General features: G+C 35.8%; 1 protein-coding gene across 7 annotated transcripts; it reads right to left on the reverse strand.

The window, feature by feature from the left end:
- Positions 1-15,390: 15,390 nt before the first annotated feature.
- LOC115427930 (myocyte-specific enhancer factor 2D homolog) lies at positions 15,391-54,631 on the reverse strand. Of its 7 annotated transcripts, none has more exons than XM_030146665.1 (13): positions 54,437-54,631; positions 40,807-41,203; positions 37,886-38,089; positions 36,736-36,873; positions 33,931-34,147; positions 32,528-32,584; positions 31,630-31,811; positions 28,761-28,790; positions 25,202-25,331; positions 23,095-23,284; positions 21,638-21,706; positions 19,785-19,835; positions 15,391-19,240 (listed from the first exon to the last, which is right to left on the reverse strand). In XM_030146665.1, the coding sequence occupies exons 2-13, from the start codon at positions 40,858-40,860 to the stop codon at positions 18,781-18,783; spliced, it is 1,782 nt and encodes a 593-aa protein (XP_030002525.1). In that variant the 5' UTR covers positions 40,861-41,203; positions 54,437-54,631; the 3' UTR covers positions 15,391-18,780. The 7 variants fall into 7 exon arrangements, with proteins under 7 accessions (XP_030002525.1, XP_030002526.1, XP_030002527.1 ...); XM_030146666.1 differs by lacking the exon at positions 54,437-54,631 and adding an exon at positions 54,225-54,383; XM_030146672.1 differs by lacking the exon at positions 15,391-19,240 and adding an exon at positions 19,256-19,696 and having other exon boundaries at positions 19,732-19,835.
- Positions 54,632-72,089: the final 17,458 nt, after the last annotated feature.

Raw genomic sequence — 72,089 nt, forward strand, 5'->3', positions numbered from 1 at the left:
AAATTTTGGTGGTAATCGGCGGGGTGGGGGGACACTCATCTTCCTTGGCAGAGGTCTGTGCTCTCCAAGTGCTTTTCTAGTTTCTACATTTAATAATAATAATAATAATACTAATACTAATAATAATAATAATAATAATAATAATGGTAATAAGAATAAGAATAACAACAACAACACTGGTCAACAACAAATTTATTGTTGAAGTTTTTTGAGCTGATTTAGGATAATTTTGGTGTGCTGAATCCAAAAATCACATTCATTTTGCTCAATCAGGTCAACTTTCTGAACTATGCTACATATTGGCTTTTTAACATTTTTGCTTACGTTTATGGGCATTTTCACATCATATGATACAAAATTCTTTCATATTTCTTGCAATAAACGAGTTCTGAAGATTTTACTTTTGCCAATTTATGATGAATGTTTTTTTTTAATATTACAGGTGAATGAAATGGCTTCGACTAGAAGATCTTGCAAAAATAAGCCTGACGTATTCTGCTACATCTGCACTGAATACACCATTGTACCTAACAGGAATCCTTTTAGAAAATGATTTTTTTTCTCTTAAAACCTATTTTGGGTGAGAACTATATAAAAAAATCAACTGATAAAGTCACAAAAATGTAATCAATTTTGTGGGAAGATCAAATTTTTCAAAATCAAATTAGCAAAAAAACCTGACCTGATTGAGAAAAACAGATGTCATTGTTGGATTTAGCGGTGCAAAATGGTCCTAATTCAGTTGAAAAAACCTAGACAACTTGCAAAAAATATTTTTTTGTAACCCAGTGTAATAACTTTATTTGTATAGCACGTTTACAAAGTGCTTTGACAGAGGGCACAACAGCAGGATACACGAAGCAAGTAAAACACTAAAACAGAAGCAACACAATTAGAGAGATGTATGAACAAATTAATAATCAAACAGGATCACATTTAAAAATTACAATTAAAAATTAGAAGTTAAAAAGGGACAGATATCACATAAAAGCAAGTCTATAAAAATGTGTTTTAAGAAGTGATTTAAAAGATGTCACTGATTCCACAAGCCTTATCTCCTCGGGCAGGTCGTACATGTAGTCGTAAACATGTCTTATGGATAATTTATTCAGTCATAGGGAAAAAAGTGTGTTCTGTCTGAAAAGTAAGAGCTATTCATCAAATTCAACAGTGGACATGATGGTATATTTGGTGGTTTTATATGTGTATGTTGTGAACTTTGGTGGTAGTGTTGCATGTTGGGTAAAAAAGACCGTATCGGGGGGGAGGATACCTGGATATAAGTGTATAGAGTGCTGAAGGGTGTGTCTGTGGTTTGTGGAGGCTGCTGTTCTCACCTGTTGGACCGGTTCTCATGTGTCCACAGTCTTTCACATACTTTCTCAGGTTTTAATGCACATTCCCAGAGGAGTTCGATGGAGTTTCTGCTTTTTCAGGTGATAAACGCAGGCCTACGGTGTTTAACTGAAGTGGAACTCAAGGCAGGAAATAAGTACAGGGTTCGTACGGGTGCTTGAAGTCTTTGAAAATGCTTGAATTTTAATGTTGTGTTTTGAATTTTAGTTGAAGTGCTTGCAATTATAATTCTGTGATGTGATTTATTTGTTTATTTTTAATGTTAACTCTGCCAGGTTAGATGCCGAGTGAAAGCTACTGATAGAGAGGTGGTGATACATTTGGAAAAATAAAACTTAATATCGAAAAAGAAAATTACAGCATGTTCTCAAGTCGACTCCTGGTGATTTTTTTTTTTTTTTTTCATAAATATATTTATTGTCATTTTCTTTGTTTTATAAGAACAAGCAAAAAAAAACCCAAACACATCAAAACAATCCCTACCACCCACACAATAGCACCCACTCTCAGTGCAACAAAACATACGTAACAGACACAACTTAATTGACTCTACAGGCAAGTCCTTTTAAAAATTACAAAAAAGGTGTCCAGATCTTATAAAGTCTTGGATCTTTCCTTTAGCCAGGTACGTCAGCTTTTCCAGTGCCAGGTTAGAAGACATTTCTTTAATCCATTGGTTTGCTGTGGGTCCTTGAATATCTTTCCATCTCAAAGACAAAAATGTAAAAGTTTCCTTTTTCTTCCAACTACTTGAAACTGCTCAGGGAAAATGTGCAAAATACAACATTTTGGATCCACAGGGAAAACACATTCTGTAAATCTATAAATTGAATTAAGAGTCTCTTTCCAAAAATTCCGAAGTTTCTCTCAGGTCCACATACAATGAAACAAAGTGCCTATTTCCTTATTACACTGACTTCATGTGAATTTTTATCTTAATCTTTGTCTCAGTGCGAGTGTGTCTGAAGAACGGCAAGTGGCTTCATTTTTATTGGATAAAACTTTGTGATTTCCTTTAATTTCTCAACTTTTTGCTTTTAAGAAACATAATTTTAGATGTTTAGAGCATAATACAGTGTACATCATTGTGATAAACAGCAGAAAAAAAAAATCCTGAGTATATGTATTCCTGTAGATATGTGTTTCAGTTCAGTGATAAGGTGCTGTGCAGGAAAAAAATCAAAATGACCCTTAAAAGTGCTTGAATTTGACCTTGAAAAAAGTGTCTGAACCCTGTAAGTAACATGCATGACTTAAACATACGTATCATATGGTAGTGGAAAGAACGTTTTCAGACACCCTTCAAATTGGACAGAATCTCAAATATCATCATGAAATATTTGCGAAAAATCTTTTTTTTGTTTGTTTCAGAATGTGCGGCTGCATCAGACAGACACAAACATGCATTTTTTTTTTTTTTTTTTTTTAACTTATCGTTAACAAGAAAAAAATAACAAAACTAAATTCTTGACAGTTTCAACATGTCTTATGTGTTTCAGAATAGAATAGAATGGATCTTTATTGTCACTGTTACAGGAACAATAACAATCCATCTAGCGGCCCTGTTTGTGTTTAGCATCAAACACTACAAGTACAAAAAGACTATGTAAAAATATCACACAAAGTACTGAAAAATATTGACAACACACAGAAACTACAAAGATAAAATATTAAATATACAAATACTACTAAAATATACAAAAAGCTAACTCTACAAAACAGATAAACAAAATATATACAACATATACTTTCGCAAACTCAGTGTTTCATTATGGACATTTACAGTTGTTTCTGATAATAATAATAATTATGCTAAAAATTTCAAGTCCATTTTTTTTCTTCTTCTTTTTTTTTTTTTTTTTTACTAAAACACACTGTTTTAAGCATTTATTATTTATAATTATGATAATTAATGAGCAGATATTAAGTGAAGTTCTTCCTGAAAATAAAGGTGCAAAAGAATCAGCAAAAAATACATTTTCTGACACTTTTATTGCAAAGAAAACATGAAAACTCCTAGGCGGCCTCTTATAACGGCAGTCTTAAAAGGGTTAATTTTATCTGCTGTAGCTTTTTTTAAAATTGTATATGCTATAAATGTACAAAAATCATCAGCTAACAGCAGCAGAATGTTAATAAAAGCGTTGTTTATCCCCTCTATGTTGAAAAGTTCAAAGGTTATTTCATCTCACCAGCTCGTTTCCTAGTTCTCCAGTGGAAAATACGATCTGAGGGGGCGTTCATGTGCACTTTTCGAGTCCATAACTAGTATTTACCATAATAATCCCCAGAGCATGTGAATGCAGGATTAAACTAAAATGATCCAGTTATACATTCAGCTGACAGGGACGTTAAATCAGTGCAGGGAAAAGAAAAGTATTGATCTGGCTGAATGGTCTTTTATCATCTGATGATCATATCTGTTGCCCTTCATCAGGAAATAAATACTATAACTAGAAAAGCACTCAGAGAGCGCAGACCTCCGCTAAGGCAGATCAGTGCCCCCCCACCCCCATCACCACCAAAATGTAATCATTTGTTCCTTGTGCCAGTATCAACATTTCCTGAAATTTTCATCCAAATCCGTCCATAACTTTTTGAGTTATCTCGCACACAGACACAGACAGACAGAGGTAAAAATAATAACTAGAAGCACTCGGAGAGCGCAGACCTCCGCCAAGGCTGATCAGTGGCCCCCCCTGTGGGCCCCCCCACCCCCGATCACCACCAAAATGTAATCATTTCTTCCTTATCCCATTTCCAACAAACCCTGAAAATTTCATCCAAATCTGTCCATAACTTTTTGAGTTATGTTGCACACTAACGGACAGACAAACAAACAGACAGACAAACAAACAAACCAACCCTGGCAAAAACATAACCTCCTTGGCGGAGGTAATAAAAAACATGAGACAAATTGTACATAGTCATTTCAGTATCACTATCTGTATGCAGGGGTGTGTACTGGTAAGAATCTGATGATACAATACAAATCACAAATACCAGGATCACGATATGATATATCACGATACTGTTAACAAGGTGATTTTTTTTTTTTATTTGTTTTGTTTCTTTTTAAAAAAAAAATAAAAAATTTCCTGAAAGAATTGAACTACACCAGAAATATGCACAAATACTAAACACATTTTTATTGGATCAGAACAGGATCTGATGCTATATCACAAAACTTTCCTCTGTAAAAATTTAAAACTTAAATGATGTTTTGCAGACATTACAATTTAAGATCCTGCTCAAATATTCATATTCCATTAGTTCATAACTAAGATCATAACATAATTTTTGTGCAATCCCAACAAAGGAGCTGACATCTGCCTCTCAGACTGTAAAACAGTGGTTTCCAACGATTTTTGACTCGTGACCCCATTTTAACATCCCAAATTTCTGGTGACCCCAGACATTCAAAACAGAGACTTTTTTTTTTGGCAAAAATTAAATTATTTTTGATCATGTAATAGTTTGCTATACTATGTTGCAAATAAATGTTGATTTTAGACGACATTTAGTCTATATAATGTATATTATTATGGATGAAGGCAGAAAAGCCAGGTGTAGATTATCGCACAAAGTGAGAATTTTATTTTCTTTGGTCAGGATATGTACAGTCAGTCCAGCTTGGATTTACAAGGCTGACAATTAATACTGAACAAACAAGAACTCAAACTATGAATTATGAAAGAGCTGCAGCATCTGAAACTGACCACAATGAACATCTGACAGATAAACAGAACCACAGTGCTTCAGTTTCAGCTTCAGTTTGTCATGTCTTTTACCGGTATGGATTGGGATTGTCTCTGTCAACTCACCATATATTTTTATTAGTAAGTTTTTATTTTTATAAAGTACTAAAACTTTCAACTTTTCACCCCACAGTTGAAAAACTCTGCTTTAACCCCTGACGTGTCTGTGGTGAGCGTTCAGGCAACCTCATTTGAATTCCAGGCAAAGTTGAAAAACACTGCAGTAAAACATGCTTCTAGGTGCATCAAACAACCATTATTTAATAAAAGAGTGTTATTATTAATAATAATAATAATAGAACAAAAAAGAAAAGCAAAAAACAAGTGTTCAGAGAACACAAACCTCGAAACCAAGCACCCCGAATGGTGTGCATGTGTGGATCGACTACTTCTTTTTAAATTCAACAGTTTCCAGGTTGTTCCATACAGCAGAAAAAGTTGAAGCCTGGTACCAGTCGTGTGTATGTCAAATTATATGAAATTCCAATCAATATTTGTTGAGTTATAATGAAAAATGTGTCATAAATGGGATTTTCAATGTTAAATTGAAACGTCCACAGAGTCCACATTCCACAGTGGATGTGGACAATTTTGTGCCAGATACAAGATATTGTTCTAAGCTACAGGTGGATCAAATTGGAGGCTAATTGGAGTCGTTTTGAAGTTTTTATGAATTTTCGAAAATTGCTCAATGATGAAAGAAAGGAAAATTTGAGATTTTGTGACCTTGCTGTGACCTTGAACTTTGGCCTACTTGGCCCAAAATGTAATGGGTTCATCCCAGGGCCTAGGCCTATCTGTGGGTACAACTTAGTAAAGATGGTTGGAATAGTTTTCCCGTAAAGTTGCTAACAAACAAACAAACAAATGCACAAAGCAAAGTGATCACAATACGTCCAGGCAGAGGTAAAAATGAACATCCACTATGTCTGCATTTGAGTAAATACCTAAAAATATTGATACAGTACTTTTTAATATCAATACAGTATCGTGAAATGAAATATTGTGATATATTGCAGAACGGACATTTTCTTCCGCCCCTGTCTGTATGTAGTTGTAAAATGGAGGTTGGTTCATGTTTTGATAACATGTCACATCTTCTGTCCACAAGTGACTGAAAGACATGGTTTTATTTGAACAGGAAACACTTGAGGTGCATTTATTTACACCATATGTGTCATTATGAACAGGTTTTGGATCAGTCCTAAGGCATTAATAGATGTTCCCTGAGGAGTTCCAGGTTATTTTTAAGTTTTTTTTTCATTTAGTGGCCATCTGTCTCTGGTGGTAAAATATTAAATCTGTGCTATGTGCTTCAGAAATGGACATTATAGACAAAAAGGCTTTTATATGAAGAGTTCTGTATAATTGTAAAGACATTAATAGATCATTTTCAGGTATTTGTCGATGTCTGCTCCGTGCTTTCCTACCTGTTGTTCATGAATGTTTTCAGTGTTTCTTCTGCTATTATTAGATTATTTCTGGAGTTTTTCCGGTGGTGGTGGAAGGCAGTAGTTTACGCTGTGAAAATAATCATGTGGTTTTTCTGCACGTTTCTTAAGTAATTACCTCATTCCTAAGGTGTTAATTGACTCTTCCTGAGGTGTTTCAGGTTTATTCAGAGCCTCTTAAAGTTGGTCAGTGTGCTTGGAACATGTTCACTATGGACAAGTTCGATTTACATGATGGGTTTTAGATTTGACTGAAGGATTGAAATCTTTATTTTGAATATGTAGACGGTGAAATCAAAACAAAACCAGCCAAGAAAATATCAGTAATGATACATAAAAGGCTGATAAGTAAACAAAAGAAAAAAAGGAAAATAAATGAAATAAAAATAAATTAAACATGCTCGAAAAGAAGTAGGAAGAAGTAAAAACTTATATACTCCTACCCCCAATCTCTATTCTTTTTGATCTCTATATAGCAATTATTTTTTATATGAATATTATAATAATAATAATAATAATAATAATAATAATAATAATAATAATAATAATAATAATAACAGATAGATAATTAGATAGATAATAGATAATTGTAAAGACATTAATAACACTGGTCTACAAGTAAAATACAAGTGAATTTTTACCACGTGTGAGTCACTGATATGAGCTGAAGTGGGTCAGATTAGTAAAATAATAGAATAATAACTAGAAATAATGACAACTCCAATATTTTAACTATATTTTACCTGTTACTAAATGTTTGGTGCATTTGTAGATCCACTGGAACCTGTAATTCAGATGTATATATGATAAGTTATTATCATATGATATTATGACCCTGCCCTGAAGGGGAGGTAAGGGCTATTGTTTTTGGTTTGGTTTGTTTGTTCTAGCAGCAAAACTACTGGTTGAATTCAAACCAAATTGGGTTTATAGAGTGCCAGTGACCCAGAATAGATGTGATTACATTTTGGAAAAAATAGGTTAAAGTTCAATTTCTTTTAATGATTTTTTAAAAATCTTTTTCTTTTCCCATTTACTTATAATGAGCGAAATTTCAAATGTCTATAAAAACATCAATTTAGTTTCAATTTCCTTCAAACTTGGCATATACAGGGGTTGGACAAAATAATGGAAACACCTTAAAAAATCAACAAAATATAATTTAATATGGTGTAGGTCCGCCTTTTGCGGCAATTACAGCCTCAATTCTCCGAGGTATTGATTCATACAACTTGTGAATTGTTTCCAAAGGAATTTTAAGCCATTCTTCAGTTAGAATACCCTCCAACTCTTTTAGAGACGATGGCGGTGGAAATCGACGTCTTACTTGAATCTCTAAAACTGACCATAAATGCTCAATAATGTTGAGGTCTGGGGACTGTGCCGGCCATACGAGATGCTCAACTTCATTAGAATGTTCCTCATGCCATTCTTTAACAATTCTAGCTGTATGGATTGGGGCATTATCATCTTGAGGTGAAGGTGTTTCCATTATTTTGTCCAACCCCTGTATAGCCTATAGAGACAACTGATATGCCTACATTAGCACACACATAGACAGGATGACATCAGCTGGACCGATGCAAAAATAAGCTACAATACTTGTGAGAGGTGGGGTTTGTTGTGCCTGATACCACTTATTAGAAATTCACTTGAGAAATTTCAGGTTATTCACATGTTTTTGTGAAATTATAGTTTGTAAATGTAAACATTTTCATAAACTAATTTAACTTTTTTTGCACTAAAACAATGAAAACAGGTTTGTGTTGTCATTAGTAGTTAGTTTTTAGTAGTTATTTAGTAATAGTTAGTGGTCATTATCAGTTTTTATATTATTATTTTCCTGGTTCAACCCACTTCAGATCGTATTGGGCTGAATTTGACTGAATTCAAATGAGTTTGACTCCCCTGTTGGATGGAGATTCAGTCTTTACATTTTAGTCCTAATATACACACACTGTAAGACCCGATAGTTGAGTTTACCTAAAAAATCTCAGGTAACTCATTGCCTTAAAAAAATTGAGTATTGAGTAATGAAAACTTGAGTGTATTAAACTTAAATGCTTGATTTGAATGGAACTGCTATTTTATGTACAACACACTACATGTCAAGTTCATTTAACTTAAAATTTGTTGCAATGTCAGTTGCTTTGTATAATCATTAGTCTTAATATCATCAGTTCATTGGACTCAACTCCAAGGTGATTTAAATTAAACTTATAGCAATATAAACTGCTTTGTTAAATTTTTCAACTTACTGTTGCGCAGTTAGATATTTAAGCAATGTTACCTCAATGCAATCAGCTAGTTCTAACAGTGCTTTTTAATTTGGTAAGGGTTAAAGCTGTGCTTAGTATTGACATGATCATAGATGAACAGGAAATCCATTATTCGCCTCTGGCTCTGACTCATGGTGCAGCTCTACAAAAATACAAAAGCAAACACAAGAAGGCCAATAAACATTACCATACATGCATTAAGTCCAAATTAACTCTAACACCACAACCCCACTGAACCCCTGCACAGACAAATAATACATTTTCAACAACAGGCCCAATACCCACAATGCAATGCGGAGATAAAAAGGTGTGGTCATGACTAAAACTTAGTGATTTAAATCCATTCAACTTAAACTGTTTTTGTACTTTCGACTATTTCTACAAATTAGAAGAATATACTTAACATTTTATAGTAATGTCATAAAACTTGAATCATTTAAGTACATTGAAATTAAAGTATTTTAGTAAATACAAAGTTTGGGCTTACAGTGCCCAGTATTAGCTTTAGCATTAGCATTAGATAACAATAATGGACAAGGACACGTAGATTACTGGAACCATTCTGTGTAGTTTCCTGTTGTTTCCAGGTTTTCTTCGGTGGTTGTTAAAGCCGTGCTCCCACAGGGCCTTCCTACCTGCTGGACTGGTTTTCCTGTTTTGTGTTTGATATTTCCTACAGTATTAATAGGTTGTTTTGAAGGTTTTTCAGGTCATCAACAGCCTCTGGTGGTAGAGTAACGCTATAACCTGTGCCCCAAAAATGGACATTTTGAACAGATTTGTATATATTTCTGAAGTGGTTTAAAAAACTAAGGTTTTACTGTGTGTTCCTTCAGCTGTTCCAGGTCTGAATGTTTTTACAAATACCATCAGTATCGACTTGTGAAGTAATGAGTAGTAATACTGAACAAAAGTCTTTAGGTTTTTTTTTTTTTTTTGCAGGGTTGAAATGATCACATATTTTTATTTCTCATTCTCTTTTCTTCAGATACAAGAAGAAAATACAGGAAATAAGTGCACAGCCTTAAAAAAAACACACAAAAAACTGAAGTAAATGTTAAAGTCAGTATTTAGTTTGACCTCTGACCCCATGACAAGAAGTAGCACAAACAATTAGAAACATCTGACATGTGTTGAATGAAACCTGGTAAAAAACATCAGAACATTAATGAAATAAATCTAATATTGTCTGAATTACAGGTGTCAAACACGCGGCCCGGGGGCCAAAACCGGCCCACCTAAAAGGTTCAGTCCGGCCCCTGGGATGAATTTGTGAAATGCAAAAATTACACTGACAATATTAAAAATCAAGGATGTTCAATCTAAAGTGGGTCAGACCAGTAAAATACTATTATAATAACCTATAAATAATGAAAAAAAAGCTATTTTTTTCTTTTTGTTTTAGTGTCAAAAAAGTAAAATACACAAAAATGTTTACATTTACAGACTGGCTTTTCACAAAAAATATGAACAACCTGAAATGTCTTAAGACAAGTATGTAGTATTTTAACAATATTCTGCCTATTATTACATGTTTTGTGTATTTGTAGATCCACTGTGATCTGTACGTTGGGATGCACATGTATAAATGATAAACTGATTTGTAATATTGGTAAAATCACACTTATTTTTCTTAAGAATGTTCAGGTTGTTCATATTTGTTCATGTTACGTTCATGTACGGTTCATAGATGTAAACATTTTCATTACGGAATTTGACTTTTTTTCACTCAAACACAGAAAAAAACTTTGGAGTTGACATTATTTATAAGTTCTTATCCTATTATTTATATTATTTTACTGGTCTGGCCCACTTTAGATCATATCAGGGTGTATGTGGCCCCCGAACTAAAATGAGTTTGACACCCCTGGTCTGAATAAAAGGGTTCAAGACATGTTAAATACAAAGGCAGGTCACAGTAAATACAACCACTTCGGTTTATAGAAGCTGTTTATAACCTGAAACCTGTTTTTATTATTGTTCATACTTCACATATATCAAACTAGATCTAAATATAAGGACTGAGAATTACCTATGTGTGGACATTAGAACTTTATTAAAACAACAAACCAAGGACTTTTGCACAGTCGTGTATGTCTCTTAAGTTTTTTTTTTTTTTTTTTTTTCTAAGGCAGTAATAAATGGTGCTTCAGGTGTTTTAGGTTGTTTCCAAGAATGTTTTTCCTCCAGCCTCTGGTGGTTCAGTAAGACGATACTATGTGTTTGACAAGTTTTCATATGTTCTATATATATAGATGTAGTTCCTAAGGCATTAAAACTACACTCAGAGGCATTTAACCCTTTCATGCATGAATTATGAGAACCTTACTCAAGATTTTTTTCCAGAGGATTTTTATTCCTCTTTAGGCATGAAAAAAACAAAAAAAATAATGCAATTGAATTTTTTTTATGAACCTATTTTTCTTTGACTTGCAAAAATGCCCACTTAGCTGGACATCATGTTTAATTTTTGAAGCAAAGAAACATGTATTTACTGATATATTGTGTGAAAAGTCTGAAATAAAACCATGTTTAATGCTAGTAATCTGATGTTTTCTCACATTTTAACATACTCTAATACTAGTTACTACTTACTTCATGGAGATAATATGCAAAAAAAAAAGTTAAAAAAAAAAACAAAAAACAGTCTAATAGCAATTAGCAATTGATTTACAGTCAAACATGTTAGTGCAGATCAGGTTTATCAAGAACAGCAAATTTATAGTAATGGTATCAGTTGCAGTGTATGCGATGATGCGTAAGCTGATATGGAACTAAAACAACAAAATCTATGAATATACAAGAGAACAGCTGTAGAGTAACTGTCCACTGTAGTGACCACTATGCATGAAAGGGTTAAGGTACTTCCTTAGAATATTTAAGGGTCCGATCAAGTGGTAAAACGTGGACACATTTGGTGTTCAACAGCAGACTAACTTATATGCACATATTATACATATTTGAGTAGGTATTAAAAAGCACTTATATATTATGTTGGAGTGGGATTTAATAAGTTTTCTTCTTCCCGCTCCTTTTTGAACAGTACATATTGAATTTATTTGATTATTACTAGTGTACATGACAATTATTTTATCTTGATCACCTTTATTTATTAATGTATTTGCTTGGATATTAGTTCCTTGTACACAAAAAATGTTTTAATTTTTTTCTTCTGCTCAAAACAAACAAATAAATGAATGAATTATGTATAGCAAAATTTGGGTAGATAACATTTTTAAGTGAAAAATGTCAAATTACTGCTCGGTAATGTGTGGACTTGAAACGGACGTAAATTTTTTAAGCTTAACGCAAACATTCAAAACATACGGTTCTTGACACAAACTGATATCAAGTTAGACAAAACCTTTTAGAAATTATCTTCAGCTTTGCAGAAAATAAATTTTGGAGTAAAATATTGAAAAGTCTCAGTTTTATTGACATGAGAATGTGGTAACATGTGGACAGGTTGCCATAGTAACACGTGGACAACTCTTTACCATTGTATGCATCACCCAAAATGTTAACTTATTTCTAAAACAACAATTTAATGCATTTAATACTAACAGTGTTATTTCCAACTTGGGCTGGCCCATACTGATATATATAAGTTACAAATAAAGAGTCATTTCTCAGTAACAGTTCACAGATAGTCTTTTTAAATGTGACCAGTGTATGAATTCACAAACTTCATCATTCAGAATTTTAATTTCTCAAAGTAACAGACAGTCTTTTCATGTCTTTTCGTTAATTTAAGGTTTGGAACTTCTCCTGTACTGTCTAAGTGGTATTTTAAAAAGGATAACAGTTCCATAAAATAGAGAGCTTCAGCTAAAAAATGAGCCCACTTGATAAATGATGTGTGCAAATGTACTTTTTCATGGTGTTCACTTTGGCTTGATCAGACCCTTAAGCCTTTTTCCAGTCGTCGCCTACAGCCTCCGGTGGTGAATATACTAAGTGCTCTCAAAAAGTTCATTTTACACAGATTTATATATGTTTCTGAAGTGTTTTAGATAATTGTTAAAGCATTAAAAAGTACTCCCAGTGGTGTTTCAGGTGTTTTCTCCAGCTCTTTCAGGTGTTCAGTAGTGCAGCTCTATTATGTGCTTTAATACATGGACTTTTCATACATTTGGTTAGATTTTTAGAAGACAGTAAATAGTATCCTATGAATGTTTGGAGTGTTTTTCCAGTTTGTCGCCAAAGCCTTCTGTGGTGAAATAACAAGGCCAGATTATGTTCTTCCAAACCAGTTGTATTGGAGGTGTGAAGGTTAACCTGAAACACGCCAAGTCCTCCAAATATCTGAGTTTTTTTAAGGCTGTTTCAGGCATTTTCAGCTTGTGTTGGAGTCAAACTAAACTATGTGCTTTGAAAAAGGTAATTTGGACCAGTTTTGGTGTTTCTGAAGTGAATGTAATTGCTAAGGCGTTGACAAATGCTCTGTGAGGTGTTTCAGTTCTTATGGCTTTTTAACCCTTTAACACCTAGAACTATTAAAGTAGTACTTCCACATGAATTTTTCCTGTATATTTAACCTTTCCATAGTAATTTATCACCATTTATTATAATATTACCCTCTGTATTTTACATTTTTCAGTGAAAAATCAAGAATCTTCTTATATTTAATTCACTGATGATGTTCATAAAAGCTCAGATTAAATTCAAAGATACCAGAAAACTGAGGAAAAATATCATTATTTGAACGTAAAACAAGCATCTAGAACCACTGTCATTTATCAAACAGGTTTAAACTGGTGAATCAGTGTTGCAAAGATGTGCTTCCACGTTCACTACAAAGCTTCTGAACGTCCAAATGGGTCATATGTGATGACCGTGAAAAGATGAGAAACTGCATTTTACTTCAGTTATTTACATGTATGGATAGAATTAGTGGTTTAATAGTTATTAACCATTTTAGATCAGTGGATGTGTTTAGATGTGGCAACTGTTGAGGGCGTTAAGGAGCTCCCACAAGGCATATCCTGTTAAAAATTACAAGAAAATTGGTACCATATTTTACTTTACAGATAAAATCGAAATCACAGGTGCCAAACATGCGGCCCGGGGGCCAAATCCGGCCAGCCAAAGGGTCCATTCTGGCCCTTGGGATGAATTTGTGAAATGCTAAAATTACACTAAGATATTAACAATCATTTTAGTTCAGGTTCCACAGTTGAACCAATTCAATCTCAAATGGGTCAGATCAGTAAAATACAACCCAATAACTTATAAATACTCATAATTCCAATTTTTTCTCTTTGTAAATGTAAATATTTTCATATATTTACAAAGTATAATTTCACAAAAAGTGTGAATAACCTGAAATGTCTTCAGTGCAATTTTAACAATATTCCACCTGTTATTAAATGTTTTGTGTATCTGTAGATCCACTGTGATCTGTAAGTTATAAATAATGTAGATTTGTAAATGATAAACTGAAACATGATTTTGTTAAAATAACACTTATTTTTTCAGTTTGTTCATGTTATTGACAATGTTTGAAAGGATAGTTTGTAGATGTAAACTTTTTCATAATGTAATTTTACTTTTTTCACTCTAAAACATAGAGGAAAGTTTGGAGTCGACATTATTTATATATTATTATGTTATTGTACTGGTTCGGCCCACTGCAAATCAAATTTAGCTGAATGTGGCCCCTGAACTAAAATGAGTTTCACGCCCCTGTTCTAAACATTAAGTCACTGATCATGTACATGTTCATTAAAGCTCAGCCTAAATTTAAAGATTATATCAGAAAACTGAAGAAAAAAATGACATAATGCTAAATATCCAGCTTTTGTGGCCTTTTGTCTTCAACCCTAATTTCACAGTAAAATTAAAGCTAATGTCTGACCGTGTTAATTAAGAAATCGTGTTATAATTGGTTGCATATTAACTTCATTTCCCTGTGGGCTCAGTTTTTTGTTTTTTTTTACATGTATGTGACTCAGACAGACCTGTTTACGATACAAGAAAAACAAAGAGCTGCAACACAAAGCAGTTAAAAATAAAAACACTCAGTAATTTACTTAAAGGACATTTACCTGCTGCTCATAATGATGTATTCTAGTGAAGAGTTTGAAAACAGGAGTATTAAGTATTTTTCCTTGTTTATATAATTACTTTTACTCTGAAAGAATCACAACATTATACCCATCAGTGCCCAGAGTTTTATCAAGCAGCATTAAAATGAAGAATGCAGGATAAACTGTGTAAAGTAATTAAGCTCTCTGACAGAGGAGGAGATTTTCATTGCAATAGTTAACTTGTTCAATCTCAGTGTTTTCTCACTCAGACTGTTGCTGCTTACTTCAGAGGTCTCAACAAATCGGCTAAATTTAGCGTCTCATTATCGCTGAAAGTGTGAACTGAAGCTTCAGCGTGTTTGTGACAATGAGAGAAAAACAGACGATGCACAGGAAGAACTAATCTAAAGCGCGTCTGAAGCGTTCGTTGAGTGGATTTAAGCTGATTTTCTGCTTCTCGTGTGGGTCCGATGTACAAATGTAAGAACTCAGAAAAATAACACACAGATCCAAATTTGTTTCACTCAGTTTGTCTATTTAATATATAAAATACGGTAAAACATACGCAAAAAGGATAAGGTTTCAAGGGACTTGGATACTTTGGTACAACAAACACTTTTTTGTAAAAGCGGTATAGAATTTCAATAACATATCAGTGCATACTTTGTATATGAAAATATACACAAACTGTATATCATTCTCAAAAAAACAACAAAAAGAATATTTTCTTTACAACAAAAACCCAAAGCAGACTAGCTCAACACAATATATTAGCTATAAATTTCATCTTTAGTATTTCATATGCTACATTATTCTGAGTTGTGTTCAAACTCATTTGTGATGCATGTCCTTTATCATTACTGTACGTAACATACGTTTTGTTACCTGCATCCCATGCATTTACATGTTTCAAATTTTATGAATTACTAATTTTCAGTTGTTTCCCGTTTTTATAAATATATTCTATATCTTAATTAAAACTGCAGCATTTAACTGGTATTTCCTTCATTGCATTTGCTAATACCACAATAACTGATCGTGCAATTTTCAGCAAGTTGTTTGAAAAAAGGAAACCAGTACTATATGTTTATGATAAGAAAGATAAAAGAAGAAGGAAAAAAACAGTTGGCTATCCTACACAAAAAAGCAATAAAATAAAAGCTCCATAATAATATCATTATAATAATAGACAATGGAACTGTCACCAGCACAACTTAATCCAAAAATAGTGAGATTCTAAAAAACATTGTACACAACGAGTAACAGGGGTGCAGGTTTTCATTTCTCATATAGATTGTCTTGTGACTACACTGCTAGATTGGACAGAGAACCTTTGTACACAAACAAACCTGCTCGCTGCAGGATGCTAAAACCAATCGGTGTGGTGTCACATTTCAGTCAACCATCAGCGCCCACAAACGGTTTCCATGGAAATTATATTTTTGTAAAAATGGAGATGACTCAGTGGTAAGAAATCATTAGCTCTGCCTGAAGGCGGCTGCTGCTGCTGCTCATCAGTGAAATCTTCAACAATCCAGCGCGAGTTCAGTGAAAATACCTCATGTTTAACAGTTCAACAGGGCTGATGATGAAAGAACAAATGATTAAGAGTGAGAAAGAAAAATTAAACTACCCTTGACGCCATCAAATCAGGGACGGAAAAGTGACCGGATCATGGAAAACATCACCGGGCCTCAGCAAAGAGAGGAAACGTCTAAAAGTCGCTCGCCGCAAAAACCCACGGAGTCAAAGTCAAACCTGGGTTTCACTCTGTGGGCTGTAAAGCTAACGTCTTTTCTTGTTTTTGTTTTTTTTTGCACTGTATCCACTTCCTCGACTTCACCTACACAGATTTAACCATGTAGGACTGAAAATAGCCTCAACAGTCTGCACTTTGAGCATCGTCTAAAGGAGGAAAAAAAAAGTCTAGCAACTGGGAGAAAACGTCTATTTTTTGACTATAAACGACTCGTGTACATATACGCATACACACATGAAATGGTCATGACAAAACTTGTGTACTAAAAAACAAACGACACAGCACTTAGTAGCCAATTTCTTGACTTAATTTCAAAGTGAAAGGCATAATCAGTAAGTGTGTGTGTGCTTAATGTGGAAGAGTCTTTACATGAATCTGAAAAAATGAAGTGTCTTAATCTCTTAACTACGCTATAAGTGAGTGGCAGTGTCGTAATGGTTTCATGTTCATGTGTTTATGGACAACTTTACTTCGACCGTGGGTTTAGAAATGTGTGGCAAAGAGAATATGATGACACCACAACCAAGCAGGCCTCTGTGAAAGAGAGAGAGAGAGAGAGAAGAGAGTGCACACACCATCAACACTAGCATAAAATAGGTTTACTGAAACAAGTCCGATCCACCACCACGACAAAGTGTGGCGTTAACCCCTGCACCATAGTTCGAAACATATCAAATTCACACTCATATATGCAAACAGTTCCACTGAGAATCAACACATTGCTTGTTTTTAGGGATACCTAGCAAAGTCTATGCAAATATATTCATATGTACATACACGTCATTGAAGCTGAAAAGCCATTTTTACTTTGTCGCTGAACTGAAGCGGTAGAAATATAGAAAACGTCTTTTCCTTTCACTTTTTGAAACACAGCAAAGAGCTAAAGGAGAGCTAGAGAGAGCTAAAGAGGACATCAAAGCTTTTGTATAAGGAGTGATTTTATACAAAGTCCTACTTCTGGACAACTAATGGACCTTCAAAACAGATTTTAAAATACCAACAGATAAAGAACACTTGGACTGAAAGAACCAAATACTCGCCTACCAAAAAAGCCACCGAGGCTCAAAACCTCATACTACGCGTTTATTAACTGGATGGCATCTACTCCTGGTAATAATCTGAGGGATCGGCTGGATTTTTCTGGTGCGACAGTTTCCATCCGAGTTCCAGAGGAGGTGACGGGACGGGAGGAGCACCCGGTCTGAGGACAGAGTGATGAGCCCAAAGCCTGAAAAGCGTCGACAGTTCCATAAACTAGTCCTAGTCATTTCCGTGACAGTGCGAGTGATAATTTGTCAGTGTCCCTGCACCGTGTGCGAGAGGCATTTGGCATATTTTTTTTCTGGTTTTCTGTTTTTTTTTTTTTTTTTTGAGGTTGATATTGGCACTCTGGCAAGGTGCTCGGCTCCACAGCTGCTGGGTGCTCGAGGGTGGTAAATGTGGCAGCACGAAATATCAGTTTGTGGTGAACGATCCTTTTCTAAACGACCCTGCTGAAGTCTTCGCTCAGTGCCAAATAAATACTCAGTCCCCAAACCCATCCGGATAAAGGCATTTCCAAAAGTGCCGTTTGGAAGTGACTTATGGAGGATGGACAGCACACATCCCAAATGATGTGAGGTTGTAAAGAGAAGAGGCGAGTCAGAGTTCAACTATGCTGCCACCGCTCATGTCAACGCAGCAGAGCTTGATGTAAATACATGAAAATGATGAAGAAACCATGTCATAGAAATGTTTATATGGTTTTGTCAAATTGCAAAAAAGGTTTAACACCTTATTTCGACTAAAAGAAGTATCTATACGGGAGTCCATTCAAGCTAAAGGCGTTAAAAATCTACTGTCCCTCTGTTTAAGGGCCTACCTGGGACAAAATATCCAGCTGAGTATTAAACCATCCTCCCTCACTCCGAGCATGATCCCCAAAGGATTTTTGTTTTTTATTTTTTTTTCATGTTTTGTGTGTTTTGGCAAAGCCTAAGTCTGGGTGATGCAGCTGAGTAGACGGTTGTATAACTGTGGACAGAGGCAGATGTGTGGTGATAGTGTCACATGGCAGTGGGGATTCAGGGATGAGTGTGGGTGTGTTGTGGGTGTTTAAGTGTCACCAAATCTTCACTGGGGGGCTGCAGAGGCGTCCGACCGCTGCCTCTATGTGACCCAGGGTTCCAGTCTCATGCGTTTGATGTTGCCTCCCTCCTGCTCTGGTTCGTTCGACGCCCTGAGGAGCTCGGCCGAGGGGCTAAAGTCAGGCGGCACGGACCGGTTCGCTGGATTGACGCCTCCTGCGGCGCCGGCCGTGGTGACTCCGCCTCCGCCGCCGGCCGCACCGGAGTCATCACGGTCGCTTCCTTCAAAGGAGCTGGCGTTGCTGCTGACGCTGTCGGCGGGCGAGCGGCCGGTGGGCGGCTCCAGACACAGCAGAGAGCCCGGGTACTGCGGCGGAGCGGTAAGGATGGCGCCTCCTGAGGTCGAGGATGGTGTGGTGGATGAGGGAGGAGGGCAAGGGGTACTGCGGTCCCGGCCGGGCGACACTGGCTCCGATTTGATGCTCACGCTCGAGTTTGTGTTGACGGTCAACATGGCGCCTTGAGAGATATGGGTCACAGGCCTGGGAACGGGGTCAAAGAGGACAGAGGCAGGAAGAAAATGGAAGATAAGGGACAGAATAAAGAAAAAAAAAAAAGAGGTCAGACAAATGGTTAGACGTGTGATTAAATTATGTCAAAGACTGGAGGAGCACTCGCGAAAGACAAAAACCACATTACGAGGCACAGCACCAACAGGGAAAAGCCACACTCTGTAATATTCCAATCAACGCCGAGCCTTTTCAAAGCAGAAGTAACAACGCCACTGCTCCCAATAAATCCACAGAACAGCCCGGGAAGCATGAAATGATGCGTGTAGTGACGGGGTGGATCGTAATGAGTCGGCTGTGACGTGAGGAGACGACAACGAACCAAAAGAAAATCTTCTCGGGTTAGAGAACATGGTGGAAACCGGAACTATGTCTCTTTCCTGTTTGACTGCAGACGGCACCAGACATGCTTGGAGGAGGAGGAGGAGGAGGAGGAGGAGGAGGGGGAGGGAGGGAAAGGGGGGGGGGCAGCCAAAAGCACACAGACACACAGGAAAAAGGAAATGTGATACAGTACCGGCCCAACCACTCATCTCTACCCAAGAGCAGGTTGGACGGAGAGCCAACACTGTGGGGAGAAAACAAAACGTTGGAGCCCAAACCAAAGGAAAGAGGTGGATTAGAAGAAGGCATGTGTGGAGAAAGTCTGGAACATTATTGCGAGCAGGATTTCATCAACAACAGCAATAATGTTCTGTCTTAGCATCAAAAACCTCACAACCCTGAACTGGTGACTTAAAAACCAGACAAGAATCTAGTTTTCTGAGTTTTAACAAGCGTTTACACAGAAATAACAGGATGCTACATATTTACCACAATGTTTGTTAGGAGGATTTTTAGGATAAACATGCAGAGAAGTGTGGATACGATACATAAACATGTCAGTGACGACCTCTGTTTTTAATCTCAGCAGATTGAAGATATAAAACACAAGCAACAGAAAAGTGTAGCAGTGTTTAAGTAACAGGACAGAAATAAGAAGCATTATTTGTGGTGTTATATCTGCAGGTATCGGATTTAAGTTGATATTTCGCCTTTTTGTTTCATTTTATCATTTGCGCTTTTAATTCTGTATTTTTTTCCATTTTGAAGAAAAAAATACAGAGATGTGTGGTATAGTTGTGAAAAGGACAGTCCTCAGTATTTATTAGTGAACATTTATAACAAATTAACACATGGATACTTGCATTTAAAACTTAAACAACTGTATGGAATCAGATGTGCGTCCTTAAAAGAATTCAACAAAACTGGAGCAAAAGAAGTCATCTCTGATGTCAAATATATTTCTTGTAAAAATGTTATTGGTGTAATGGTCCAATTAATATAAGTTTAGCTTGTCCCCGTACACCAAAAACTAAATTTGGGAATTTAAAAAAATGTAGAGAATGACATCATTCAGAAATTCTGGAGCTGACAATGATACTAAATGTTAATTTAACCGCAAATCAAAGCCAATATTGATGTTATTTTCTGTTTATTTAGTGGTTTGTGCTGATATTTATTCCCCCTTTTATGCCAGGAAAACAAGTTAATTTTCTTTATATAAAAAAGCTGCACTATTTTAAATATATTTTCAGCCTTTTATCACAATAACTTTGAATGAGGGCAAATTTAACTGTAAAAACAATCATGCCATCAGTGTAACATCTTACCTAATGTCAATGATTAAGGCTAATATTGGCCAAGAGGTAATCGAAGCCAATATTGATGTTATTTTTTGTTCATTTAGTGGTTTGTGTTGATATTTATTCCCCCTTTTGTGCCAGGAAAACAAGTTAATCTTCTTTATATAAAAAAGCTGCATGATTTTAAATATATTTTCAGCCTTTTATCACAATAACTTTGAATGAGAACAAATTTTTTTTTAAAATCATGCCATTGGTTTAACATCTTATCTAATGTTGGGCATTAAGGCTGATATTGGCCTAGAAGTTTGCGTCAAAGCGAAAAAAAAAAGAAAAAAAAAAAAAGTTGGAAGTGAGACCAAAAATCTGATCAATGACAACAAAGAGGACACAATTATACATAATGTGTTTGACTCTTTTGCTTCAGTTACTTATATTCTTCCTCATTATTTTTTATAGTGATCCATCTGATTGCATACAAAGTGAAACCCACAGCTGAGTTAAAATGTTTAAGTGTGTTTCTTATATTTGCTGTGTTAAGTGAACTACGTTTTACCCCAGCAGCTTCAGTGAAGTAGTTTTACATGAATCCAATCAAACATAATAGACGAGAAGCTACTTGAACTAACACCGAGTACTCTTCAGCAGTACTCGAGGTGTACTTAAGTCATAGCTTAAGTACGACAACCCCCCCTGCAGACAAGGTCATGACATTTCACACACGCACACACTAGTGGCTGTTCACCTCAGATTGGCAGCCAGACTGGACACCTGGCTAGACAGCTCGCTGCTCTGTTTGTCCACGCCCCACATGCTGTGGACGAGAGGAGAGAACACACTTCAAGGATCTGGTGCTCATGGTACCAAACCCCAACCACAAACAAAACACTACAAGTTCTCACCTTTAATCACAACTACAATCCTGTTCTCACTCCGGTGTAACATTGATTATTAATCCCTTTCAGTCGGTTTGTTTTACACGGCTTTGTTCCTAGATTTAATGTCTCTGAGGACACTGATACAAACGCTAGAACAGGTTATTTGTAATGCAACCAAACCGGAACCAGTTCCACATTACATGGAACTTAATCCTTTAAGACATACAACTATTTTTGTGGACTTAAGTGATTTATCACCATTTATTATAATACTATCCTCTATATTTTGCATATTTCAGTGAAAATAAGGTATTTTTCTACATTTAATTTACTGATTGTGTAGATTTTCATAAAAGCTCAGAGTCAATTCAAAGGTTATTTTATCAGAACAGAGAAAACTGAAGGAAAAAGTGAGTTTTTTCAGTAAAATATATCATTAACTGAACATAAACAAGCATCTACAGCCGCTGTCATTTGTCAAACTACATGGGTTTTAGTGTTGAATCAGTGTTGCAGAAGATGATGGTGTTTCCACATTCACTGTGGAGCCTCTGAACGTCCAAATGGGTCATATCTGATGATGAAAAGCTGAGAAACGACATTTTATCTGAATTATTTAACTGTACTGATAGGATTAGCGGTTCAGAAGTTGTTAAACATTTCATATCAGTAGATGTTTTTGGTCGTTCGTGGCTGAAGTCTTTGAGGGTTAAAGTCCAACAGAAATCGTGGTTTGCCAGAGGGTTTGAACTCATTTCTTCATTGTACTACTGAGATTCGTTGTGAAGTTAAGGTCATATCAACAATTTTTTTTAAACAAAAGAAGAAAATATCCATGTTAGAGTGGACAAGGCATTCATTTAGCACAGTAATTACCCTTTAAAACATGTTTTTTAAGTCATGTCACCAGGCTGTATTTTCTTATAATTTTCTCGTGTCGTAATTTAACTTGTTCCTCCCTGTGAAAAAAAGCACTGCTCACGTGCTCCATAAAAACTGAAAATTGTTCAGATTGATGTTATGAAGAGGTTGAGATGGTGAGATGCTGGTGAGAGATCAATTCACTAAATAAGAAATGTGAATTGCTTGCATTTAAGGTTATGGTATGGACGTCATGCAAGCTGACTGTGGAGGTCATTAGTAAAGTATTTCAGCAGTATTTCAGTCTACTGAGAGTTATTACACGAGCCTGCTGGAGACCTCAGCCAACGTCGACGTCCTCTGCAGTGGGACGTGAGTGATGGCCGAGCGTTTCGGAAAAAAAAACCCAGCACGGCTTAAAGAAAAAACGCAGCGCGGGTGAGAAAATGAAGAAAAGACTTACACCAAGTTGCTGAGCGATGCGAGATTAAGCTGCTGTTGCTGCTGTTGCTGTGTTTGCTGCTGCTGTTGTTGTTGCGGTTGCTGGGAAACGGCCTGCTGCTGTTGCCATGTGGACACGCTGGTTGGCAACAAACCGCCAGGTGAAGCCAGAGCGTGTAAAGCAGTGATGTCTGCACTGGTCAGCTGGTACTCTGAAGGAGACGAAGGATAAAAAGTCAGGTTACATCTACGACCAAAACTATCATTACTAATGCACGGATGTGAGGGTTTTGGGTTTGTTAGTTCATCTGATTTAGTGGGTGTAACTACAGAGCTGAAATTCTGCCCCATGGGACATTATTCCAGGAAAAAAATAAAGTAATAATAATGTTCTGATCCCATTTGAATCATGCATCCAAGAAGACAACGACAACATTTACATGTATTCCTGCTTATGGTCGAAATAAAGTTCATCACATTAGTTCCATAAATCTCTCCACGCTCACTCCAAATAAAAAAACATAACATGCTGCTTACTTTTATTAATACCCCTCGGCCAAATATAGTGTAAGATTCTGTTGAAAGTTACTGCACTATAAGTTAGATTTGACTGTCTTTGTGGAAAACTTACCACATACATATTTATATTTGAAAATACTCAGATACTATAACTGCACAAGGCCATTTGACCTTGAAAAAGTAGGTCAAGGTCACATATTTTCAATAGGCCTCTGCTCCATGCCAAGATGCATCCACAGTATAAATTTGGTGCAGATATGTCAATGGGTTCTTCAGATAATGCGATTATGTCATTGAACTGACAGACAGACGACAAAATATTTACAATACCTCGTGGCTGAGGGGTAAAAAGGATGTCAAAAGTGTGTGTTCTGACTAATCGACTAATCAATTATTCATGTACATCCCAAATATTTGTAGAGCTAATAAGGAACTATCAGTGGCAAGCATACTCAGTACCACAGCTGGTTCTATTACAGTTTGTCAAATAAGAACAGATAAATTCAATTAATTTCTGTAATTATAATTTCTATACTTTGCTAAATTTTGGATCTTTGACTCCTTCAGTTGTTAGATCCATGTGTTTGGGTGGGGTCATTGATGCTCATTTTTATCTTGGGTGTTTTTATGTAAACATAATATATGTTTACATAAAAAACACCCAAGATAAATACAAATGCCAAATCTACTGCATAAAACCTGACATTTCTGAGATAGTTTTGACTCTTGCCATCAATACTCAGCTGAGGTTTAATGCATTCTAAGTCATTTCAATATAAATTCCCTCTGTTGGTTGAGTCAGCCCAACTCATGTATTCTGATCAGGTGAATTTTTTACAATACTAGCAAAAATTTCCAGTGTCAGCTTTTTGTGTCATTTTATTTCACTCCTCCAACCTCAACTCTTCATGACACATTTTACACTGCATAGACATAATCCAGTGTGTTATTGAGAATCTTTTTTCCTAAACTACATGCACATTTTCCCCCTCTGATGTCGTGTGTGTGTGAGTCAAGGTTATAATAGTTTTGGATTTTTCATTATAGTTTAGTTTCTTTTAGTTTTGACTTTTTTTTCTGTAATTCAGTTAGTTTTAATTTGTTTTTAGAGCAGGTTTGCTAGTTTTTATTAGTTTTCATTTTTTTCTAAATGCTTAGTTTTAGTTTAGTATCAGTATTAATTTTAGTTTCGTCAAATCTTTTCTCTTCCTCGCCATTATATTCCCATAAATCCCAGACAGGACTCTGGTGCTTTCTCCCAACATTAGTCTCCATGTTTCCAGGTAGAGTGGGGACGAGAACACCACTCTAAACCATAAGTGATGAGAAGTGACAGACCGAAGTGTTGTACGGTGCCACTAGCTAAAATTGTTAGAGCAAAATAAATCGATTCCATATCAATCCAATGTTGACAAAAGACAAAAACGAAGGGAATTTTATCCATAATTTTTATATATTTTAGTTTTGTACGCACACAATACAGTTTCAGTTAGTTATCGTTTTTCCTTTTAATTATAGTTTTTATTTATTTCAGTTAACAACAATGTTTTTTCAATTCTAGTTTTCGTCATTTCGTTAACAATAATAACCTTGGTGTGTGTGTGTTTCACCTGTGTTGTACGCTGTCGGCATGGCGGAGAAGGGCAGCCCCTGTGCCAGGAGGCTCGGTGTGGCTACAGAAACCACCGGTGTGGTGAGCGTTTGTGCCACCTGGGCTCCAGCTGCCAGCCGCTGAGCGTTCTGCCAGAGAGGACAAAAAACAAGTCAGTCACGGCAAAAACAAAGACCCAACTCTCCTATGTGAATGTCCTGAACCTCCACGGGCAGTTTAAAGTCTGACATGCTGGGAGTAATGACGATGTGCACATGGCTGGATTCATAAAGATGTGCTGAGACAAGTAAACCTCAGAGGCGAGGGTTTACTATCGGGAGGTTCTTGATGACATGCATCAAAAACGCTTTCCATGTTTAGAGGGTGAGACTAGGATGCATTTTACATTAAAGGCACTTAATCCAGTATGAAGTTATTACAGGTGAGAAATTTTCATTAATGTTTCTTCTGGTATTTGATATCAGTTTTGTTAGTTTTCAAAAGTGCAGAATTTATAACGCAAGCATGGTGGTCAGCTCATTAGCTCTGTTTGACTTCCTGATGAAATTATGGTTGTTTTTAATGGATCTAACTTCACCGTGGTGTGACTACAAATGCATTTTAATATTTTTAAAAGAGAATGTCTTGGAGTTCATTGTGTTTCCTGAGTCAATATATCTCAATCCAAAGAGCGACTCAAATAAAACACCTTTTTTGATTCCAAGAAGCGCTCCTTTGTCCACATTTTTTGCCATATTTAAAATTTTTCTGGTATTATGGAAAAAGTCCTGGTTTAAAGAAGCAGAAAAGAGTAAGATGAAAGAAAGTATGAACAGTCATTTTGATTTACAATATAATTCTGCAAACTAGGGATGCGCCAATGGTGAAATTCTGAGCGGATACAACTTAATCGACTCTGATGCTAATGCAAATTTCTGTTTGTATATTCAGTTTTTGTTGCTATTTAAGTTTTAAGTCTTTAAGATAACACCAATATCAGTTTGGTCAGTTTATCTGTGCATTTGAACCGCAAATCTATTTAATTCTTGTGCACTGAAGCCTTAACATATGGGAAAACAAAGCTGATTTTACCTCAAATTAAATTTTCATTAGCGTTGCATTGACCATTGTAGTTTTATGTTTTTTGTGTTGCTAACTAATAACCTTAAGTTCAGGACTTAAAGACAATAAAAGTGAAAAGTCTAGTCTGTGAAGATATATTTTCACTGACTAAAATTTGCATTAAGAGTCACTCATTAAAAAAGAACAACAATTTAATAATATTCAGAGCTCCAACTTATGCAGCCATTTTCAGAATGCATTTATCTTTTAGTCTGATATATTTTAATAACAAATAGATTCTGCATTTTATACAAAACTTTTCCAAGAATAATATTATTTCAGAATAAACAAACACACTTCCAGTTATAAGACTCGAGCCAGTCTTCATATATTTAGTGTTAGTGCATAGATTCTAAATTTACGTGCAGCTCATCTCATGTTTCTCCAGTGGATGTCAGTAAAGGCCCTATAAAATGCTGCTCGAGTCACTTCTAAATAATAAACCATGCTTTATGTGTCCATAACTCAGGCAGCGGGGGTACAAACCTGCTGTAAGCTCAGAATATGGACATAATGTCAACCATTTAAATGACAAAATATTCAATGTTTTTTCTACACAGGTGCAACAGACAAGCTGCTAAATCTATGAAACGGTTACCATGAGGTTTTATTACTATGCATCTGGGCTGAAAGACACAAATATATTAAAAACCGAAGCACAATGCTCTGTGTCTGATTCGGCTGAGTTATATCACACAGATTGAAGCAAACTTAGGTCTTTTGTTAAAGAAAAATTAAAGGTCTGCATACAAAAGGCCAAAGATGCAATCATTCTGGTCTGGAATTACTCTTCTGTGTTGTGAGACTGATCATTTTTAGAGGAAACATTCTGCCAGAGTTATGACTGTAAGGCTGGATTTACAGAGAGAGAAGATAGACCGGGGAGAAGGGCCAGATTCAATTAACTGTCTTTGTGAAGAAGTGAGGAGGAGCGGCAGGGTGAGAGTGATGAAAATGAATCACTCTTCTCTGGAAAATGAGATTCTTGCCTGTAACTTTGAGTGGAATTGTAAAAAAGGGGAGGAGGGTGAAAGTCGGTGGCAGCACCGAGCAACGGCCATCATCCCTCGCTGACGATATTCACTTTAAATGTAAAGGAGATTTCAGAGAATCATGACATTTTACACTCCAAGAAAAACAAGAACTGAACTTCAGCTTTATAATCCTGTGTTTGCTAATTTAATTTATCAGTTTATTTCACACTATCAATAATATTCAGGGGTTTTATCATTTATAAAGCTCCTATTACAATTCTGTTCCATTTTTACTTTAATTTTTCTTAACCAAAACAGAAAGTGTGACATGAAGAACATTAGTGCGAGAAGCTATATAATGATAAATCATTAATTATTAAGAATATTGAGTGAAATGTATAATCTAATGCCAAAGAGATTAAATAAATAAATGTAAAGGACATTTGACAGAATTACAACATTTTAGAAGTAGATAAATAATAAAGTAAATAGCAATTAAAAAAAAAAAGTCTTTTTACGTCATATACTTGTTACATTTTTCTAAAACAACTTTGAGAAAATTTGTGTTGGTAAAGCTGCTACTTACAATTACTTATTTTTTTAAATGTCTGAAAAGTAAGGTTATGAATCAGTTCTTTAATGAATCACATCTTTAATCTGATACCAATTAGGGTTTTAAAGCCTGTAATTAACATTTTGGTTGTTAAGAGTGAGTTATCTGTGACCATCTTTTATCGGAGTTAATTTACTCTAAATGTGAAGGAGATCTTAGAGAATAATGACAATTCACACTATAAGGAAAGCAAGAAAATTGTATGCAAGAGTTATAATAATCCTTTATGCTTTGAATCTATGTGATTTATTGTTTTCTTTCACATCATCTGTAATATTTCAAGAAAACTGTGACTTTGTTCCTGATACAGTAAGAATATCCTGTTATACAGAAAAAAGTCATTATTAATTATGGATATTCCATTGTGTGAAGTGCCTTTAATGTAATGCCAGTGAGATTCTAATCCTCTGTACTGAACATTTTGGTGGTGGAAGGTGAAAATGAGAATCGTGTCAGTGAACAGGGATCATGCTCTGCAGCGCTTTGCACCGCGAGGCCAAGTGAAAAGACACCCATGCTTTCAGTGGAATCGTGATGAAGTCAATGGGGCTTGTTAGAAACCGATAGGATCACTGACGGACAATGCAACTTCCTACTTCTCCTAAAACACTGTGAACTGATCACTGCTTCTAAGTGTTTTCTTACCACATCTCAAACAAAACAGTGTGAGTGTAAGAGTAAAAATGCCAGAACAACACAGTTATGAGCCCTGATCCACATGCAGTCACGTGGGAACCACAAACTGAAGACCATCCTGAGAAATGTCAGTGGAGCAAGACCAAAACAATGACAACTCTTGTACTGTTTCCATGCTAATAATGTGTCGATAGCCATCGACTCATGCGAGTGACTGATGTGGGGAAATTCACCTCGTTTACCAATTCCAGTTCATCCTCTGTCTGCAAAGGGTGGTAACAGAAAGGGTTACAACTCTGATTCCTTTACTCAAAGTAAATACAGCCATGAAAAGTGTAAACAATAATAACACAGCTCACTTTTGTTTGCCATAATATCACTTGTTTGCTTAGCAGCGTTGACCACAAGTTACGCAACTATGGCCGCCTCCAGTCAACAAGAGTCGAACATAAAAATAAACTGATTTAATGACCACAAACATCTTAAAACTTATCATGAGACCAAAAGAAGAGAGGTTAGATTTTATTTTGTGGTTAATAAGTGACAACTAGGGCTGGAAGTAACAATTACTGTCTTTAGTGATTAATCTTTGTGCTATTTTCTAGATTAACTAATTATAAAACAAACCATGAAAAATCACCATTTAGTAGCTTTCTCAATTCTCAATCATTTTACTGTGAAATAAACTGAAGTTATTCTATTATCAGGTGAAAATCTACATTGTCTAATATATAAGATCCAAATAACCTTGGAGGTGGAGTCAGGAAACTCTGACATATTTTACCTATAAACCATCAACACTGTGTCTGATTAATAGTCAAATTTATGAAACTGACTGGTCATGCAGCTCTATTCACAACCAAAAAATACCAGCGTGTACAATAATTAAAAATGCTTTAATAAACACATTCTAACTCACAGACTTCATTGAGATCCTGGTTGGTATTTTTCAGTTATCAAATCAAATTTTATTTATATAGCACCAAATCATAACAAAAGTTATCTCATGACGCTTTACATATAGAGTTGGTCGAAACCAGACTCTAAGCCAATAGCTATGACTTCCTGATCAGGAGTCAGTCTAATGCTCTGTCCACACTACTGAGGATATTTTACAAAACGGATACTTTTCTCTGACTGGGCCTCACATCCACATAAATGGTGTTTTAGACTAAAACAGAGATGTTTTATAAATGTGTTCCAAAGCGATTATCTAAATCATTAAAGAATGGTGTCACACCCCCATTTTACTCATGTCTATTATGTACTTGTGTAATGAAGCCGCACCTGAAACATTCAATCCAGGTGTATAAATCAAATGACCTGCAGTAGATCGAGGTCAGCACCAGTACCTGACCGGCGTTACAGACAAATCTACAATACACTTCCACAACCAGTACCTAATGTGACTTAAGTTTATGATTGAATGTGCTGTTGCTGCTTCACCTTCATGACAGATTAAAGCCTCTGCGTCTGCTACGTCCACAGTGTCCACAGGCTGTTGGACAAAAGCAACTGTGGTTTGTCTTTGGAGTCGTTTTTGCATTGTCATGTGGTCAGATTATGTCTTAAAAATTGTGGAAGGAAAATATCTGTTTAGATAAATATCTGTGCTAGGGTGGACAGAGCATACGTCTCAGCTTTTTCCACATTTATTCTGCATATTCATGGTCTCCAACAGCTGAAGGAAATGAACAGATATTTGTAATTTTTCAACCCTATTTCTGAGCAATTCTTTAATGTCGCCATCTCGCTGAACTTCCCTTCTGCTAACACAGACATTATCAGTAATGTCTTTGGATATTTCATTAGTAACAGGCTTTGTATATTTTACTTATGCATGTCAAATCTGCCCTGTGTAGTTTTTATTCATATTTGATTCAATACCAATAAATGGCTCTTCCTCTTCATTAGATTGAATGAATGTGAATAATTAAAACTATTCGACAGCTCTTCTCTCTTCATTTTTAGTCTCATGATACATCTTTGGAGCCATTCAGCATCTGTACCTTTGGACTGTAGTTCATTTTGTGGTATTTACTGTTTCTATAGACCTTTAAACATAGTGTTATTTAATGTGGGTGCTAAGTGTATGAGAAATCACATCAGTATTTCAGATGTCAGTGGGAACCGGCTGATTCATCACAACCAGGGTGTCAACAAGTATCAGACATCTTAATTTCATGCTTTTCAAGGTCATTGTTAACAAAATTATTATATTATCGAAGCACTGCAGGTAAATATCAAGGTAAGTATGTGATTATGACATGTAGCTTTGGAAATAATTCTTAAACCACCTATGGTTTTCCACAGCATTTCAATACCACAGCACATCAACACGACCTTTTCGTTTTCTGTTCTTGGAACATTCATTACTTCTAGACTGTTATTCAATATCAGAAGTTTTTAATTTATATGTGACCTGTTATCCATTCTATTTCTGTATTAAACCTGTGTCTTTTTCCAGATTCTTTACTCAAAACATTGATAGCAAATGTTGCCTTCATAACTTCATCACGGTGAAAAAATAATTATTTCCAAAAGCTCAAGGTTGATTATCTAGATTCTGTCAACAGGTAAATAACACGAATAAAGTAAAAACACAGTATTAGGTTCAGGAGGTGTTAAAATTTGCCAAATACGTGGAATTTAACAAAGACGAACCTGATCCCATGATTGACATGAAATTATTTCAAATGTTTATTAATAAATTCACACTTAAGGCTATTTAATGACCTTTAAAGCCTCATATTTATCATTTTAAATTTAAGGCATTTTAAGAACCTGCAGACACCCTGTAAAACTTCACTATCTTTGCCAAAATAAACATTGAGATACCAGGCCTCAAGTGTTGAGCAGAAACACTCCAGGTCTTCATTAAAAACACAAAATGATGGCAGATGCCTCTGCCAGTGTTTGTTCTTGTTCTTGACTTTCATTTCGAACTGATAAATCAGTATTTTTTGGTTTTTCATATCAGTTGAGGTTGTCTGTTGCTCAGTAAACATAGTAACTCATCGTACGAATATTATTTGACTGCATTAAGTAAAAATGTTAACTGATCGGACCTGGACAGCTCAGGTTCGATTCTGTTAAGCTCACCATCTGCATGAGGCTCTTCCCACCCTGCGAGGTGATGACTCGGAGGTCTGGCTTGCGGCTGTTGACCATCTGGGGGCTGGGAGGTGGGGGTGGAGACTTGGCCGGAACTACTTTCCCCAGACTGTTGCCGTTGGAGACGGTGAGGAGGCCTGGGGAGGCCCTGGCACTGGTGTATCCATTAGCTACAGGGAAACAGAGGTGCGAAAGGATGGAAATCAATAGAGAAAATCTTACAGGTGAATGAAGACAGCGGGAAGTGGAGAATGTGCACTAAAATAATCCCCTGAAGCTGTCTTTGCCTGTAAGACTATTCTGAGAGTCTCCAATTTAAAGGTATGTCATAGTTGACAGAATAAAGGTCTGTGTAAAGAGTGATGTAAAGAAAAAAAATCCTCTGTAATGAGATTTAAATAGACACTGCCAAAATCCTTTTGTGTGATTACTGGAAGAAAGTGTCGAGTTTAATTTATTCCTTTTGATGCATTCTTAAGAAATGTCTCCTTGTAAAGCCCTCTACATCCTCTAAATCTTCTACATCCCTACAAATAATACTTAGTATATGTGTTGAGTTAAAAGACTTGAAAGGGCTTTTTTTTTTTTCCACTGACTCTTCAACGTATGCCACAACAGTTATTTTAAAGCAAACATACGGTGAGAAATTAAAGACCAAAGTTATGTAAGTTTCCAAAGTGCTGGGAATCCCTCATATATCTGCTGTTGTTTTTACTGAAGGCTTCCCCTGATTCCTCTGAAGCATAACAGAAGGTGCAGAGGAGAGGAGACAATTTGGGGGAAATAATGAAACATACAAGGCCAGACAACAACAACACAGGAGGCATGAAATAGACGAGTAAGAAAGACAGCACAAGTTATAAGGAATGAGACGAGAGGTACTTACGGACTGGACTTGGGCATCCTCCATTTGAATTATTCAGGTCTCCTCCAAGAAGAGCACCTATTAAGAAAAAGAAAATGAGGATTTAAAAGAGGAAATTAAAAGAATGGAATGGAGTTTGATGCTGAAATGTCAGCATTTCTTCTACATGGGTGAGTTTGATTCTGAGACTTATGAAGGTATAAAGTTATTATGGGATGTTGTTACCTTTGCTAAGTTGCTGTTTGTTGATCCAGTTCCAGTTCAGACTAAACTGTGACAGTTCTGACCTTATTTGTTCAATTCCACACAGATCTTTAGTTCAGTTACAGACAATACAGAAAACAGAGGGCATGTGTGGTTTTACTGTGGCTGTTTTCTGGCAAAAAACAGAGCTAAGCTAACAGAGCTATAATGTAAACTATCAGCTGATGCAGCATGTGAAGATTATATAAGTGTTTTTTTGACTGATTGTCAAAATAAGCATCTATGAGTTTTATTTTGAAGAAAACTTGATGATGCCATAATGCAGATGTGTGTAAACAGTATACTGTATTCAGTGAGTGATACAGTCTCTGGATACGTAGTGTGGATTCGTTGGTAGTTTTGGTCCTAATTGTGTTCTCATATGAGACTTCCCTCTAATGCTGAGAGTTTGGAAAATCAATACTAAAAAGAACCAATTGAAAAGGTACTAAAAATATATATATACTGAAGCTAACAATGTGCACTACTTTTCTAAATGTTTAATGATTTCAAAAGCAAATGTTGAATTTCCAGAACTGAAAGGCAAAATGACCATTTGATTGGTAACTGCAATTTAGATGTACATTTTCCCCCTCAGAAACTGACAACTGCTTTTATTTTGTAATTTAATTACATAATGTTGCTACATGTTACATGCTGCTCCCAAACCCTTTTCACTACACAGCGCTTCAAAGAACAATTTCTTCATTCTTCCACAAAGGAAATCCGTAGTAATCTAAATTTGAGGGTAATTTGCACCACAGTGATTAGTATTTGGGTCATGAGCTATAAGCAGCAGTAATTTGAAGCTAAAACAACTTAAGTTTTTAGTAGAAGAGGAGTGCAGCAAATGTCACACTCTGCAGATTAGTCCAGAGCAGAGGAATGTGCTCTGTTCCCTCGGGGAATGAGGTGGCTCATTACACATAATGATAAGGAGCTACATACAGTGTCTACTAAAAGTCTGTGTTTTTTAACGGTGAGTAACCACTGATTACACAACGTAGAAAACCTCAAAATCCTTCCAGTGAGAGGAGATGTATTTTAAGAAGAAGCACAAAAATGACTCAGTGAAAAGAGCCACATTTCTGACTGCTATGAGATGATTCTGTGGCATGTCAGAAATATCTCTGAGGTTTACTGCCTGTTCTGCATTAGCCTACAGACGACATCACACTCACCTGCACTGGCTGGTCGCTGTGGCAACCCAGGAGACACCGTGTTTCTCTGAAGAGCCGGTTGCTGTGGTGACAGGAGGTGGGTATCCGTAAGCGTTGATGATGTTACATAGGAGGTAGTTACCAGTGCGTTGCCAGGGTTACTGAATTGCAGTGTGCTTTGATTGGACGCCTGGACTGTGACCGGCATGGAGAACGTCTGAGGTGGAGCTGTGGACTGCTGCAAAGTGGAACGAGAAGACTGACCGTAAGACTTTAGCTACAACCGTCAACAACACTCAGCTTCTGTTACAACCAGACTTTCAATTGGTTCTGATGGCAGCAAGTATTATATCCCCCACTTACTAATATATTATAACAGTGGCATTAACCCATAAAGACCCAGTGCTACTTTGATGACCGTTCCCAAAAAATTTTTCTCTATTTAACCTTTCCTAAGTAATTTTTTTTTCACCATTTATTGATATATTATCCTCCATATTTTGAGTTTTTTCAGTAAAAATCAGATCTTTTTCGATATTTAATTTGCTGATTATGTAAATGTTCATAATAGTTCAAATTAAATTTGAGGGTTATTATACCAGACACAGAGAAAACTGAAGAAAAAGTGACTTTTTCAGTGAAATACATCATTAACTGACCATAAAACAAGTGTCTCCATCCACTGTCATTTACTAAACTCCACGGGTTTTACTGGTGAATCAATGTTGTTGAAGATGACGGTGTGTCTATGTTCACTACGGAGCCTCTGAAGGTCCAAATGGGTCATATCTGATGACCATGAAAAGACGACAAACTGCATTTTACACCAATTATTTACATGTATTCGTAGGATTAGTGGATCAAAGCTGTTTAACTTTTTATATCATTAACTGATATCGGCCACCAGTGGATGTTTGGGTCTTTATGGGTTAAGCATTATTTCATGCTTTATATTTCGATAAGTGAGGAATAAAATTTCAGCGTCCATTTAACAATCTTATCAGAACTTTAAATGACAGCATACAGGAAAGAAAAAACAATCTAAACAGTATTAAATAAACCCTTGGAATTATTCTATGATGCTTTAAATATTAGAGTGACAGGGTAGCAGTGATTAATGTGAGTATATTTATTTTGAATTATTTTGACAATGGTGCAGCAGCTTGAAAACAGGTGCATTTTCATCCAAATGTAACCCAAATTATAACTCAATTTTCATAAATTAGAAAAGGAAAAAAAATGCAAACGTATATGTGTTTTGATCCATTTCTGTTTGTTACTTCTTCATCATTGTCATGGTTTGAAACTTTTCCAGACAGATGTATTTCATAAGATGACATACTACCTCCACTAAGGATCGATTGTTGACCTCATAGATGTAACCATGTCCTTGACCCAGAATTTCATCCATTCTGTCCAAAAAACTGAAGATAGCTTAAGCTTTTGCCTCTTAGACTGAACCTCGGCTTTGGAGCTTTTATTACACTGTTCTATTTTATTGTTGTTTCCATCTAATGTGGCATTTGTTTGTTTTACCTTATATCAACACAAACCAAATCTCCCAACCGTAAATGTTTTTTCTCATATTTCAGGAACTTTGTGTATTTCCTCTGGGTTTTTTTTAAGCTAAAATTCACTATGCAAGAAAAATATCTGGATGGAAACACATCTAATGAGTCAGAAGTGATACCTGTTTAACACACAGTCGTGATATTTGTTTCATTGTCAGCTAATGTATGAATGATGCGTGACCAAAAAAAAATTTTTAAATTAAATGATTATCCTTTGCACTGGGTAAAATTTGCCTTAAGAAACAGAACAGGATACAACCGCCATCAGAACTACTTATAAACCTTTTATCCATCTGTTAACTCCTATGATGATTAAAGTTTCTGGTCTTCTGCAAAGGAACCCAGAAAAAAAAAGTGTGAAACAACCAGTTACAGAAACTTCACACCAGGAGCTGTTTCCTGTAGACAAACTACTGCCAAATCTGTGATAATTAACTTTTTAACAAAGACAAGAACTGAGGGGAAAGAAGGGAATTGAGTCGTATTTACATGACATTAATGGAACTACACTATACGATAACACCTTACTCACACAGGACTAGTATAACCTGTGGACCTCAAGTGATTTGGAAATTAACCCTTCGTGTGTTTCATGAGTGCATTCATATGAAGACTACTAACTGTTGAAAGATAGACAAATATATTGAGATGTTGCTTTTCTGAAGGATTGAGCTTCATTTTCAGTAATTATCCATATTATATTGCAGCACAAGCATCCTTTTGAAACTTTCATTTGTCATCAGCATCACAGCCACTGCACTCTTCAAACAGGAAATCATCTGAATAAACGAACGGAGGAAAGAAGAAATGTTGCATATCGCACCAAATTACACAAATGTCAGTTCACATAGGCCAAACATTACCACAAGATCTCTGTGCTCTCTGAATTAGGTTTGGTCATTTGCAGTGGAATTTTTACTTTACAAATCACAGACAGGGTCCATTTGCATGGGATTAAACTCACCAAATACCTCTGCAGTTATTACAAATTACCTGAGGTTCACAGGTAATACTAGTCCCATGTAAATAGGGATTAAATGAGCATTTAACAGGGCTAACACTGTATTGTACCATCAAGCCCATTCACTCCAGAAGGAGTTCCGAGCTGTTCCTTCAGGTTCTCATTTCTTTGTCGACTCCATGTCTCATCTCGTCCAGTTGTGCTTAATGGCACTTGGTATTGAATTTTTTTTCCTGCCTAACTAATCTCCTCTTGTGGGACAATGAAGATGACCTCAACCTATAGGTTACTTACTCCGTAGCGTTTGAAGAGAACATCCAGGTCCTCGGTGGTCTTGCGGTACTTGTCATCATTTAAGGGACTTTGGTCAATCGAGTCCTCACCGTCCGGCTCTGGACTGTCACAACCATTGAAGCCTTTCTTTCTCAAAGTCTACACAAGTAAAGAAGGAAAACAGTCAGTATTGTCTCTAGATTTTCTCAGCTTCTTATGTAAATCATGTTGAACTGCCTTTGTATATGAAATGCACTATATAAATAAGCTTTCTCTGCTTTACAAAGTATATACAGTGCTCACTTTTAAAGATCTTTTTAGCACCATATTAGGTTAAATTTCAGACCAAACCTCTGATGTAAATACACAACAAATGTGAAATTACTGTCACTCACAGTAAATACAACGATAGCAAAATGGCAATAATTAATTATATATTAAATTGATTTAGTCATTTCTATAAACTTCTGTACAATTAATAATGCAGACTCATTACATGATGTAAAAGTGCAGAGGGAGCAATAATAGAGGGAATGCATTCATTATTTAATTATTTTACTTGATTAGAAAATATTTAAGACCCATCAATCTGAATTTGAGATGATTTAACAAATGTCTTAGGAAATGAGGACACTTTGAGCAATATATACACAAAGATTCACTGTTACTGGCTGGATATTGTTTTGTTTAATTTGTAATAGACACTGAAATTTGTAGCACACTTGTGGTCAAAGTACAGGAATGCAAACTCACACAGACATCAAATAATTCATAATAAGGCTTTGAGACTTTACAGATGTAGATGGTTTGTGGCTGCAGGTGTAATAGGTTTCAAAACGTTCTAAGAAATCTCATGTAGTAATGCATTTGCTGGCTTAATGACTCTGAAAATGAAATCATCTTTGGCTTGCAAAACATAAGTTTCAATACTACGCATTACTAACCCCACACGTAGAAATACTGAAATTGTCGTCTTTTGGTAAGACACTGATTTATATTAGTTTATACTGATGTTTTTCCATTATGCTTTGGTATTATCCTATATGTTGTGTTGTCTGGGTTTATGAAAGAAAAGTTTCATTGAGCGATTTAAAAAAAGGAACAATTTAATATCTAATGTAACAAATAGGAACTGTTTTCTCCACAGTATGAAATCTAAGCATGTGTTTACCTCTATGATGTCTGCGTTGGTCCGGCTCTCGTGAGGCTCATTGTACTCGGTGTATTTGAGCAGGACCTTATCCATGTCAGTGCTGGCATACTGGAACAACTTGTTCGCATGGTTGAAAATGATGAGGGCAATTTCACAGTCACACAATACACTCAGTTCGTAGGCTTTCTTCATCAAGCCAAACTTTCGTTTTGTGAATGTGACCTGGGGAGAATAAACGAGAAAATCTGGTCAAAAAGTGAGTTTGTGTGATGTTTAATTGCATACACTTACAGGTTTCCTCCAGTAATATTGTAGTAATTTGATTCTGACATGATTTTTACACAAAAAAACAATATTACTTGTTTTTAATTTTTGTTTCCTGCTCTCCTTTAAGAGTCAATCAGAGTATGATCTATGATTTCTTCCGGTTTCCATGATATAAATGTAAAAGTTACTGAACAGTTCGCAATTGTTACAAATTCTACCAGTAAGTCCATGAAACACAGACTTTGCATGAAAAAAGAATCAACACAGTGAAGTTCAGTGATTTAAGAACACTGTAGTTTCTGAGCGGAAGCCGACTTCAAATAATTTGTTAATGCTGTTTTTGAAAAGCAAAAAAAAAAAAAAAAAAAAAACAGTCTTACAACAGATTTTATGAAGATTGCAAAAAAACATGTGGAGTGCTGACAGCATGAGGCAAAATATAGTGTAGTGTGATGAAACCACAATTTAACTTTTCAGCTGTGCTTTTGGCACAAGACAGGCTCATCTCATCACCCATCCAACACCATCTCACGCTGTGAAACTGGGTGGCAGCCTCATGCAGTGAAGACTTGTGAGGAGAGAGGAAACAAACAAAGCTGAAAAAGGCAGACTCGAGGACAAACCGCTTTACAGCACATTAGCCATTTCACTGCTGCAAAGACACATATTTGAATGTGAGAATGGCACAAACAAAGACGAACGGGCAACAGAGCAACCTCAGAATAAATAAAGCCAGAATTAATCCAAGACCTGCCATGTGCCTCCGTGAAAGATAAGAGGAAAACATCTGAATCTTGAACTTTTAAAACCAATTTATGTGTCACTTTTGACACAAACGCTTTTGTAGATTAATGCCGAATTCATAATAAACAGTTAATACAAAGACATGTGGAGTCTGCGTGTCATTTTCATTGTAAGTGAAGGTTGTCAGCCTGATATTTACAGCTAAACTGTTAAATGGGTAAATTGATCTGCTCAACTGACCTTGTTCAAACACGGACCATCGAAAGTGGTTTTTACAGTAGCTGTTTAGGACACTTTAACCCCTGGATGTGATAGTAAATGTAAAGTTGTAACAGGAGCTTGTAATCTACAAATACCCGACTTGTATTACAAGTGACAGAACTGATGCCTTTACTTTGAAATCACGCTGTAACTCTGGAATCTGATGCTTAGGCTGCAGGGTGGTGTGTTGAAACTTTGAAAATGTAATCTAATATTCTTGATATTTAGATGCACTCGGTTCACTCAGTTCACTCTAGATGGGGCACGAAAGAGCTCTCAACACTAAGGACGATAATGACAAGTGTAGTAGTGGCCTCAGGCTTGAAATGTGTTTATTTTAACACAACATTATGGCTGCATATCATGTAAAATGGTTGATTTGAAACAGTTGGAGTTTTAAATAAACAATAAATACATATTTTCATAGCTTAAAGAAATGATTTTTAAAAAATTACTTAAAATTATGGACCAGACACTGAACGTAATCCGTGATACTCAAAAGGATATGTAGTAGGGGTTGGAACATCTAATTTAAATACTATCCAATTTGCAATATGGCCATTTGCAATATCCATATCACAGGATGTGCTCATTTTTGATAAATGGTTAGATATGTCATAAAACACCATTAATAATGAAGCACTGTGGTGCTACAGAGATGCCTGGGCCAACAGATCACATTTTCCAGACTTAAAAGAACATTTTATGTTTGTTTGTTTGGTACAGACCTCAAAACCAAAATGACCATTTCCAGTATTTCTCCCTCTTTACCCCTGCTCCTTTCTGCAGGTATTTCAGGTTCTGAGCCTCCATGTTCCTGATAGGAAGCCATTGGCCTCCAACCTGCCCAGTGTCTGACTGTGTCGTCTGTTGCTCTTTCTCTGTCCTTTTCTTTTCTCTCTTCTCTTTCCACTCATTCCAACTGGTCGAGGCAGATGGTCGCCTACCCAGAGCCCAGTTCTGTTGGAGGTTTTTTCCTTCGTTAAGGAAGTTTTTCCTCCTACTCTGGGGTTTTGTTGAGTTTTTGAGTAATACTTAAAGGTCTTGACCTTAATTTGTGAAGTGTCTTGAGATTAACGTGTGTTATGATTGTTGCTATATAGATAAAATTGAATACCTGTAAAAATGTACTGCCCAGTCTAAAAAGAAGTCCAGTTCACTGGACTGCCCTCAGCTTTGATGACAGGACAAGGCATTCTTTATTCCATGTAATGCTTTTTACATCCATATTTAAATTCATTTTTCACCAAGATCTTGTATTGTTGATTGGAAAAGTAGACCACTGCATCAAGTCTTCTCCTCCACAACTCAAAGATTCTCAATGGGGTTCAGGCCTGGACTCTGTGGACCCCCTAGAACACTCATTCACAAGGCTGATGAGCACAATGAATCCTGTCCAATCTTTATAATCTCTCGCAAATTGAAGGCTGTTTAAAAAAAAAATCCTATGTAGCATCTTATTTCTTAGTTTGATCCAGATGTGGACTTTTTTGGGCCGTGTTGCGTAATTGCAGTATAAGTTTTTCTGTAAATTGTTAAGCCTATACTCAAAGTATTTTACAAATATTTCAATGTCCAAAACAAAAGTCACACACATGTCCATGTTATTGTCTATAGATAAACTAGTGGATTAACTGAACATCCATGACACATAAAGTCACACTCACCTGCTTGTTCCTTTCATCGGTGATCCGTTGGATCTGAATCTTTTTCCTACCCATGATGCTTTGTAGTTTTGGAGACAAATGTTGAAGTCAGTCACGTAAAGAAGTGCCTCTCAGAGGGTGAGAGAGGAAGTGCAACCTGCTACCTCTTTCTTCAGCCCAAAAACAGTCAGACACAGTCATGCATCCGAGGATAAACGCGCACACACATTTCTCTGCAGAGGTGCGGTGAGGCAGCGTGGTTGACGTCTTTACTGAAGGGCAGTGACAGTGAAGAGCGGGTGCTGAAGAGATGTGCGAGGTTGAGAAGTGGGGGGGGTCCTCAGTTCATCGTTTTCTCAACAGGGACAAAACTGACAACCTTCCCTGCAGCTGCTGTGGTGAGGACGTTGTTCCTCTCCTGGAAGAGATGGAGACGGAAAGGTTAGTGAAACATCCTCTGTGTTTATTACTCATCCTGTCAACAACACAAACAACAACACATGTGTGCATTCACCTATGAACTAACACATGGTGTCAGGACAGAGGGGAAAAACACACAGAACATACCACAGTCTAACATAGACAAAACCAAATGGAGGACCTTTACATGACAAATCCCACTTTTCCTCTTCGTTTCATTTCTGCTATAATATCTGACCTTGGATAAAACCTATGATATTTTTGTGATGCACCAGCAGTTAGGTACCTCTACTCAAGAACTGTACAAATGTGAGGTATAAGTACCTTACCTTGAGTATTTCCATTTTATATTTTTTCTACTCCATCTGAATACTATTTCCAGACTGCAAAACAGACTAAGCAACTACAACTGAATCTGACTCATCAACAAAACAGCAACAACAAAACAGTCAGCTTGTTTTTCCACACGATACTTCAGTCTTTTAAGGACATTCAGTGACAATTCTAAAACAATCAATGCCATTTTTCCTCGAAGAAGCTCTCCATGAAAAGGACGCCAGTGAGTAGGCCTCAATGAAAGCAATACAAGAGCCTTCTGATGGTTATCAGCAGTAATTCACTGGCAGATACAGATACAGAGTGGCCAATGTCTGATTTATAAACTTTTCCAATATGCACTGATTTGGGTCATCGGGTCTGGGCACAAGTAATGAGTTTATTTTACTTCGAAACAGTTGCAGTATTTCCTCAAACACTGACAAATATCTTGATTTACCTCATGTGGAAAATGAATCAAACAGGCTTTTGTTTATAATTCCCTCTGTTAAATACTGATGGCCATTTTTAGGACAAATCCTTATGTTCGTCCACTGCCTTTTGTGCTGTTAAACTTGACAAACTTGGTGTACCCATTACAACTTACAACCCTCCAAATTTATCACATAAGGAGGGATTTATTGTGAATTATTTGCATTTCTGTGTTCCTGAGACATCACCATGCTCACTCATACTCAAGCATGTTGAGTATGAATGTTGAGTAAATAGCCCCATTCCCACCAACTGATTGAAATCCTTACTGGTAAAATCCCTTCCAATCTCCTGCTCATCCCTAAAGCCCACACCTCCTTCGGCCGACTCTTCTTCCAGTTTGCTGTTTACGGCAACTGGAACCAATTACAATAAAAGCTAAAACTGAGTACACTCATTCCATTTTCCTCTTTCATAAACTCAATTCAGTCAATAGTCCATGATCATTTCTCATGTTCCTACCCCGGTTTATCCCTGTTGGATATTATGATGTTTTTTATTACATTTTGTATGAAACTGCTCGACTGTGAATGAAACTGTTTTCTGCATTTCATATTCTGTTGCATTTGACTGCTGCCTCTTTGTAAACAAATATCAGTTCTCACCTGATCTACCTGCTTAATTAAAAGGTAAATAAATTAACAAATAAATAAATCCAAATATTGAATTCATAACAGTCGAGGTAGATTCAGGACATAACCACCTTTTTCTTTTCTTCTGTATTTAGTGGTCGGGTTCTATTTGCTCATGTTGACCACAGCTATTATCAGAGACCCAGCTTTTAATTGAAGCTGGGTTTTATTTAAGGAAATAAAGTAATTCACTCTTTAACAACTGGATATTCATGCAGGACTTTTATTGCAATGGTGGGTCCCCTCATTTGAAGTAAAGACCAGAACTATTAACCTAATAAAAAGTTATTACACTTTTAATAAATGGTGCATTAACCTTCAGGAATAGGCAGCACAGACCACATGTTAATGAGGCTATAGTTTATGAAATCAGTTTCCAACTAAACTGATCACATGGCCAAATGTACAACTTACAAATTCTCCTGATCATTTCACTGCGCTACACCGTCATGCCATGACATATCATTTTCAGGGGTTTTCCCTTCCATTGTAAAACTAAGGCGCAGCTGCTGAGCTAAGCTGAAGACAGAAAAAAACTCTAAGACTTCTCATTCAACTGGAGAGAAATACACCATACAACTTGAATAGACAGTTTTTAATGCAAATAAACTTAGACGTGAGGGTACTCTGCTATTCATAAAAATCAGGGTTTTCCCTACTATTATAAGCAACTAAGCATTTTTGGAAAAAACTCTGGATGAGATTACTCTATCAAGCTGGAGTGAAAGGACTTAAGCCTGTATAGAGGCTTTTTTCACAGAAATAGGCTTTTTAGTGGGGCTTATACAGTTCATCCTTTAACAGATGATTTCACATTTCTCTAGAGTAAAAAAAAAAAGTAAAAATTCAGCAATTTTAGGCAAATAACAATAGAAAAGACTAAAACAGAACATACTAAACCCATAAAAACCCTTTAACATTCATTTCCTGGAGGTATTTTCTAAAGATTCTGACAACATAAGTCCAGAATTATGTTAAAATACATTGTTATCAGGTTTTAGTGTAACAAGAGCAACAAATAGCACATAAATCCTGCACAAGCCAAATTCATACTATAATTTTTTATTATGACATATAGAATTTAGTGGTAAATCCTGCACTGTCAACTGTCTATAGCACTATTTTTATCTGATTATACATAGTGACAGAAACCTCTCGAGTTTGCTAATTCAGCCATCAATCTGTTGGTTGAAGGGCGAAAAAACTACTCAGATTAAGTCAAAAGCTAAAAGATTTATCTCACTGTGACTGCGTCTTCACTTATAAAAAATGACACCAATTGATCTCAACAGCGCAGAAAAATTATAGGTCTGGATGTTTGCATCACTCAAAGGTCTCAAACTGATGGAGAAGGGGAAAAGGAGATGATAGACAGAGGAAGACAGACAAAACGTACTGATGAGAGCATAAACACAGCATCAGAGTGTCCATATCAAGGGCTGTGAACGCCTCATACATCTCTGCCGCCTGGTTAAACGTCTTTTTGCGAACACTGAATCACTGTCTGGTATGCTTTATAATTCCCTTTCCAGCCTGTCCAAACATCATGAATGAAAAATGAAAATGCAGAGGAAATGACAGGACAAATAGGAAATGTCTGATTAATCTGTATGAGCTGTGGACTCAGTTCATGTGAATTAAGCAGTTTCTCGGGTAAAAATATTTGAAACTGCGTTAGCCTTGGAGTTAAAACTACAACTGTGAGATTTCTGCAGCTTATATAAATACCTTTTATAGTATTTTTTGACAGATTACGTCAAATATATCAAACATGCCAAGAATCAATATTTGGAAATTGATACTAGAGTGGGAGCAGCGGTTAGTCACACTCTCTTACCTTAATAACATCAACTGTAACCTGTTTCAACAAGATGATACACAGTGATGTGTTTGTGTATCCGAGACTACAACTTAGTAACTGGATTTTCATTATTGATACAAATACAGTCACATAAATAGCTGTATGTTTCCTTCCTGAGGTACAAGTTTAATCACATGTGCGACTTTAAATCAGATTTACTCTGAAGTGGCATAATTTTTCTTGTGATAATCACAGTATTGTTTTAACACCCTCCATATTTGTTAATGTTGACTGAACTAAACAGTGTATGTACTTGTTTTTGAAGACATTTTAAAGGGATTAACTTTTCCATGTCCACCATAGCCAAACATGTGACTACATGTGACATTATGTCTATATAACTGTATATTGTATATAGAGCAGAGTGATGTGGCCAAAAAAATCTTGTTTTTTTCAATTTTATGAATTACGATATTAATTGGTTGCTTTCTAGCAACATGAACTGAAGACAAAACATGATTAAAAAAATGATCTCTTCTTAAATCTATGCATCATACTTGACTGGCAAAACACATTCACAATTAAAATTACATGACGTAATCAGGTTTCATTTAAATTTTTGTTGAGCCAGAAAGATCTCTAGAGGAATAATCTTGATTTGCAGTTCAGGCATTTTTTTAACAAAGCAATGACTGATTTGATTTATCAAATTATTTTGACATATTCCGCAGCCCTAACTGTATATTGAACAGTGCATATTGTATTAATTAGCCTACTGCTTGTCCTTGGACTAGGCCTGGGCAATCTTATAATCTTAGATCATCATCAATCAGTATTTGTCCTATGACATCCTTTTCAGAAGGACTATTCAGATATTGTCATTGGAAAAAATAAATAACAGCTATAATTAACATTTTCTACTGAGCTAACATTCATTTTAAAAGGCCATTTTTTTTAGTATAATTGCAGTATTTTACAAAAAGCGTAGCATTAATGTGCTAGGCTAGTGAGTTTATTTCAGTCCAATTAAAGTGACACCGTCTGCACTAAAGTGTTCAGTGTGTCGGTTGGCTGCTGTTGAAGAAATGATGATGAAGAATTAGTGCAAGTCCATCACCTGCGGGTCCACATTCTAAACTCCAATGTGCAGGGAATCAGATTTACTAAGATGCAAGAGTTATACTAGTGTGAAAATGTTTTTTGACTCTTTCTAAAACTCCATGAGGATAAATTAGGCCAGCACAGTCTAGGTAATTAATGAAACACAACAGTGGTATGTACAAAGAAATGTCAAAAAATGCTTAATTCATCTAGGTATTGCCAAAATACTGTAATAATGTTGTCCAAACTGATGCAAAAATGCTGTTTCTAGTCAGTAAACAAGAAAAACAAAGCAACTGCATGCACAGCTTAAACCTTGAGAAACAAGAGGAAACTAGACAAATGTATAGTTTGGTTGTAATTCACCTACATGTCCAAGAGAAAATAGTGATTCATGCTCTTACCATGCACTCTTACCTACCATGCACTATATTCACACCTTATATGTGAAAACCTACACAACAACTCATTCTTATATATGTTTTCCAGTTTTACATCTCTAAAAGCAAGATTTACGCATGGTCAGAAGTCTGTCAGAACACTTAAAGTGGTTTCCCCTGGCTCCTTTCCTCCTCCTTGTCCATATTTTAAAGATCTATTTCTGATTCAGTTCAAAGAGAATAATGTAAAGGCCATCTGAAGATACAGACTCACCAATCAGAGTCAGACCAATCTAATGAAACATTCAGTTTAGTACCAAATCTTCTCATTTTGTGTGGGGGGAAAAAAACTACCACAGATGTGCAAAGTTTGGAAGATATCCTTCAATGCATAGTAACAAATATGTTATATGGTGTGAATGGGCATTCACACATTTCAAAGTGAAAATGAGAGGGTGATAGATGCCACTGCAACATTTTCTCACTGCAGTAAGAAAAAAAACTTGAGTGATGTGGTCAAACAGGACGGCAAACTAGTTTTAATTGTTGTAACAGTCATCGCCAGTTAACAACGTCTACATCTGCAACTCTTCCCACCAGTCAACAAATATCTGTTTAAGTTTGTGTAAAGCAGACACAAATGTGTTCTGGGTTTGTAACACCACAAAAATGTGTTTTTAACCATACAGTACATAAATTAGATTTCCAAATCACAGAGGACATGACTAGTATTATCTGCTCTTAATAGCTAAAGGAGTTGAAATCATTTAAATGGTGCAGTTGATATCGATGTCAAATACTAATTTAAAAAAAAAAAAAAAAAAATGGAAGTTGCACTTTATCAGACAGATGTAGTTAGGAATGCTTGAGCCACCAGATCCAGAATCCAGTTCAGTGACAGTGACCAGAGCTGCTACTAATGACTATTCCCACTGTCCATTAATTAGTTGATTATCTTCTCACTTAGCAGATTAGTTGTTTGGTCTATAAAAGGTCAGAAACAGAAATCAATGTTTCACCAAAGTCATAGATGAGGTTAAATGTCTTCCAAAAGCCAAAGACATCCAGTTGAATGCCCAGAAGAAGAAATACATTTCACTCTTTACGTAAGAAAATATTTACTGCAAGAATTTTTATATAAAAGTTGCTTAAATACTAGTTACTTATTATTGCAGCTCTAACATGACCAACACAAAATCACCATTATTACTATGTTTGCAACAAGATAAATGCTTGTTTTTCTTCCATTTATGCATTGTGGTCATATGTATCACTAATGAAATCGAGTTTTATGGTGTTACTGTGTTGGGGGAGGGGTTGCGATAAACGTTGCTCCAGTGCATCATCATCAATGCACCAGCTCTACATAATTTCAGTCTCCAGTGTGGGTGTGAAGTTCACACTAAAAGATACAGTGACACTACTTAGTTTAACACTACAGCTGTTTTCATGTTCAACTGGACAAGTGAGACCTAAGGTTCATCTTACCAACTCTGCTGCAAAGTCCAAATTAACCAAAATATTGTTGAGAACGATGAAATTTTAGTTTCCTGTCGCCAGTTAGTTACTCACAATACAGTGTTTGTTATATCTTGCTGTGCCATATTTAAAAGGCTGATGGCTAAACACTAAATAACAAAAAGTGTACATAAACACAACAAGGTGCTATGATCAGATGGTTAAACAACCTTAATGTAAAGCTAGATTGACAACGAGTGCTGAAACCATCAATTATATATTTATTCTACATATATTAACATAATGGTAGCTTATTGGACTGAAGAAAATGTAATGTCATGACAAAAATGTAAAGATAGCTTATAATGAAACTAGAGGATGCCTCCTATTTGCTTGTCAACACTATAACATTAGCAACCAATATCAAATTAAGTCAATTACCAGCTACGCTAATCCTACATGATAGTGTAATGCTGTACTGATGTTGGTTTGTGTACTGTTATAAAGGGATTTGTCAGTGTCGTGCAGTGAGTCTGTTGCCAGCAGGTAGTAATATGGGTAATCCTCTGTATCTTTTCTCATGGAAAATGAAAGCGCAAGTGTAAATCATAAACGTCATCATAAATGTCTAAAGGGCACGTAATTTATTACAGAAAACGCTTTGCTGGTGTAAACAGCCATATATATATATATATATATATATATATATATATATATATATATATATATATATATATATATATAAATCGCTCATCATCCTCAAAGCTATCCCACCTTTCAAAACAATACTCAACACCAACCACTACATGGCTTTACACCAAACTAAGGTATATGTTTTAGCTGTATACTAAAGCCATTTCAGTTTGTGCCACAAAATAAAATGCCCAAAGTATATAAACTCTACAGTTGCAGAAAAAATTATTAGACCACCCTTGTTTTCTTCAGTTTCTTATTCATTTTAATGCCTGGTACAACTAAATGTACATTTGTTTGGACAAACATAATGATAAACAACAAAAATAGCTCATAAGAGTTTAATTTCAGAGCTGATATCTAGCCATTTTTCATGTTTTCTTGACAACAACCAAAATAACTTAAGTTCTTACATCAATAGCTATGGCATTGTACTGCCAAAAACAGTGCTTTTAGGCATTCCATGTTTTCTTTTCTACCTGTTTTAGTCACATGATACACACAGGAGTTAGTACTTGATTGCATAACCATTGTTTTTGATGACTTTTGATGGTCTAATAATTTTTTCCATGACTGTATATCCAAACTGGCCTACCTGTGAACTTACAACTGCTACAACACAGAACTAACCGCAAAAATGCAGAAATAATTCCACAGTTCAGCTCCGTTCCTTCACAATTTCAGCGGTTGTTTTTATAGAGTGTTTAGAAACAAACCACCGTCCCTGAAACCTCATGCTCTTTTCTACACAAAACCTCAGCCCTGTGGCAATTGTGTTAAGTTTTCCCTCCAGTCTTGACCCTCCACGTCCAGGCTTTCCTGTGGGATTGTTGTTAGGCCAGACGGAAAAAATGAAAACGCCAGTGGACTGCACATGGGGCCTCCCCAAACCACATCTCAACACTTTGCTGAGTGGCCAGCTTGAAAACAAATCACAAGTTGTAACACAATCCAGCATATTAGGCACAACTCTGAAAATCTGAGCCTCACTTATCAGTGCCATGAATGACGTCAACATCGACACTTTACTGTCTGAAAAACATCTACCCAATACTACTATGACAAGCTATTTTCATATTTTAATTAATCTAGATTACGTAAAGGGTAACAATATCATATTTAATATCAAAGAGGAATTTTAAAAAAGAGTGAAATGGCTGCCTTTGTGAAGTTTACTTTACAATTAACGGGGAAACTAATACTTGATGTCAACTGTATTGTGTTGGAAATAATACACAAAGTAGTTTGTTTATAAGAGTGGCCATCTATGATTATAATAATTAAAATAAGCGTTTTAACATTTTTTTAATCTTTTTTAGTAAACATTACACAAAAATGAGCAACTAATGGAATACAAGTAATAGCTAAGAGTGAGCAGATGTTGGCATTTAGACTTTTAATTTACATATTTACAGTGTTTTTATACTCTTTTTTTTTATTGCATTGGACACAGCAGAGGGTGGCTTGTACACTTTTGATTTACATGCAAGTATGATGTTTTTATGCTATTTCTTCCATTCAATTTCAATGGGAAATAGCTGTAATATAAAATTGATGTTAACACATTATGCAAAGCTCTTTGTGGATGAAATGTACTGTATAAATACCTCTGGCTTCACAGCACTGCTTGACTTCATCATATATCATTCATTAGCTGCAACTCCAAGACAGCAGCTCTAAACAATTACCACATTAAGAAGTCTAGAAATATCCCACTGTTCAGGAGAAAAATGATTAAAAACTGCTCTCCCCTGCTGACTATACTATGTTTCCCACTGTCTGGCTACAACATTAGCTTGGTTTGCTTTGAATTGACCAGAAAGTGGCTATACTGTGAGGCTTCTGTCTGGCCTCGCTCTCCCTGAATGCCCTCTTGCATGGTTGCCCCCTCATTACTGTAATTGACACGTTCATCCCTCCTCTTTCCCCTTAAGGCGCTGATGGCTCAATTAGGAGCTGGCCGGAGGACTGATTGGACGCCAAGATAATGAGGTCGCCGCTTGGCTAAAACCGAGCCCCGCATCCAGGCAAAGCGAGCTCGATGTGTGACATACGGGAGTCAGGAGAAGCAAAAAGAAGATGCAATGTACAGGTTGACGTGAAGAAACAGCAGGAGACACAAGACAGACGGAAATGATGGTGACGAATGAATATGGTATAGGTTCGTCTCATTATGTTAAATGGGCAAGCATTTGATCATTGGTAAAAAACGCAGAGGTTACACGAATCATCCAAGTAATGGTTATGCAACACTTGAATATTCTTCTGTAGGAAAAACCAATCACGCTCAAAGTAGGCATCCGTCTGTTTTGGAGAAGTGTAATTAGTGGCAGTGACCTTTAGCGGATTATGCGCTAGCCAATGAAATGTGACAAAGCTCTGAGATAAATGGTCACAGCCTGAAACGTGACTTGCAGAGGGGTTTGCCCGTCCCCGGCTCTCAGACAGGGGTTTATGGTGGTCTTAATGGCTCAATCTCTGCTCCCAAAAGATCGACTGGGTTGATTTAGACTCACATACTCTCGTGACTTTGCATCAAATCTTACACCTGACAATTAAAAAGACCATGAGGTGATGAAGACAGATCTCCTCATTTCACCTCAACGCCGTGCACACTGAGAACAGCAACAAACTAATTTTTTCCATTTCTACACCCATTTATTCCATATAGAATAACTGCAACTATTTTAACAAAAGTATATATTTCCAATGTCTGTATAATGTTTTTCTCTATTTCTTCAATAACCAAACCAAATATCCTATAATATTGGAAAATGAGGAGAGTGTTGATTATTTGAACAAAAATACCAAAATTTTACAAGTAGCAGTGTCTTAGATATGAGGATTTTATGCTGTTCTTTAACTGTAAACTGATTTTCTTTCATTTCTGTATTGCAGGTTGAACAGAAGCCAGTCTGAATTTTCTGGTAGAGCTGTTGCAAATATTAGATTAGTCCTTCCAAGAGGTGTGGAAATTTTTCAAAGATGCACTGTGATGCAGACATCATAATCCAATCCAATCGTGAAGCCAGTGAATCTTCATATGTCTACTTTCAATACCCTGCAGAACAATTCATGTTGTGTTTGTGTAATGTTTACTCACTGCAGTGGGTTTCAGAGACTGGCATTGAAAAGATACATCTATTCTCATAGTAGTCGTCTAATTTTTGAGAGCTCTTTCTATGTAAAAGGGAGTTCACATTCCTTTGGCTGCTTGTATTAACTGATAAAACAGAAACATGCAGCATTATGTGAAATAGAGGATACAATATGTTAAGATGGATGGAAAGTTGCTGTGCAGTTAATTCGCTGACTTTTGTAACAATAAAATTGAAAGACACAAGAAGATTCACACTTCTTGTATTTACTAGAGATGTCCTGATCTGGATTTTTTTTTGCTTCCAATCCAATACCGACTTTTTACAATGAAATTTTGATTTAAATTTGGAGTCAGTATTTATAGGTTATTATGCTATTATGTTATTTGAGATCACAATTGGGCTGAATGTGGAACCTGAACTAAAACAAGTATGACACCTTAATAACTACAATAATTTTTACACTTTCCAAATTCATAATGTGGGCCAAATTAGAACCTTGGCAGGCCGGCTTTGGCCCGTGGGCCGTATGTTTGCCACTGCTGCAGCACGTCTATGGACAGGTCTGTCCACGGATTATATGGCGATGCATTCCGTGACGTACGTTAGTGATGCAAAGATCAGCGGGTTACTCGCGGGTTGGGTTGGGGCGGGTCAAAAGAATGTCAGTTTATTTGTGGGGCGGGTTGGGTTGGGTCAAATAATTTCACCAAATCCCTGTGGGTTGAAAAAAACCTGGACTTGTGCATCACAACTGAACTATAAAGTGAAAATGAAACTTGTAAACGCTTTACTAATTCCTCCAAGCCTCCCACTGTTGTGCACTCATTTTCCTTCTCCCTACCTTCGGAAACTTTAATTTGAGGGGGCAGGACGTTGTTTTACCCCCCCCCGCCCCAGAACCTGACCCAGATTGGCCCAGTCTCATGACTAAATCCGATCTGTTCTTTAAAAAATGCCAGATTGGCAGCCAATACCGATCTTTAGATCAGACTGGGACATCCCTAGTATTTACAAGCACATTTTTACAAATTAAACATTTTTCGTGATAAAACTTGCATGTGACTATTCATATTTAGAGAAAAATTACAGAAAGTATAGGAACTTTGAGCCCCGCAATCTTGTGAACATCCTATCTTGTAATGTTTCAACAAATCTAGACAAAACCAAGTGCTGAACCTGTCCCTACCCTTTAGAGGTTTGTCCTTGACCCATGACCCTTCCACCAATTTCCATGAAAATCAATACAGTACGTTTTGTGAAATTAAATACATAAAACCCATGATGGAGGCACTGACAAAGCCTCACTCTGGTCAATTTATTAAACAATATTTGCATGTTTTTAGTTTAAGCACCATTTTACTGAACATTCAAGGTATTTTCTGATGCTCACCTCTTATAGTAGATCACATTAGCAGCAAGGATTCAATGTCTTACACAAGGTTGTACATTCGTCAAATAAATGCCACTGAATAACAGTTATTCAGGTTTACATGTTGGAGTGGCTTTAAGAGGACTGTTCAAGTTAATTTAATTTCAGACTTATAAAACTCAAGATTCCTGGACAAATCAAAATTAGACTGAAATATGCACCTCTCTGTATTTCCCTTGCTGTAACTTTAAAGATCCAGGTTCTTTGTGCAATAAGCTCTGCCAAGGGGGATATGTTTTCGTTACCATCTGACTGTCTCTCAACAAGATTACGCAAATACCTCCAAGCTGATTTTCATGAAACTTGGTGGCGAGGTAGGATCTGAGCCAACAGGGAATTTTGCAATTCTGGAAGTTTTGCCACCCATTAAAATATACATTAGCAGCTAGTTTCCTTTCTGATCATTTCTCAAATTCCATTTTTTAAAAATCCCACTAATTCACAATCTTTTTGCTCTTTTTTCTTGACATTCCTTCAATTTTATCTGAGACAAATGTGATAAAAATCACATCCTATAAAAGATACCAACATGAACCTCTATTTATCTTGGCTCCCATTCCCAAAGCTGTCAGCTCCATGCACTACCCACAGAAAAACACGTTAAGACATGTTAAGTATTTTAATAAAATACTTTTTCAGGTGGTTGTAAGATGCAGAACCTGCTCCCAGTTTAGATTTAGGAATCAGTGCAATTCAAACAATCAGCAGCCATTTGTGGGAATTGCAGGATTTGCTTAAGCTTATGAACACACATGGTTTCGATGCATCCGAATGGACAAGCAGCACACCAAAGAAGCCAAAGTAGAGAAGTGACTTGTTAAATGTGTCATCTTTTCACCCAGATGTTGACAGCACTCCATCTGCAGGGACGTTTCACAGCAGAGGATCACTCTATCAAACTGGCCTACTTATAGCCTTTGGTGTCTATGGCACAGAAAACCACATCTGCTGATTTCCAGTGCACAAGCCAAAAAAATATAGATATACACAAACCATAATCAGTGCCCTATATTGTTTGAGTTTGACTGCACTCCCCATAATGTTAAAAAAAAAAACCCAGCAAAACTACAATTACAGTATAAAACAACAATGCAAATGCCCTTTGCTTTTCAGTAATGCCACAGATTGGCATTTGTGTACTACTTCAAATCGCTTTCATCAAGTCAATGCACACACATTAACTTAAAGCAGCTGGAAAATATCATTGTTCTCGTCAAAGTGAAGCTTCAAAAGACAGATAAAAGCGGCTGGGAAACAGTTGTGAACAAAAGCTCTTGTGGATGTGTTTTTTCTTTAATACTGTTGCATTATTTAGCATGTTACATCCAGAATGAGGCCCTTTCGTGTGAAATTTGCTGTGAAGTGGGAGCATAGCTGTAGCCTATAAACATTATGACAGATGGAGAATAAGTAGGCCCACGGACAGGTAGCCTACAGGATCTAATTTGACAAGCAGGAAGCTATAGCTGTTATCACGTCGTGTGTCCCGAATATAATAGCGCAAATTTAATATTTCAAGGCACCTCAAACGGACTAGACTTACGGGGCAGAGGACGAGCTACTCTATACAGGCCATTTCACAATTTTCTAGTTACGACTCCGACCGACAGCCATTACCTTCCTTACACTCTCCATGTAACTCGGCTCGTCGAGACGGAGCACGAAACACTTTAAACCACCTTTCACATTCAAATTAAGTCTCTCCTTCTGTGTAATATAATTTACAAAAGTATTGCTTATCACTTGGGTATATTTAAATAATAAAGCAAGCAGTTCTGCTCCTGTGCGAGGAAAAAAGACGCAGGAAGGAAATGTATCACTCCACTTACCCTGAAATATTGCTGATAAAAACCGAAAATAGGCCTGCCACCACCCGCTCCAGAGGCAACCTGTCTTAATTAACACGAAACGATTAATTACGCTGAAGCGACGTCTCTATTTATACGAATCCGCGGCATTTTATTCCATTTAATGTAGAAGTAACTATACTGTCCACCCAGGCGATACAGTGAACCAGTGTACGATCAACGTCATTGACATTAGCCCGTGATTGACCTGTCAGTAAACCAATAACGTGCTGACGTGCGAGGCTCTTATCCAATCAAAGGGCAGTGTCAGTGAAGTGGGAAGGTCTGCGAGAGAGGACATGACGGAGGTGACGGCCATGTTCTGCAATAGTGTTTGTATCCCTCCGCCTCAGTATTTACCTTTTGCATGATTTTGCATGTGGGGAAAATGTCACTGTAGGCTTACTGTGCCCTGCCTGCTTTCCATAACCCGCCAGGCCATTTGTTTTTCTCATCTGAAACCACCGTAACGTTGAAAGCGGTAAATAACCGTGCCTTTTGATTTGTTAGGACTCAAAAAAAGAAAAAAAAAAGATTAAGAGCTTCAAGGTGGTTGTTGTCTAAAGTGTGATCGTAGACCTCTTTTTTTAATCATGCCTTCAGACGTTATGGCATCGCGACATATCCTGCCGATTAGGTCCAAAGATTTTTTTTTTTTCACGCCACAAATTTGCATATGTAGAGTGAATACAAGGACATACAGAAAAATAACATTGCAAAAGAAAATAGTTTTACTCTGCTATGTATGCATCAAATATCGTGCAGTTGCATATATTTCATTATAGTACATAAATCCACACAGGCTATATATATGTATGTACATAAACCTATTAGTGGATGCAGTGTTATTATCTGTTTATCTTTAGGCATAAATGCAATTCAGACACAATGTCCCTACAGCAAGGCTTAAAAACATGGAAAATACAGGATTAACCTTAATGACCTTTACATTTGAAAGCCGCCTAGATTTTGCTCTAGGATCAATGTAAATATATTTGGGTAAAGCATGCAATCAAAAAATATCAACTACATTTCAGTTAAGGAAAAAATGACAAATGGACAAAATATATATATTAAAAAAAAGATAATTAATATTTTTTTCCAGTTTTTATACTCTTAGACGCATGTATTTCCACATTTGTTCATTATTACAAAAAATGATGATGAAAAAAAAAAATGTCACTAAATAACAATTCAAGTAAAATAACAGATTTTAGGTTTTAATGCAGCTTAGAAAACCTGACTCAACCTAGGTTTGTACTTAACATCTAACCTCCCTTTGACAAAATTCATTTAATCATAGCACAACCTGCAAAAAAAAAAGAAATACTTTGACAATGTATAATAATGTTCAGTTTAAGTCAAGGCTCTGCAGGCAACAAGCTTGGCTACTGGTTGGTTGTTAACATTTCTCATTTTTTAATGAAAATCCTGACAGGGACTCTAAAAAGGCTACGTTCAGACAGCCAGTCTCAAGGCACAAATCAGATTTTTTGGCGAAATCTGATTTTTTTTGTGTGTGTGCTAGTTCATATTACACATTAAATGCGACTTCAATCAGTTTTGAGTACGAACTGAATGCGACCATGAAGTGACCTGCATGCGCAAAAGAAGTCCTGACGTAATACGTGACCATGCAGGCACGCACTATGTTTATGGAAGTAAATATGTTTTTCCTCCACTCCTCCTCCTGGGACACAGAATTGTGATGTTTGTCGCATTTCAGTGACGTAAAGGTTGAATAAATGCGACCTGGCCGTTCAGACTGAAGTCGCATTGCAAAATATCAGATACGTATTGGATTTAGGGCCACATATGAAAGTGGCCTGGGTCAGATTTGATAAAAATCGGATTTGTGCTGTTCAAACTGTCTTTAACAGATCGGATACAGGTCACATATGGGCAAAAAAATCAGATTTGGGCCACATTTGCCTGCAGTCTGAATGTAGCCTAAATGACTCTTTCACAGTGTGTCCAATTAAGACCTGAAGAGTATTTTGAAAACACACAGCAACATTGTTAATTTCAGTAATCTTAGTAAGACTTGGAGCTAAACTAACCTTGAACTAACCTTGTGTTCACCCCCAAACTGACATCAGCTGCTCTGAGGGTAACTGATGTGATCATCTAATCGGCCAAATGGTGTGAATGCACAGTGAGGTATCCAGGCTCCATCTAACAGGTCAAATGTTAACATTCTGCTTGTGAATTCATAGCACATGTGAATAGTTTTTGTTAGTTAGTATGTGTCAGGTAGCTTTTTGCAATATATTTCACACATGAAAATGAAATTGCGGTTTATTGGTAAACACTGCTGTCAAGACTGTGTAGAGAAAAATTACTAATAACTAGAGAATGTACAGCTCATGTCAAGAACTGTTGTCTGATTCTGGCTCTAATTTCTTCAGGAATGTGAAATCGTCTTCTGCTATACCTTTTTTTTTTTTTAATACAACAGTAGTTTTTTTTTTTTTTTTCCTTTTCTTTTCTTAGACACTAAGCTTGGATCATGACTTGTCCAGACGTTCCAGAGCCTAGAGTCTAAACTTCACATCTTTTTAAAATATTTCAACTAAACTTTTGTGGATAAGAGCTTTACTTAATACCACACTGTATAAAAAATACTGTGACAAATAAATATCTGCATTTCTCTGTATTTGTTCTTTCAAATATAATGTGTAATATGAATAATATGTGAAGTTCTGTCAAAAACACCAATGTTAGATTACAGTGATAGGAACTGAGTTCATTTACACCGATGGTCCAGGAGACTTATGTGACCACTAGAGGGACTAGTGAGTCACTCTGCCAGTCTCCCATGGTGAGGAAAACTATCTGGGCCTTTGACCGAAGTGTCAGGAAGTGACCAGATGGGATGAGAACCATTAAGAAAAAACTTCTAGAGTCAAAGAAACTGACAAATTGATAAAAGCTAGAATCACTGTTGATGTTTTCACCACTGGACAAATGAAAAGAATGGAGTTTGAGTTTCTTCTACGTGGGTGATTTTGATTCTGAGGCTTATGAAGGCATTAAGTTATTATGGGATGTTATTATCTTTGTTAAGTTGCTGTTTGTTGATCCACAGTTCGGACTAAACTGTGACAGTTCTGACCAGATCTTCAGTGCAGATATTGACAACACAGCTATAATGTAAACTATCAGCTGATGCAGCATGTGAAGATGATAAGACACAGTGTTATCTAGAGTGACATTCAAAATAAGAGTTTAAGGTTTAGTTTGTAGAGGAGAAGTTGATGATACTGTAATACAGATGTGTGTAAACAATAAGCTTTACATTTTATTCAGTGAGTGACTCAGTCTGTGAAGACATAGCATTTATTTGTTGGTGGTTTTGGTAGAACTACATGTGTTCTGGTACATGTCTGCCCCCTTTTGGTAAGAGTTTGCAATATCAATACCACATAGAACCACTTTAAGTACACTGAACAAAAATATAAATGCAACACTTTTGTTTTTGCTCCCACTTTTCATGAGCTGAACTCAAAGATCTAAAACTTTTTCTGTGTACACACAAGGTTTATTTCTCTCAAATATTGTTCACAAATCTGTCTAAATTTGTGTTAGTGAACACTTCTCCTTTGCTGAGATAATCCATCCACTTTACAGCTGTGGCATATCAAGATGCTGATAAGACAGCATGATTATTGCACAGGTGTGCCGTAGGGTGGCCACAATAAAAGGCCACTCTAAAATGTGCAGTTTTATCACACAGCACAATACCACAGATGTCACAAGTTTTGAGGGAATATGCAATAGGCATGCTGACTTCAGGAATGTCCACCAGAGCTTTTGTCTGTGAATTCAATGTTCATTTCTCTACCATAAGCCATCTCCAAAGGTGTTTCAGAGAATTCATGAAGACTGCGTGAGGAAAATGGAGGTCACACCAAATACTGACTGGTTTTCTGACCCCCCTGGACCACCCAGTACAGTAAAAGTGCACATTTTAGAGTGGCCTTTTATTGTGGCCAGCCTAAGTCACACCTGTGCAATAATCCTGCTGTCTAATCAGCATCTTGATATGCCACACCTGTGAGGTGGATGGATTATCTCAGCAAAGGACAAAGGAGAAGTGCTCACTAACACAGATTTAGACAAATTTAAGAACAATATTTGAGAGAAATAGGCCTTTTGTGTAGATAGAAAAAGTTTTAGATTGTTGAGTTCAGCTCATGAAAAATGGGAGCAAAAACAAAAGTGTTGCATTTATGTATTTGTTCAGTGTAAAACAGGACAGGGCCTTGTTTACCACTGTGTAACATCCACTCTTCTTTTAACAACAGCCCATAAACATCTGTGAACTGAGGAGACCAGATGATCTAGTTTTTGGAGAGGAATGTGGACCCATTCTTGTCGCATATGGGATGTTTGCCACGTAAGGTTCCTGGATCTTTACTGCATTTTTCATGTCATGATTAACCAAATGTTTTGAACTGGTTATATAGGCATCATCATAGAACTGTTGTTGTGTTATCAGTGAAATGTACTGTAATATGTAAATATCCTAAGCATGTATAGGATCATATGTTGTTTTTCATTCATTTTACTGCTGCGTTAATGTGTAGATTACATTTTACCACTTCACATGTTAAATGTTGAGCTCATTTTATTATTTTATGTTGTTTCGTATTCCATAAGATCAACATATGTTTGTAATGTCACTGTCCTGTGGGAAAAACACATCTAAAAGTCAACTTTTCATGAGCTCAGAAAACAATGTGACTTTTTGTGGCATTTAACAAGTCTCTGGGATGTCAAATGTTTTAATAATACTAGTAAATACTGTTAATCCCATGTGTTGTCACTGTGTTCCATGTTTTTAATTTGTGTTTTGTTATTTTATCCACATGTTAGAGCCATGTATGATATTTGCCTTTGAAGTTTTGAGAAGTAGAAGACACTAAAAAAGCAGAAAAGGAAAATAAGTGATAAAAATCCCCCAAAACTGACAGCAATATTATTTCTCTGTCCTTTCTGGTTGGTTTCTGGGTGATATGTAGGTGACTCTGTAGATGCTGCCAATAAACAGACAGGTTTAAGAGGATGGAGGTCAGTATTAACAAAATGTTCACATCCAGGTCCATTAGAATATCTAAATGATGGTTGGTTTTCATATAAGCCAGGGGTCAGCAGTCTTTACAATCTTTGAGAGTCATTTTTGTGCCAAAATAGTAATATTTTCAAGTGTTTGGAGCCAAAAGAATACATTAAACACCTTCTGCCACTACCCTGTGTATTCTACTTATGATTATTTATGACTTTAACTTTGCATTTCTATTTCAGTAATGCAGTGTTTGGTGCATTTATGATATTAGACGACCATTATATCAATTGAGATTTTTATTATTTTCATGGGAGACACTATTTCCAATAAACAAAATGGATTCATTGTGTAAGGGAGAAAAAAAAAAAATCCACGGCAGTAGAACTATGAACAAATGCAAATGGAGTTCAGCTAGAAAATATTCAGCATTTCAGATGTGCAATTGTGGGTTGTTTTAAGCAGGTTTTAAAAAATCAGCCTTATCATCAAGCGATTTTATCATCTAAAAATATAGTGTGTCAGTGTGAATGTCTGTATGAGCATTTCCACTGGTGTGTATGTGGTACAATGTTATTATATATGTTTGCTATAATTCCTGCTCAGTTTGTCCATTTTTGTTCTTTTGTTTTAATTTTCTTTTACATGAGTACAGCACATTATAACCATGTATTTAAAATGTGCCACACAAATAAAGAGGTCCTTACTTATATTTATATGAACTTACTTAACTATACATATGGTATATGCAACTATATAACATTTCTATATTTCCTATTATGTATCTGTTCATTGTACTAATTGAATGCTTTTTTTACTCTTGTGTGTTTTGTCGTACTCCACTCTTGCTGCTGTAAATTTGGAATTTCCCCTTGTGGGACTCATAAAGGAATATATTGTCTTATACTAACTTATATTTACTTATACCTGCATATACTTAATTACTTATATTTAATTATATGTACTTACATACTTACTTATACCTACTTGCACTTACTTAAACATACTTACTTATATGTACGTACCTGGTTATGCTCAACTATATATACCTATACATACTCATACGTACATATTTATACTTGTTTACACTTACTTATACGTATGTACTTACACTTACTTTTTTTTTTTTTTACTTATATACGTAGTTACTTACACCTATTTTTACTTACTCATGTAATTACTTACTACTTAATGGTGACAACAATGATAGCAAAATGTTCAAAAATAATTGTTGTTTGGATGATTCCAAACAGATCTTCAGTGCAGCTAGTGACAACACAGCTATAATGTAAACTATCAGCTGATGCAGCACATGAAGATTATAAGACACAGTGTTAATTATGTTGTTCATGTGTACAGCACAGTAAAACCATGTGTTTAAAAAAGTACTACACAAATAAAGACTTCCTTACTTATGCAAACTTACTTAACTATACTAATTTAAACTCGCTTATACCTGCATATACTTAATTACTTATATTTAACTACATGTATTTGCTTACACCTACTTGCACTTACTTAAACATACTTACTTATATGTACGTACTTAAACTTATATGTACATACTTGTACTTACTTATATGTATGTACTTAGTCATGCTTAATTACGTATACTTTTACATACTCATACGAACATATTTATACTTGCTTACACTTAATTATACGTATGTGCTTATACTTATTTTTACTTATACATATATAGTTACTTACACTTGGTCTTACTTATGTAATTACTTACTACTTAATGCTGACAACAGTGATCGCAAAATGTTCAAAATTAATTGTTTGGATGATTCCAAACAAATCTTCAGTGCAGCTACTGACAACACAGCTATAATGTAAACTATCAGCTGATGCAGCACATGAAGATTATGAGACACAGTGTTAATTATGTTTTTCATGTGTACAGCATATTATAACCATGTGTTTAAAAAGTGCCACACAAATAAAAGACTTCCTTACTTATGCTTACTTGTACGAACTTATGTAACTATACTAACTTTTACTCACTTACACTTAATTACTGTTATTAAATTATGTGTACCTACATACTTCCTTATACCTACTTGCATTTACTTAAACATACTTAATTTTACTAACTTAGTTATATGTACGTACTTATACTTACATATATGTACGTACTTATACTTACATATATTTATGTACTTATACATACTTATATGTACGTATTTATACTTATATATATGTACATACTTATACTTACTTATATGTACATACTTAGTTGTGCTTAATTATATATACTTATACTTACTCATACGTACATATTTACACTTTCTTACACTTACTTATATGTATGTACTTATACTAATTTTCACTTATATATGTAGTTCCTTATACTTGTTCTTCCTTACGTATATTTACTCATGTAATTACTTATACTTAATGCTGACAACAATGATAGCAAAATGTTGAAATCTACTACGTATTCATATATATTCTATTGTTTTTGGTCAAAGTCATAGGAGCCACTGGACAGAGGCTAAAGGGTCACACTCCGCTCAGGATCCGTGGTTTGCATGTTGTACAGTATATTCTAACCAGTTATAAACCAGAGGGCCCAGTTCACTCAGATCATTTTTAGGTTAAAGCAGTGATGTAATCTGCAGCAAGTTCCAAACTGCTTCTGAAAAACGCTACTTTTCCACGTAACACAACGCTGCCTACATTATTCTTTCAGCTGGTTTTGAGGCAGACTTGTGTCCTAGTTTAAAAGCATATGCTCTATCAGACCCAGTGCTGGGGACAACTGGGAATAGAGAGGCTGACAGAGAAAAAAAAACACATGACATCTTGGAAAAATGCCTCATAAGGGACATCTTGGATTAGAAACACAATATCAAAAGCTGGCTTGATATGTTGGATTCAAGCTCATCAAGCTACAAATAGACATAAAGATGAGTCACAGACCAATCTCATAAGAACCGGCTCAGATACGGATGTTAAACACCAACCAGGAAAAGACAGGATGAAGTCTGCTCTACTGGACTGGTGGAGATACAAACTTAAATGCGTAAAGAAAAGTGTTTAAATTCTGTATGAACCTTGTGTTGACCTGTAAGTTTTGAGGAGTTCATAAAGTCATCTGAATGAGATCCAGTGGTAAACAGAAACTCAAACGTCTGCAGCGTAATAGTACCCAGAGGCAGCCACGCACAATAAAACACAAGCTGCACAAAGGGCAGGAAGATCAGGCAGCGAAGCTCAACTGAAGAAAGTGAAGAGAGACATGGCCTCAGGGTTTGGAAGAGCAGAGTGGGCAACTGTAAAAACATCTTAGGAAAGCTGAGGAACTGCTTAGACCATGTGGTGTAGAGGCTATAGATGGATCATTCAGCAGGTTAATTACAAGACAGTTCATCTGACCCTTGGAGTTAAACTTCAGACCTGGTCAATACAGATATTATTTTCTGTATATTTATGTTGATTTTGCTGTTATTTTCCTCCCTTTTTGCCTATAAAATCTATAAAATAGTCATTATGTATGCATGTGTATTTATTTATTTATTTATTTATTTATTTATTCATTCAGTCGCGGAAAAAATTATTAGACCGTCAAAAGTCATCAAAAACAATGGTTATACAATCAAATACCAACTCCTGTGTGTATCATGTGGCTAAAACAGACAGAAAAGAAAACATGTAATGTCTAAGAGCACTGTTTTTGTCAGTACAATGCCATAGCTACTGATGTAAGAACTGAAGTGATTTTGGTTATTATGAAGAAAAAATGAAAAAATGGATAGATATCAGCTCTGAAATTAAACTCTTATGAGATATTTTTGTTGTTATCATTATATTTGTCCAAACAAATGCACCCTTAGTTGTACCAGGCATTAAAATGAACAAGAAATTGAAGAAAACAAGGGGTGGTCTAATAATTTTTTCCACAACTATATATATAAAATAGGCCTCCTTAACTGTTTTAATGTCTTTCAATTCTTTACATTATTTATTTAAATCTATAAAAGAAACATTAATATAGCAGTATATTGGACATCATTGCCATCAGTGAAATGAAATGGTATTTGTCAATTCCAATATTGCCTGATATGTCAGTGCATCCCCAGTAACAATGAGTCCAGTGTAGATGTTTGCAAAAAAACAAAACAAAACATCTATTCAATAATTTAAAAGTTATAGTTTTTGTTGTTTCATATAATTTGTCAAATACTAGAAGAGTTAAAGTCATTCTTTTAACCCTTAAAGACCTACAACTATTACACGTGATGTCTTAATAGATTTTCTCAACAGTCAACCTTCCCTCAATGATTTATTATCACTTATGTTATTATCCTCTTAGTTTTTAAATTTCCTGTGAAAATCAGGTATTTTCCTATATTTAATTTAGTGACCATGTACACAGTAAAAAAAAAAAAAAAAGCAGTGTCAATATTTCAGAGTGAAGCCATTTTAACCTAGCTAGAGTATTTCTAGCTCTATGGAGAGTAAACCTGCTCTAACAGTAGAGTTAAAAGTCAGTGTAAAGTTCTGCACAGATGCAGTGTAAAATTCAACTCTACAGAGTGAGTGCATTGTGGGTACTGGACATTTTACTCATTGTGTTCTATTTTATGTGCAGGGGTTCAAGAGGGGGCTGTGTTAATGTTTATTTAAGTTTATATGTCTGTTTTACGATGTTTACTGGCCTTTTTACGTTTATTTTTTATTAATTTAACACCATTAGTCAAACCTGTAGGCAGAAAAATGCTGAACCTGATTGTCACTGTGAAGCTGTAATTGAGTTTCAAGCGTGGAGGACTTTGTGATTTCAGAGGAAAAGCGTGTTCTAAGGTGATAGAGCAAACTTACACCCTTCCCGACCTCCACCTTAGGGAGCCCTGCTAACCTACACTGTTTCAATATTAGCATAGGGTGCAAACTTATGAAGAAAATAACACTGCAAAGAAATAAATATTAAGTCATTATAGAGTCCTTTTTAAACTAAATTTGGAGTAAAAATAACTATAAAGTGCCACTGAATTGAGTAGAATTAACTCTGAAAATTTGACACTGGCCGTAGAGTAAATTTTACTCTAATTTTAAGTGAGATCAAATGTTATCTGAAACAGAGTTAAATTCAATTCTTTAATAGTTAAATTGACACTCTGTTTTTTTACTGTGTAGATGTTCCTCAAAGGTCCAATATCAAAACAGACAAAATGGAAGAAAAAGCAAATTATGTCATTAACTGAACATAAAAACAAAAGTCTACAACCGCTGTCATTTGTTAAATTACATGGGTTTTATTAGTTTCAGAAGATGATGGCGTTTCCACATTCACATCAGAACCTCTGAAAGAAAGCTGAGAAACTGCATCTTACACCAATTATTTACATGTATTGACAGAATTAGTGGTTAAAAAGGTATTAAACATTTTAAATCACTAGATACTTTTGGTCACTGGTGGCTGTTTAGGTCTTTGAGGGTTATTTATACATATAGAGTAATGAAGAAGATACATTTACTGGCGTTAATCACTGGAAAATATAACATTTCTGTTGCTCTTTAGGCTTTGGATAGTTTGAATAGTGCAGATTTAACACAAATATCCTTTAATGATGAACAAATTACTGATAATGAAGTAACAACAGCGGTGAAGTGCATCATGGGTGGAAAATACGATGGAAAAGGGAAATGTGTTTCGCAAAAATCGTTGCAATAAGGTGAGTCATATTGTAAAAGGGTCAAAGTGAAGGATGAGCAACGGTTGAACATACATTACCAGTGCAGTGTTCTATTAAAGCGTGTTATATCATCCGTTTTCACCGTATGTGGAAGCTGGAACATGGCAGTGTGTGTGTTGTTTGACGAATCTCTTTCCATCCTAAAGCCTGATCCCACTTGAAGGATCATCGTCTCCTACTGTACATGTGTTTCACTCTCACTGCTTCATGACAAAAACAATCCACAGCGCTCTTCATGTAGGTTTACCCACTCTGCTGCCCACACACACTCCTCACCTCCACCCACTCGCTCCACTCTACCATCCCGTTACTCTTTTATGATCTCATTTGAAAGCAGAGATGGAGCTTCTTATTACTCATGAGGGGATTTTCAAGCTCTGGCCAATTTGGATGACGATTAATAGTTCTCTTTTCTGTTCAGAGAAATGATCAAATACCGTGTAAACGTCCACTGACTGCCTTGTGTTTATTCCAAGTGTCTCTTAACTTTATCCTCACCTTTTGGGATGACAGTACATAGAGATTTTGACTTCAAATAGTCGTCATCTACAGAAAAATATAAGTTTATTCAGTGGTACCGGACTTAAATCTGATGATGTGATGCCATCAGTATTTTTATGATGTTTTCTTAATTGCTGACTACTAAATTAGGCTTGAATGTTAGAAATTCTTATTTGCAGTTTGACAAAAACAATCCCAACCAACTGGACTTTATTTATTTATGACATTCTCGGTCAGTTTGTGTAATTTCCCTAAGATTCCTTAAATAATATAGTGCAATTATTGAAATATTCAGATTCTTTATTTGTCATTTAACCCATAAAGACCCAGTGTTATTTTTGTGCCACTTCTCAAATACACTTTTCTTTGTTTTTAACCTTTCTTTACTAATTTATCACCATTTACTCTAATATGTTCCTCTGTATTTTGCATTTCTAAGTGAAAATCAGGTATTTTCCTATATTTAATGTACGGATTATGTAGATGTTTATAAAGCTCAAATAAAAGAAAAAGAAAATGAAGAAAATTGAAGGAAAAGATCAATTTTTCTGCAAAATATATCATAAACTGAGCATAAAACAAGTGTGTCCATCCACTGTCATTGATCCAACTCCATGGGTTTTACTGGCGAATCAATATTGTAGAAGATGACGGTGTTTCCATGGTAACTACAAAGCCTCTGAATGTCTAAATGGGTCATATCTGATGACCATGAAAAGATGACAAACTGTATTTTACACCAATTATTTACATGGATTGATAGGATTAGTGGATCAGCAGGTATTAAACGGTTTAGATCAGAGAATGATTATGGTCGCCGGTGGATGTATGGGTCTTTATGGGTTAAACATTTCCATCATATATGTAATATAAAAACGAAATGACGATGCCTTAATCTCTAAAAAAAAAAACAAACAAAACAAAAACATACAGATAAAACATTGATAGAGAAAATGAAATAGTCAGTATAAAAATACATAAAAATCCACAAATAAATAATGCACATAATAAAATCTGTGATAAAAGTGTAAAAAAACAGTACTAATCCAATGCTAAAAAGTATCAGATTAAAATTATTTTATATTATACTATATTAAAAGTATATATGTCACATGTTAAATATTATTTAATGTGCATTTTCATTATTGTTTCATTACTGACAAACAACCTTCACCTTAATACTGGGTGTTTGTAAGTATTTTAACCCTTTCATGCATGAATTATGAGAACCTTAGTCATTTTTTTTTCCGGAGCATTTTTATTCCTCTTTGGGCATGAAAATAACAATGTGATTGAATTTTTTTTTTTTAATGAACCTATGTTTCATGGAGTTACAAAAACCATGTGTTTAATTTTTGAAGCAAAGAAATATGTATTTAAAACCCATTATCAGAAAGTGATATACTGTGTGAAAACTATAAAATAAACATTTTTAATTCAGCTAATCTGATGTTTTCTCATATTTTAACATACTCAAATACTAGTTGTTTCTCACTTCATGGAGATAATATGCAAAAAAACAACAACAACAACAACAAAACTATTAATTACAGTCTTATAACAATTAGCAACTGATTTACACTAAAACATGTTTCTACAGATCAGATTTATCAAAAACAGTAAAGTTATAGTAATGGTATGAATGTCAGTGTATGGGGTAATACATAAGCGTCCACTGTGTCAGCTGATATGGAACTAAAACAACAAAACCTGTGAATATACAAGAGAACAGCTGTAGAAAAACTGTCCACTGTACAGGGTGTCCCATAAGTCTCCATACATAGGAGACAAAATACATTCCATACATATATGGTTCTAACATGTATTTCTTTATATTTCTTCTTTATAGTTCTTCAGCAGTGGAGGACACGCATTGAAATGTGTTCCCGACAAAATAGCAGTCATATAGAGCATATTATATGAATAAAAATGGTTTATGTCAAGAAACGTTTATTTTTCCTATGTATGGAGACTTATGGGACACCCTGTAGTGACCACTATGCATGAAAGGGTTAAAAGAAGCTGTATGTAGAATTTCTATTAAAAATGGCCTAAAAGTTTTATTGGAAGGTTTTGAATAAAGAGTTCTGTTGTTATATGAACAGACTGCATTCACAGACACAGACCTGGTGTTTACTGTTAACGTTTGTGTCCACTAGAGGGAGTAGTGAGTCACTCTGCTGGACTCCCACAGTGAGGACAACTCATGCCAAGGTCAAGCTGAGGGTGAAAACGGATAAGAAACAGAGTCCAAGAAAGAGATAAAGTGATAAAAGCTGGAAGCACTGTTGCTGTTTTCACCACTTTATTTATACTGATGTGTATAAATAGGAATAAATAGAGGAATGTGTGTCTAAAATACAATTATTCCCCAGTATAAATGCCATCATAAAGGTTGTTTGTGTTTATTTAAGGCAAAAAAAAACTGCAGGGGATAAGTTTTCGAGTGACAGAATAAATATTATTATGTGTACTGAGGTTAATCAAACACTATTATCATTTATGGGTCTGTACAGTGGTAGTGTGTTTTCATTGTTCGGCCACTAGGGGCAGCAGATAACAGGGTATAGAATAAGTCCTGTTGGTGCGACTGCAGTGCACAAAGTGTCCACATGATGGCAGCACTAGAACAGGAAACAAACCAGGCTGGGACTCCGTTTTCAGCCTGATGTCATGCTGCTGCAACAGCTCAGCCGCTGCTCCATGATGCCACTTTTATTCTCCTTTATGTCACCTCCGTTTGTCCTTATTCATCCAAAATGTGTTCAGCTCACAAATGTGTTAAATATGTGACACAACAGTTTGCATAAAGGGGCAGAGAAGTGAGGATGAAGTCATTTACCCGCATGAATGCACGTTTCAATACAGTTTGGATATAAATGATGATTTTCTTGTTAAATATTCAGCTTTTTTGACACATTATACTATACATTTACAAGGCCTTTATAAGTCATTTCTGTTTTCAACTCAGTTACGGATTCAATTAAGACCTAAACTGGAGCCTGAATTATAACTGAACTGAAGGTCTATTATTATAATTAGACCAATTTTATTTATTTACTGAACTACAGCCACTGAAAACACGACTTATAACAGTCTAAATGTGGTCCAGTTCTATTCTAGTTAAATATTAAACACCGGAAAAACACAAGTTCTTTTTGGAGTCATGATAAATCTGTAAGGATAGACAACTTTTTTAAAATTTCCAAAATGGTCAAATTATTAACCCTTTCATGCATGAATTATTAGAACCTTAATCAAGATTTTTTTTTTTTCCCCGAGTGTTTTTATTGCCCTTTAGGCATGGAAAAAAAAAACGTGATTGAATTTTTTTTTTAAAATCAACCTGTTTTTCATGGAGTTACAAAAATGTCCACTCAACTACACCATGAATTTTATTCTTGAAGCAAAGAAACATGTATTTAAAACCAAATATCATAAAGTGATATGAAAACAGTGAAATGAAACCATGTTTAATGCAGCTAATCTGATGTTTTCTCACATTTTAACATATTCTAATACTAGTTATTACTCACTTCATGGAGATAATACGCAAAAAAATAAATATTAATAATTGATTTCCACTCAAGAACCAACCAAGAACAGCAAAGTTACACTAATGGTATGAATTGCAGTTTATGAGATGATGCATAAGTGTCCACTGTGTTGGTTGATATGGAACTAAAACAACAAAACCCATGAATATACAAGATTAAAGCTGTAGAGTAACTGTCCACTGTAGTGACCACTATGCATGAAAGGGTTAAAAAAAAAAAAAAACTGCAGAAGTTTACATAGATGTATTTTTCTAATAGTGGTATGAAATAAAGAGCAAACAAAAAATTACCTGGAAACAAGTCCGTTTTAGGAAACAGTCAACAGATGAACTGAAGGGAGAGAGGAGCCCCCAAAATGGAAAGACTAGAAAATATAAACTCAACTTATTTCAGCCAGAATGTGCATAAAAGGGTGATTATTTAACGAAAATGCTGAGAAAAAAAAAATCTGGATACTTGTGGAACATTCAATTGAAAACATTTCAGAAGACCCATTTTTTGTTGGAAATGAGCGAAAGACTTATTTATTAATTTTTGTGGGGGCGTGTTTAGTGTGAGGAAATGTAGTGCACGAGGGCACGAATAAAAAAATATGTTGTTAAAAGTTAAAACGTCGGTTCTTTCAGATGAGTTCAATTTATCTGAAAATGTCTAAACTACTAAACTTAGATACGAGGTGCGTAAAGTGCGTTTTGCGGATGAACCAAACCGACCGATTAAAATAACGTACAAGTTCTAATTAGACAACTGGGGCTTTTATTCATTTATTCATTTATTTATTTACTTATTTTATTATAAACTAAGGTCGTCGGTTTTATTCCATCAGGTACCAATGTGAGGTTAAAAGTTAAACCATTAAAACCTGTTGAATCTTAACCTGCGACAAAAGTGGAATTTTAATTTCATCCATTTCTAATATTTCCGTCAGTGTGCTTTTCTATATTCATCTTACTTTGAGTCAGTGACAGATAAAACACGCAGGATTTCGCTGCAGAAATATTACTGACATATTATCGCATTTTTCTTTTGCAGACAAAACCTTGACCGTGTCCGAAAACTTGATTTGTCTGGACATATTTTAACATATTTACGCAAATATTCTTCATTTTTGTTTTACATTTATTTCTTTTGCTCATTTATTTTTCATTGTTGGATTGTTAAAATTTGTTGCAAATCATTTACAGAATCGCCTTTTCTTCACCGTGTACGTTTGTAAATGACAAAAATCAGCAGACGTGTTTAATCATTAATAAAACTTCCTCTGACCTGGTCAACTCCGTGTCTTTGTGATAACTGTACAGCTGCATAATCTGACTATTTCTTACTGAAACATCCACTTAAATTACGTTTATGTGTCGTAGAGTACAGATTATTTAGTACTTTTTACTTTTAGAACTTTTTTGGTTGTTTTTTAAAATAACAGTTTTATTAAATATGTTCTCACTGATCCCTTTCCATCATTGAAATCCAAATTAAAACAGACAATCCATGCACAGAAACCCCAGTGAGAAACCTTTCAGAGTTTGTGACAAAGACAAAACCTACATTTCATTATATCAATCACCCTGTTGCACCTTTTCTGTTTATACATAATAATGATTGGTTGGTTATTTTGTTGTATTCCACATTATAATGTTCCCTTGTGCATAAAGAACCTCTCTTACTGTAGAATATATGAAAGTTCCTGGTGTAGATGCACTTCTTAGGATGCAAGACAGTTCAGAAAAAATAAAAAGGCGTGGAAAAAAAAAAAAAAAAGACAAAATCAAAATAGTTTTCACTGTGTAACTACATAAGTGAAAGGCATCTTTATAAAACTGGCCTTTCCTGTGATTAAAAACCTATCAGCTCCCTTCATTATGGACTTTTCTGTACGCGCATGTTCAGACCTGTCCCAGTTCTTTCCATTCCAGTTGAATCCATCAGGGACACGTTGCATCTGCAAAGAATGAAGCATTTTTGCTGCTTCATAAAATAATCTCCACTGATCCACCTGCAAAATACATCATTTAGAACCATGGCTGCAAGTTTCACCGTGATTATATTTAACAGTTATTGCTTATTTTCCATACTTTCATGTCAATACTTGAAGAAAATCATTTGTTTATGGGCTTTTTTTTGTGCCCAGAGGAACCTGCAGCCTCTTCTGCAAACCAAAGGCTGTTTGAATTTGGAAAAAATAAAATAAACACCAGAGCCGCAACTTTGATTTCTACAAGTTATTTATGTGTGTGAAATAACTCCAGTAATTCTGCAGCATGCTTCCAATCTCACGAAGTTCAGCCACTTTCATTTATTATACACCACCAAGTCTCATTAAGCCTCCATTCAAGTCAGAGGATCCACATTTGAATATTGGCGCGACGTGGGGGTGGAGGGATGCCAGGTTTTCTGAGTCCGCGACGTGAGCATGGGCACAAACACGCACAGAGTCCTTGTGGTCAGGAAAAAGCATTACAGCTCCCATCTCTACTCTAAATGTTTCCTTGTTCGTGTTTTTTCCTCGCTGTGTGGGACTCTTCACGTGGCTCCTGTGCGTGCGCAAAAGCCGGTTTTGTGCGCATGTATAGGCCCTGCCGCCGCCTCTCTGTTCACTCAAGCGCTATATGGTGTCTGGACTGGCAGCAGTAAAACAATAGGGTGATGCTGAGGGTGGTTTACTGCTGTCGAAAAGTCTGAGACAGACTGTGACCCACCAGCCAAAAGACCGTCTGCTTCTCACGGCCCACAAGTAACGCGTTACCAGAAGTAACGGGATACTGATGTGGTGGCACAGGTTTGGATGCAGTTGTGCAGGAAAAATATCA

The sequence above is a fragment of the Sphaeramia orbicularis genome, chromosome 11 (assembly GCF_902148855.1).
Source record: "Sphaeramia orbicularis chromosome 11, fSphaOr1.1, whole genome shotgun sequence".
Lineage (NCBI taxonomy): Eukaryota > Metazoa > Chordata > Actinopteri > Kurtiformes > Apogonidae > Sphaeramia > Sphaeramia orbicularis.

Excerpts from the sequence above, each read along its gene's own strand:
- LOC115427930 (XM_030146665.1), bottom strand. The coding sequence starts at position 40,860 with ATGGGTAGGAAAAAGATTCAGATCCAACGGATCACCGATGAAAGGAAC. Across the intron at positions 34,148-36,735 it reads TTCTCTTCAAACGCTACGGA|CAGTCCACAGCTCCACCTCA; the intron begins GTAAGTAACCTA and ends TCCACTTTGCAG. Across the intron at positions 23,285-25,201 it reads GCCGACAGCGTACAACACAG|AGTACCAGCTGACCAGTGCA; the intron begins GTGAAACACACA and ends CGTCTCCTTCAG.